This window comes from Sorex fumeus, unplaced genomic scaffold (genome assembly GCF_029834395.1).
Source record: "Sorex fumeus unplaced genomic scaffold, SorFum_2.1 ptg000008l, whole genome shotgun sequence".
Taxonomy (NCBI): domain Eukaryota; kingdom Metazoa; phylum Chordata; class Mammalia; order Eulipotyphla; family Soricidae; genus Sorex; species Sorex fumeus.
In genome coordinates, this window is record NW_026606065.1 from 17,577,776 (window position 1) to 17,649,864 (window position 72,089).

A 72,089-nucleotide genomic window follows, 5' to 3' on the forward strand; every position below is an offset into this window, starting at 1 on the left:
TTCATACAAATGATTGATTATCTGAATGGTAGATCTCAAAATATGACTAGCTATAATAGGAAAGAAATTTTAAACATCCCATCTCACCCATCAGAATACATCCTCCAGCTTTTCATTATTCATACCAGGAATTGTCGTGAAATGAATTCATCAATGTAACAGAGACAAATGAACCAACATAGAACAGACAGAACTATCTTCTGGTTCTTAGGAGGGAAATTGTCTCATTGACCTATTATATCAGTGACAAAGATATGTGGACTTTATGAGCATCTCTTTCAATTTAGTCTTTTTAAAATATTAATGGTACAATGATTTAACTTTTAAAGTAAGTTCAGGAAACTACATAGAATGTAATCTAAGTTTGAATGGTGAAAAAACTAAGATTATCTAAAATACTTTGATAATTGGTCTGAGCTAAAGAATAGTAATCTTAATATTAAAAAACAATGTAAATAAATTAAATTTAAAAATCAGTTTTTATGTTTTACATGTAAAATGTGTGCTACTAGTGAAACAGTAATATAATGAAATTCACACTATCATATTACATAATGAAAGATAGGGGTCTCTAACTAAAGTTCAAAATCCGTAAATCATTAAATTTCAGCCATGTGTACTTATAAATGAGAAATGACATATTAGGACCTTATAGATCCTAGCACTGTACCACTGTCCTCCTGTTGTTCATCAATTTGCTCAAGAGGGCCCAGTAACATCTCCAATGTGAGACTTTGTTGTTACTGTGTTACGCATATTGAATACATCACGGGGAGGTTGTCATCCTTTGCTGTGATAGATCCTAGAATATTTGTTGTTTTTTAATATTTTAAAAGAATGTTGTTTTATTTGATTATTTTTAATTAAAGTTGAATCTTAAGTACATATACCAAGAGCACAAAAGTCCAATGTTAAAAATATATATGCATACATATTCATTTTGACACTATTTATAATAGCACATATCTTATAATAATCCAAGTGTCCAACTATCAATTTTAAGGATTAAATAGTTATGATAGAAATAAAGAATGCAATACTATTGGATTATAAGAAAATATAAGGTCTTGTATTTTGCTAAAATATGGATACGCCTAAGGGTATCATTCCTTGCAAAATCAATCAGAAGAAGAAAGTAACAAAAACAGATGACCACAGTGTTAAGTATAATTTTAAGAAACAAACCAAGGAAGTAGTCAGTGTCCAGTGAAAACCAAACCCTAGATTTTGCCCCACAGAATGAAGTTGTCAAGGGGAAGGGGAAGAGGATGGAGGGGGGGGTCCTCTAAAATTTACTGGACTTTGGTGGTTTCTGTGCTGTCGTAACATTGTACTGTTAAAACTTAAACATTTAGCACTTTGGAAATACAAATACCAATACAAAATAAAGGAGGAAAGCCGAAAACATATTTAGTAAGTTTGTTTTATTAATAAAGCCTTGTTGAGAAAAAGAAATTATTTTTAATAAAATCTATCATCTGTCATTAATGTACACCACCAATATAGAAGCTAGATTTATGCTTAAAATGTACAGAAATAAGTTTTTAAGAGACTACTTACATAGAACTACATTCTATTGTAATTCATATCAATAAAATTTAAAAATATGAAGACCACAAACTCCCTGCTACCCTGAAGTTTGAAGGTTATCATAATGTTTCCAGTGAACAACCATTAGAGAACATGGTGAGACATTAAAAGTCACTACTCTTGGTAAAATATTTGGAAGAAGCTTTTTGGTAGTTGCTAGAATTTAAATCTCAGACCAAGTGAAAAATTAGCTGGCTGGAGCAATAGCACAGAGAGCCCGGCAAGCTACTGAGAGTATCCTGCCCACACAGCACAGCCTGGCAAATAACCACGTGTTTCTACGGCTAATCTCTGACATCACAGGATCAGAGCAGCAAAACACTCAGGATTCCCACGGAACTACATGCATAGTTAACCAATAATTCTGAAAGGACCACACGGCTTTCTTAATCATAATGGCTTGGGAATGCAATTAATCAATCAATCAGCATTTCTTGAGTGAATAAATAAGAAAGAATATTAGTTTATAGTTAACTGGGTGACACTTCTCTTAGTCTAATGATAACTTACTAAAAGAAAGCAAAAGGAATCATTAGTATATGTTTGTTCCTTATAATAATAATACAAACACACACACACAGACACACACACCTTAAACACACAGAAAAACGAATGCAGTGAGTGAATTAGCAATTGAAAAGACAATTCTCAAGATAAATGTGAGTTATTTTTCACTTCTTGCTTACTTGAAACACACTTAATATAATGGCAAGATGAACTTTTATTCTCATAAAAAGTGACATATTTTTATAAAGGAAAAATATGAGAGCAATAGAATTAAATAGTTTGGGTATGTCCAGAAAAGGAAATACAAAAAACTGGAAAACTTAACTTAACAACCATATTTTCAGATGAAAAATGCTTACATATCTATGAATTTTTGTTTCCTTCTATATTCCTACTTTCCTTATAAAAGTTTTTATGTTGATTCTCTTTCAAATGCAGACTCTTATTTTGCTTTAAACCTACAGGATGCTGTATATGCAAACTAATTAATAAAATTCTTATATAATAGAAAACCATCTATTAAAAGATCCTTATTATGTATTTAGTTTATCTCTGCATTTAAAATGTATATATTTAACATACACAATACCAGTACTAAAGCATTATATTCCCACAAATTTCCACATATATAATACCATATAATGAATGCATAGAGTATACACAAAACAAAAAAAGTGCAAAACTGCAAGTAGATATTGTATATCGGAATACAAAATTCTGTGCTCTCAGCAAATTAAAAGAAAAACAGAGACTCATCCTTTTTCCAAATTGGCATATAAGAGAGAGAAAGATAGATGATTTCTAATTCACAGATCAGCAAAAGCTGATCAGATAGCTTTAGGAAATAAACATAAGATAAGAAAGGACAAAATTGAGAGCCATAAAAAAGTAACAAAGATTGCATACTGAGAACACAGTCTTTCATACGAGAAAAATCACAGAAAACTAAACAGAAAAATGACAAAAATTGTAGAGATTAGAAAGAATAGCAAGTGATCATCAATTTATTCATTTAAGTTGATTGAGGTTGGTGTACAAGATAGAAAAGTCAAGAAAGAACTGTCCAATATAGTTGAGTTACAATCAAATAGATTCTTTAAGTTTCAGGATATCGTGCCGAGAATCAAAAATTGTTTCAAACAATGGCAAAACTTTAATATTAGATTATAAAACTGGTTAACAAGCAGTGGGAGGAGGGTGGGAGAATTGTATATCAGACTGCAAGGGACTGGGACAGTGGTGGAGGGCCCTGGGCACTTCAGTGGTGAGGGGTCAAGATACATTGTGCAATATAAAAAACGGCATGCTATAGTGACCATATTACCTTAAGAGGAAGGAAGGAAGGAAGGAAGGAAGGAAGGAAGGAAGGAAGGAAGGAAGGAAGGAAGGAAGGAAGGAAGGAAGGAGGGAGGGAGGGAGGGAGGGAGGGAGGGAGGGAGGGAAGAAGAATGAAGAAAGAAGGGGAGGGAGGGATAGAGGGAGGAAGGGAGAGAAGAAGGAAGGAAGAAAGAGGGAAGGAAGGAAGGGGGAAGGAAGGAAGAAAGGGAGAAAGGGAGAGAAGGAAGGAAGAAACAAAGGAAGAAAGGGAGGGAGGGAGGGAGGGAGGATGGAGGGGGGGAAGAGGAGAGAGAGGGAGGGAGGAAAAGAGAGAGCGAGGGAGGAAGAGAGAGAGGGAGGGAGGAAGGAAGGAAGAAAGGGAGGGAGGGAGGGAAAAAGGAAGGAAAAAGAAGTGAAAGGAGGTAGGGAGGAAGGGAATAAGGAAGGAGAAAGAGGTTTTTTTTTCCTTTTTTAAAAATGTATGCTACTGCTCTGTGAGGTTTAGTAATGATCTCCTTTGTTTATAACCTGCCATAAGGGAGCAGCAGTAAAGTGACTGGCATTTATAAGTGTCCATGCCATTAACCTTATTTATACCATGTCTTTGCCACCATATCCCTTGGAAAGGTATTTAAATGTTCTCTCGATTCTTCCAAGACAGAAACTTTCTGCTGAGAAAACAGTGTATGAGAAAAAAAGAAAGAAAAAAAAAAGAGGAAGAGGGAAAAAAAAGACTTCACATTTCATTCTTATTTCCATATATATATATGTTCATTGACATATCTTTGTTCCTACTTTATTTCAGCCTTACAGAATATTTTCTTCCAGAACCCTGATCAGATGATTAGGCCAGTGGCCATTTTCTCTGAATTACAATGCCGTTTTAGTTCAAGCTGCTTTTATCCCTTCAAGAGAATGATCAAGTTTCTTTCTCTCATTTGCTGGTAGAAAATTGTTTTAGTCTCCAGTCTTTGAAAGCCATTACATAAGAGGGGGATAAATGCAACCACTTTCAATTTTTATCTTGAAATGAAGATTTGTTCAAGCACTTCATTCACGCACTGAATTTAGGATTTTTCTATTTCCCCTTCCATCTCTGTGGAGGACTTCCTGTAAGGCATTAGCTGAGCGGTGTGATATCAGGCGTTCCTTCACTTTCTGTGACCCAGTAACAATTTATCACAGACTTAAAGCAATAGATCTACATTTCCTTACAGTTTCAGAGTCCAGAAATGCAAATTTTCATTTCACTTCGATGAAATAATACAGCTAATACGACTATATTTTCGCTGGAGTTTCTGGCTCTGTCCCTGCTTCCTCCAGCTTCAGAGGGCATTCCTTGGCTTGTAGCTACATCACTGCAATTTTGCCTTCAAGGACAAAAATGCCTTCTATCATGTGTTGCCATATATTTTATTTCTCTTCTCAGATCATATAGTATAGGAACTTGAACATTGGTCTTTTCACTAGCTAATAAGAATGTGTACTACAAAACTTTTTTGAGAGAAAGGTTGCCTTTTAAAACAAGCTTCTTTTCAAACGCTTTTTTCAGCATATGCCCACTTTTTTAACTAAGTAATTTGTCCTGTTTTCAATCAGAAATTAGCACGGTAATTTCAATAAAGAAACAGCATCGACAAGGTGAAAACAAGTGCAGAAATTAATCTCATTTTCTAGTAGCATCATGTTGGTTTCATTCAATAATTGCCTGTTCAATCGCCTTTAAAAAATGCACAGTTCTAAGTACAAGGACATATGGAAGTGAATAACATATATCACTTTCCTTAAAAGAATTTATTGTAATTGATTGTGTACCAGAAACTAATGAGTAATAAATAAAGGTTCCTGATGCTTTGAATGATCTTGAGCTTTATAACTTAAAAAGACATTTAATCCATTAATATATCATAGTAATTAAGTAGTAAAATTCTTCCTAAGCACATGCTATAAGCTTGATTTTGTATCATCTACTAGACTCTAATTCACACACATATTGTACATCAGAGGACACTGCTCTTAACAGCTGTTCTGGGCTTAGACACTACGTTAAGACGTATTATCAGAAAGTTTCAAAGAACTTAAAACAATTTTACAATACACTTAATTTTAATGAGACCCTCACAAACCATATAAATCAATTATTTTTTCTCTGAATTAAGACAGTTATATTTTAAAATATATTGTAATAAACTAAAATTATTTTTGACAAAGCGATTTTAGAAATAAGTAGTAAGGAGTATTAGAAGAAAAATATGTAAAAATAATTAGTTAATACAATGCGATGAATAGTTACTAGACAAAACTATAAAAATTGTTTGTTATATTTTACTAAAATCTCATTTATGTTTTTCTTTACTTTGACTTAGATTTATTTGAAAGCAGGCTTTTAAAACGATTTACAAAAAGTCAGGGCTATAAGTTAATATTTCTAGTCACTTACCTTTGGATAGAATAAGAAAAAAATTACTTGATATCATTGCACATTATAAAACTTAAGCACATAATATTTGTTCATAAATGCTTGGCACATATTTCATGTGGAGTAGACATTTGTTTGTTGCTATTTAAATTCACTTATTAATGTATCCTTAACTGAATAATTTCTAGCAAAAGAGTACTAGATAAGTAAACTTCTTTAATAAAACGATAGCACAGTGGTAGGGCATTTGCCTTATACGCAGCCAGCCTGGCAGAGCTGGGTTCGATTCTTCCGCTTCTCTCGGAGAGTCCGGCAAGCTACTGAGAGTATCTCGCCCACATGGCAAATCCTGGCAAGCTACCCGTGATGTATTCAATATGCCAAATACAGTAACAACAAGTCTCAAAAAAAAAAATGGAAATGTTACTGGGCCCGCTTAAGCAAATTGATGAACAATGGGAGGACAGTGTTTGACAGACAGACATTATCTACTGTTCATTTGTCTAAAACATAATGAACAACTATTATATGAAACTTGAATGCATTGAATGCATTGACATATGTGAAGTAAATTTTAAATATAGATGATATGCCATTACAGAGAGATTCCATTACCTACCATCTCTGAAGTAAAGGAGACAACTTTATTTATTATTATTATTATTATTATTATTATTATTATCACTATCCTCCCATTGTTCATTGATTTGCTCGAACGGACCCAGTAACATCTCCATTGTGACATTTGTTACTGTGTTTGGCATATCAAATATGTCATTGGGAGGTTGCCGTGCTTTGCCGTGTGGGTGAGATACTCTCGGTAGCTTGCCGAGCTCTCCGAAAGGGGCAGAGGAATCGAACCTGGATCGGCGAGGTCAGCCATGTGCAAGGCAAATGCCCTACCTGCTGCGCTATCGCTCCAACCGATTGTTGTTATTATTATTATTATTATTTTGATTTTTGGGTCACACCCGACAATGCACTGGAGTTACTTCTGGCTCATGCACTCAGGAAATGCTCCTGGAGGTTCTCGGGGGACCATATGGGATGCTGGGAAACAAACCCCGGTAGGGCACATGCATGCAAGGCAAACGCCCTGCCTGCTGTGCTATCACTCCAGCCCCGGGAGACAATTTTAGAGCTCGTGAAAAGTTGTTCTTGTTGATAATAAATAATTTTGAGGAACCACTAAAACATTGTTGTGACAATATTCAAGTCAGAGAAATACTTCTGGTTATGGGTTTTTAAACAGATAATGGAAGTATTCAGTTGCCCTGGTATTTTTTTCAGCAACCTGTTCTGTAAGCCCAAGAATATTTAACCATATTAACTCTAGCTAATTACTTTCTTTAATTATCATATCATCACTCTCTTTTGAGTCTATAGAAAAAGTATGTATTCCTCTTTGGTAGCAAATTTTAGGTTTTCAACCTCTATTATATACCTCAAATTGATCTTCTTTGTTCTCAGCCAAAACTGCATTGCAATAATGTATAAGAGAAATTTTAATGTATAAGAGAAATTTTAAAAGTAAAAGGAAAAAATCCCATGGTGATTGTGCTTCTGCAAAATTTAAGAACCAGTTTAACAGAGAGTGAATCTTAAACATGCTTTGTAGGACAGTAATTTTACAGATATTGTTTCTTGAAATCCATGAATAAGAAATTTGCTTCCAAGTCCTTGTTGTTCCTTTTATTTAAGTAGTGATTTATAATTTAGTGAAAACAAGGAAATTGAAGTCCTTATTTATGGATTGCAAGAAAAAAAATTCTTCAAACAACAGTTTTCCAAAACACTCTAAAGATTCAATACACCACCTAATAAATTCTCATGGAGCACCAAGGAGATAATATAGAAGTTAAGATGCTTGCCAGGTATCTTGTGGCCACTGTCTTTTTGGTCCTTGGCACTACATAGGTCTTTCTAGCATCACCAAGTATGATCCTATAACACAAAGCCAGCAGTAAGCCATAAGCACCAGCAGATGTAGCCCCAAACTCCAAAAATCTAAATAAAAAAGAAAAATAATAATATCACAGATATCTTTAAGGAGATAGAATAAACAGTTCTGAATCTTGTAGGGAATCGTCGAACTTCCAGAATGACCTAGTCAATTCTTTGGGCAGCAGAATGGAGAAGATGGGAGAGATGAGAGTCATTGCCTTCAGAGTCCAATGTGCTCTCAAAGTTATAGCAAACAAAACCACATGGTTCTGAATAAAGACATTCCCACAAATCAGTGGGATTAATTGAGAGTGCAGAAGTAAGTCCTCAGGTGTACCACTGTAGCACTGTCCTCCCATGGTTCATCAATTTGCTCGAGCAGACACCAGTAATGTCTCCATTGTGAGACTTGTTGTTACTGTTTTTGGCATATAGAATATGTCACAGGGAGATTTCCAGATGCTGTGGTGCCGGTGGGATACTCTTGGTAGCTTGCTGGGCTCTCCAAGAGGGATGAAGGAATCGAACCCTGGTGGCCGCATGCAAGGCAAACGCTTTACCTGCTGTGCTATCGCTCCAGCCCAATAACCTCATGCAAATGAAAAGAAAATAAACTAGGCCCTTATCTCACGTCATTCATTTGTATTGAAGACCTAACTATAATAGCAGAGTCCATTTTAAAGCATTAAGGGAAATACTTATAGAATCTCTACCATATTAACCTCAGAGGGGTCACCAGTAATGTCCCTCCTGACAAAGTAACCAAAGTTTCCCCAAAGCTGAAAAACAGGAACAACTTAGTCAAAATTAGGGAAAGAAAGTGGACAAAAAATTCTCTAAGAAACATCTGGATTGCCAACAGAAAGATGAAAAAGTTTTCATCATGTATTGTTAAGGATATGCAATTGAAAATTACAGTAAGTTATCACCTCACACCATGAGTATGGCCCACAAAGCTGAGTTACTCCTAGCAGAACACAGAACTGTGACAGCAATCCTCAAGAGTAAGATGAAATCTTAAAACAGTTAAAGAAGGTTTTGCCACTCTTGGGTGATGAAGCAGCTTTATAACTATAAAACAAAAATATAGAAGCATGCAACCACATTGCCTCAATAAATATATATATATATAAATTATTTGATTAAAATAATTCTATGCACAGTATACCCATCTGATAGAACTCATCTAAAATATTTTATTACGTGAGTTATGTTTGTAAGTCTTATATTAAATCTCATCTGTGATATAATTCATATACAAATGGAATATTATAAAAATACATAGCTAAATAATGACAAATAATCCTAAATTTGATAGGTATTTTTTTCTTCTGGTTGCCAAATAATCACATGTCATCACTTTCTTTATGGGTTATTATATTCAATCAGATGTGCCATCATTAATATTTGCATCAAAACTGTTATGCAAATATTGTACATATTTAATATCCTGTTTCTATAACTAAGCTTCAAATTAAGTACATTTCCAGATTATGTACATGCTTTTTGTTGAAGACAGGATTTATTTATTTATTTCACCGTCACGGTCCTCCCGTTGTTCATCAATTTGCTCGAGCGGGCCCAGTAACGTCTCCACTGGAGACTTTTGTTGTTACTGTGTTTGGCATATCGAATACATCACGGGTAGCTTGCCAGGCTCTGCCGTGAGGGCGAGATACTCTCGGTTAATTAATTTATTTTTAATTAGTGAATCACCATGATGTAGAGTTGTAAACTTACTAACTTCCGTGCTTCGGTTCCAGTTATACAATGATCAAGTACCCATCCCTCCACTAGTGCCTATTCTCCACCACCAATGATCCCAGTAGCCCTCCCACCCCCGCACCCCACCCCACCCACCCTGCCTCTGTGGCAGGGCATTCCCTTTTGCTCCCTTGAAGGCAGGATTTAAATAAAGGTTTAGCCACAAAACCAATGCCTCTTCTAATATGAGTTAAGTTGTTTCAGTCATAAGAGTGTTTGTGTATATTTATGTGTAAATAAATAATATGCATTTTATTATTTTTTCCAAAGCGAGTAAAAATATTTCAAAAAAGCAAATATTTCTGTATAACTAGTTTATTTCAAATATATGATATATCCAACGTCTAGTTCTACTTTAGATTAATTAAAACTGCAAGAAAAACTACATATTTTTGCATAGATTTTCTTCTTAGTTTTTAGTAGACTTATTCACTTGTATCATTTGTCATCCAGTTGATCTTCGATTTGCGCAAGTGGGTGCCAGCCACGTCTCCATTTGTCACTGTCACATGCTTGTGTGGCCCAATGGCATCTGCTTGCTTCAGGAACATGAAGAGCCTCAAACCGTTTGTTCAGGGTTTTGACGAAGAAGTCTGACCATCTCGTAGGTGGGTGGCCACGTATCCCTTTGACGTTCCATGGAATCCAGTCAGTATCAGCTCTAGTCCAGCAGTCATCTCTAAATTGCATTACATGTCCCGTCCATCTAATTTTTGACACCTTGGCAAACGAGACAGTATCCCTGATTCTTGACTTGTGATGGAGGTCAGAACTCTGGATTCTTCTATCACTTGAGTGAAATTTGATATTCCAAGCATAGCTCTTTCAATTCCTCTTTAGGATACCTGAATAGGTTTTCGTCCTGTTTTTGTAGGACCCAAGTCTCTGAGGCATAGTCTAAGGTCACAAAGATCTTATCTGGTTCTGTGGGGCTTCACTAATACATAAGGCTCAACCTGAGTGTCCAGAAAGTAGACTTATTATAAAATAAAAATCACCCTCTAATGAAACACACTTATTTGTGATTTAAAATAACACACAATTTACAACTAATTGAGTAAGAATTCTAAATACACACCAATTCTAATTATACATTACAGAATTCTTAATATACACAAATTATTTATCAACATCATGTCATTTCGTCTATATTCACATTTCTACTTGCAACAAAATTTTGTATGTATATTCTTTCTCAGTGAGGTGAGAGGACAAACCCTACTGTCCTCAGGTTTAATTCATGTTTTTAGGCTCAGGGATCACCTGGTGGTTCTAGAGTTTGAAACTGAAATGTAGGGTTCGCCCATGAAAAGCAAGTGTCTTACAGAGTGAAATTTCTTTTCTTTTTCTTTTTCTTTCTTTCTTTCTTTCTTTCTTTCTTTCTTTCTTTCTTTCTTTCTTTCTTTCCTTCTTCTTCCTTCCTTCCTTTCTTTCTTTCTTTCTTTCTTTCTTTCTTTCTTTCTTTCTTTCTTTCTTTCATGGAATTATTCTTTAAATTAATGAACATTAGACAGAGTGTCATGTTGAACTCCCGAGAAACCTCAATGAGCTTGGTTACCATGTGGATATGGTGGATTGTGTTGATCTTTTTCGAAACCCGGCTTGCTCGCTTAGTTGTCCATCTAGTCTTCTGCCAATCCTATTCAGGATGACTCAAGTGAACAGCTTGTAAATGACAGACAACAGTCAGATTGGGCAATAGTTGCCATTGTTGTGGATGTCTCCCTTCTTGTGCAGTAGTACAGTCCTGCTGGTTTTCCATTGGGATGGAACCTTGCATTCAGACAGGTAACATGTGAAGAGCCAACCCAGTATATTGATAAGTACTGATGGCAGATTTTTGAGGTGTTCAAGTCTAACCTTGTCTGCTGTTAGCTTCTTTTCTGATGAAATAGTCAGATTTCGAAAGATCTCAAAGAGAGAAGAACAGCAGTGCTGGTCGATGCATCAGAAACTGGGAAAAGCATTCATAAAGCCCTCCTGTATTTCACAAACTACACAACAAAGATGACTGTCCTTAGACGTCCTGATGGATCTATCACATGTTTCAGAAGAGCAATGGAGACGATTATCCATGATGTCTACTCAGATATATTCGATAGCCACATCCACCTGCCCACATACCAAATTCCGCATGATGGATATGTTGTTTACAACATTCTCCCTTCGAATTTTAACCTATGTAAGGAAAATAAAACTATTTAGTACAATATAATAAAAATGTGTATTCTCATTTACATAAGTAAGTTTTTAACTCTGGAACCTAAAGTATATTTCATCAATTTTCATTTTATCCTTGGATCTCATTATGCTATTAATCATATCTTACCTGTTGTTAATAAAACTTTTAAAGAAATTTTGTGCTAATGAATTTTGGAGCTTACATGAAATGGGTAAGGCCTATATATGTAAGATTTTTTTCCCTACGGTTTGTACAAACACTATGGCTTACAAAGTTGTTCATGATGATTCACCATTCCAACACCAATCTCATCAGTATTACACCTTTCCTCCACAATCATCATCCAATTTTCCCAACCAAAGCCTCAAATTCTGCCCTCATAACAGGCTGATAGTGATTTATTTTATATTGTTTGTTTTCAGTAACTTTCTACCAGAATGATCAAAATTCATTTCCTTTGTAGACAGAAGTCCCTGAACCGCATGTCCACTGAAGCTGCCATGTAACAGCTCTACAAATTATACCTCACACTGCTCACATTATGATTCCTGTAACTGGAAGAAGACCATCAGGGAAGTTAAGAATCAACTCCAAGACTAAGTGCTCTTCCTTTCTTTTTTTATAGTTAAGCATTTAAATTACATTACTTTATGTTTTTTTTTCTTTTTGGTTGAACTATCATAATCTATAATAGTTTTAATAAGTCATGTTCTAGATTTAACAATTCTAATCAATAACACCACATTTTCCACCAACAGTTTCAATATCTTTCTTTCACTGTCTCCTGGTGTCCTATCATTTGCAGTAGCCCAATTTGACTTCTTCACCTCTGTTGGGAGTGTCCAAAGTTTACTTTCCACTGGACACTATATTCCTTAATTCAGTTTCTTTATTTTCTCTATGGAAGAGAGATTAGCTAATATTTGTGTTTCTTCTGATTCACTTAACATTATACCCTCAAGTTTCATTAATATAAGAAAAAATGCAAACTTCAATTTTTCTTGTAGATAAATAGCATTGCACTATGTATGCATATTAAAATTTCTTTATCCATTCGTCTGTTATTGGGCACTTGTTTGATACTAGTTGATATGGTATAACGTTCTTTTGTTTCCTTTTAAAATTATGCTTCAAAACGTAATTTATTACAGTTGGGCTGGAGCGATAGCACAGCCGGTAGGGCGTTCGCCTTACTAGAGGCCTACATGGCCGACCCGAGTTCGATTCCTCCACCCCTCTTGGAGAGCCCGGCAAGCTACCAAGAGTATTCGATATGCCAGACACAGTAACAACAAAGTCTCCAATGGAGACGTTACTGGGCCCGTTCGAGCAAATCGACGATCAACGGGAGGGAAATATGTATTTTTAAAAATTGTGCTAAATTTTAAATAAGTGTCATCCAAATAAGGTCAGAAATTCAAAATAATGCATCAATACTTTGGGATCAATGGATAGACATGATTTGATAGATGTTCCAAGTAACGATATATATCTCAAAGTATGTATGAAAGACAAAATTAAATACAAACTCAATATTTCAAAAATCATCTTTAAATAAGTGTCTTGTTAACTAATATTCTGTCACCCCTGTTTTACCAAAAATTAATTTTGATGCTTTAGTGACCTTAGATTTTATTACAAGTAATAAAAGTAATTTTAAATCTCAGAGCTTTTCTATTACTTCCTTTTACTGGAGCATTCCAATATATCTTTATTGGATAGTTTGTTTTTCATTTACTTTGGTCTCATATTTATGTCACCCTTTGAGATAGTCTTCATTTAATAGGAAAAAAAAACACAAAGACACAATATTTCTAACTTACTGCAGGACTCCCTATTCCTCTCAGTCCACTTAATTTTAACCATAGCACATGCAATCTGAAAATTATTACATAATGATGTTTTAATGCTTTTAGATCTCCTAAATTAAATACAGATTATAAGAGGACTATTTTATTCATTTCATTATTTTTAGACTGTCTATAATTGTGTTTACTTCATAATTAAAACATTAACAACTATGTATGTGTCAATGATCTATACCCTGGTTTTAAAACATTATTATTTGTACCCATTTATATTTAGAATTTTCCATTCCCCCCACATGGAAAACATTTTGTGAATGATAATTGTGATATATGCTATGCTCATCACAATTTTTATATACTGATTAAACATAAATAATATATATACTGAATATACATACATAAATAAAACACCTTCATTATTTTTTTATTTTCTTTTTAAATTTTATTGAATGACCATGAGATAGTTACAAGCTTTCATGTTTGGGTTACAATTACACAATGATCAAACAATCATCCCTCCACAGGTGCACATTCCCCACCACCAATATCCCCAGTATAAGCCCCCCTTTTCCCATTCTCCCCCTGCCTTCATGGCAGACAAGATTCCCCATAATCTCTCTCTACTTTGGGGCGTTATGGTTTGCAATACAGACCCTGAGAGATTATCATGCTTGATCCTTTATCTACTTTCTGCACACATTTCTCATCCTGGCTGATTCACCCAGCCATCTTTTTGTTAGTGACCCCTTCCCTATTCCAGCTGCCTTCTCCCCTTTGCTCATGAGGCAGGTTTCCAACTATGGAGCAATCCTCCTGTCCTGTTTATCTACTATCCTTAGGTATCAGCCTCATATTATGTTATTTTATATTCCACAAATGAGTGCAGTCCTTCTATGTCTGTCCCTGACTCATTTCACTTAGTGTGATACTCTCCATATTACCCATTGATAAGCAAAATTCATGATGTCCCCCTCTCCTGACAAATGCATAGTATTCCATTGTGTAGATGTACCAAAGTTTTCTTAATCAGTCTAGGCTACTTGGGTTGTTTCCAAATTTTGGCTATTGTGAACACTGCTGCAATGAACATATAGGTACAGATGTCATTTCTACTACCCCAATATAGCCCCCCTCCCACCCCTCCTGATGCCTGTGAAGCAGATGATTTTTTTTAATTAGTGAAACATCATGAAGTACAGTTGTAGACTTACAAATTTTTGTGCTTGGGTTTCAATTATACAATGATCAAATACCCATCCCTCCACCAGTGTCCATTTCCCACCACCACGAATCCCAGTATCCCTCCCACTCCCCATCCCACCCCAACTCTGTGGCAGGACATTCCCTTTTGTTATCTATCTCTTATTGGATGTTGTGGCTTGCAAAAGAGGCATTGAGTGGCAATCATGTTTGGTCTATAGTCTAAGTTCAGCATGCTTTTCCCATCCTGGGAGGATCCTCCCAACACCTTTATTTGGTGCTCCCTTCTCTATCTGAGCTCCCTTTTCCTCTAGCATGTGTGGCTGTCCTCCAAACCATGGAGTAAAATTCCTGATACTAATCTTGGCCATTGTTGGGTGTTAGTCTCCTATTTTGTTACTTTACGTTCCCCAGATGAATGCAATCTTTCTATGTCTATCCCTTTCTTTCTGAGTCATTGCAGCACTCTTTACAATAGCCAGAATCTGGAAAAAGTCTGAATGCCCGAGAACAGATGACTGGTTAAAGCAACATTGGTACATCTACACAATGAAATACCACACAGCTGTTAGAAAAGAGCGTGCCTTTTCCCCCACATCTACGCCAGCACTGGTTGCTTTTGTTCTTTTGAATGAGTGCTATGGTGGTGTGAGATGATATCTCATTGTTTTGATTTGCATCTCCCTGATGGCTAGTGATGTGGAGCATTTTTTCATGTGCCTTTTGGCCATTTGTATTTCTTTTTTGAGGAAACATCTGTTCATTTCTTCTCCCCATTTGTTGATGGGGTTGGAGTTTTTTTTCTTGTACAATTCTACTAGTGTCTTGTATATCCTGGATATTAATCCCTCATCAGATGGGTATTGGGTAAATTCTTTCCCATTCTGTGGGCTTTTTCTGTATTTTGGTCACTGTTTTTTTTTTGAAGTGCAGAAGCCTCTTACTTTCATGTAGTCCCATTTGTTTATGTTTGCTTCCACTGGCATGGTCAGTGCTGTTTCATCCTTAAAGATGTTTTAGCTTCAATGTCGTGGAGAGTTCTGCCTTCATTTTCCTCTATGTACCTTATGGATTCTTTTCTGAGATTAAGGTCTTTAATCCAATTTTATCTGACTTTTGTGCCTGACATTAGACAGAGATCAAAGTTCATTTTTTTGTAGGTAGCTATCCAGTGTTCCCCGGGTTGAAGCGATAGTACAGCGGGTAGGGCGTTTGCCTTGCATGCAGCCAACATAGCCGATCTGAGTTCAATTCCTTCGCTCCTCTCGGATAGCCCTGCAAGCTACCAAGAGTATCTCACCCGCGCGGCAGAGCCTGGCAAGCTACCCGTGATGTATTCAAAATGCCACACACTAACAACAAGTCTCACGATGAACAACGGGAGGACCGTGATCCAGTTTTCCCAGCACCACTTGTTGAAGAGGATTTCCTTGTTCCACTTCATATTTCTTCCTCCTTTTTCAAAGTTTAAGTGGTCACATATTTGGGGGTCTGTGACAGAATATTCATCTCTGTTCCATTGGTCTGCGGCTCTGTTTCTAGCCCAGTGCCATGCTGTCTTAATTACTATGGCTTTGTGGTACAGTTTGAAGTTGGGGAAGGTGATGCCATACATCTTCTTTTCCCAAGGTTTGTTTTAGCTATTCATGAGGGTCTATTGTTCCATATGAATTTCTGGAGTGTTTTGTCTATTTCTTTGAAAAATGTCATGGGTATCCTGATAGCGACTGCATTGAATTTGTATAGTGCTTTGGGCAGTATTGCCATTTTGATAATGTTAACCCTCCCTATCCACATCCAGAGGATGTGTCTCAATCTTCTAGTGTCCTCTTTTATTTCTTGAAGTAGTGTTTTTTTTTAATTTTCCTTGTATAGATCCTTCACCTCCTTGGTTAATCTGATTCTGAGGTACTTGATTTTCTGAGGTACTATTGTGAAAAGAACTGGTTTTTTTTAATGAATTTTTCTTCTTTTTGTTATTTGTATATAAGAAAACCATGGACTTTTGGGTGTTGATTTTGTAGTCTACCAATTTACTATGCTGATCTATTGTTTGTAGGAGCTTTCTGTGGAATCTTTAGAGTTCTAAGTATAGTATCATATGGTCTGCAAATTGTGGTAGTTTGACCTCTTCCTTTCCTATCTGTATTCCCTTGATACCTTCTTCTTGCCTAACTGCAATGGCCAGGACTTCTAGTACTATATTGAATAGGACTGGCAAAAGTGGGCAACCTTGTCTTGTGCCTGATCTTAGAGGGAAGGCTTTTAGTTTTTTGCCACAGAGAATGATACTTGCCATGGGCTTGTGGTAGATGGCTTTGACTGTATTGAGGAAAGTTTCTTTAATTTCTATTTTGCTGAGAGTTTTTATCATAAACGGGTGCTGAGTCTTGTCAAACGCTTTCTCTGTGTCTATTGATATAATCATATGGTTTTTATCCTTTCTTTTGTTGATATGATGGATGATGTTGATCTATTTCTAAATGTTAAACCATCCTTGCATCCCTGGGATGAAACCTATTTGGTCATGGTGTATAATCTTTTTGATGAGTTGTTGGATACTATTTGCCAATAGTTTGTTGAGGATCTTTGCATCTGTGTTCATCAGGGATATCAGCCTGTAATTCTTTTTCTTTGTGGTATCTCTGTCTGCTTTTGGTATCAGGGTGATATTTGCTTCATAGAAACTGTTTTTGATACTTCAATTTCATGGAAAAGCTTAAAGAGGATTAGGAGTAAGTCCTCTTTAAAGATTTGGAAGAATTCACTAGTGAATCCATCTGGGCCAGGACTTTTGTGCTTGGGAAAATTTTTGTTACTGTTTCAATTTCCTTGATGGTGGTAGGTCTGTTCAGTGTTCCAGGTCCTCTTGGTTCAGCCTTGGGAGGCTATAGGAATCTAGGAATTTGTCCATTTCCTTGAAGTTTTCGTGTTTTGTAGTATGAAGCTTCTCAAAATACTCCCTGAGTATCCTTTGAATTTCTGTACATTCTGTTGTAATGGCCCCATTTTCATTTCCAATTCGGTTTATTAGGGTTTTCTCTCTCCCTTTCTTTGTGAGTCTTGCTAGAGGCTTATCGATCTTGTTTATTTTCTCGAAGAACCAGCTCTTGGTTTCATTGTAGTTTCAGATTGTTTTTTGGGTTCCATCTCATTAATCTCTGCTCTGAAATCATTGTCGTCTGATGGCTATCCTAGCTATTTTTATGAGAGTTGTTTGGCTGTAGGATAATTTTCCAGCCTTTGACTTTGAGCCTGTGTTTGCTCTGACAATTGAGATGTGTTTTTTGCAGGCAGCATAATGTTGGGTTCAATTTTCTAATCCATCCTGTCACTCTGTCTTTTAACTGGTTTGTTTAGCCCAATGAAGTTGAGAGAGATCATTGTTATAGGGTTTTGTACCATTTTTTGTTGAAATTTGGTGTATTTGAGGGGCCTATCTTGTCTTAAAGTAGCTCATTTAGTTGTTCTTGTAACCGTGGTTTTGAGTCTATTAAGTTCCTGAGCTGTTGTTTGTCTGTGAAACTCTGTGTTGTTCCTTCTGTTATGAACGAGAGTCGCTGGGTAAAGTATTTTTGGTGAGGCATTTATTTCATTGAGTTTTTTCACTATATCCCACTACTGTTTTTGAGCCATGAGGGTTTCATCAGACAAATCAGCTGTGAATCTTAAGGATGCTCCTTTATAGGAAATTTTTTCTTTGATCTTGCTGCTTCAGAACTTTGCCTCTATCTAAGGTTTTGGTCATTTTGATTTGGATTTCTTCTTTTTATTCAGTACCCTTCAGGCCTCCTGAATGTGGTCGCATGTTTTCTTCATCTCTGTAAACGTCATAGCAATGATGTCTTTGACAGTTTCTTCTTCATCAGGGTTTTCTTCCTGTCCCTCTTGGACTCCAGTAATTCTTATATTACTCCTCTTGGCTTCATCACGATCTACTCTTGCCATCTGTTCCCAGATTGTTAGTCTCTTTTCCATTTTTTGCTTTTTTCTGGAGAGTCTGTGGACTTCATCTTTGAGCTCACTGATTCTGTCCTCAGCAGCTGTTACTCTGCTGCTGAGACCTTCCACTGAGTTTTTCAATTCGCTTATCAGGTTTTTCTACTCTGGCATTTCCTTTTGTAATTTTGTTTGCATTTTCCTCATTTCTACCTTCAATTCCTCCTGTCTTTTATTGGACTTGCTTTCCATTGTTTCTTTTATCTCCATAAGCATCCTCAGTAGCTTTCTTCTAAATTCCTTGTCAGAGAGGTTGTCTAGGACTTCATTACTGTTGGGGACTTTTGGGTTTGCCTCCTCAATAAATAAGCTTGGTGTGCTTCTGTGTTGCTTTACCATTGTGACCTGTGTGATTTAGACCTTCACACTCACTGTTACTACTCTGCTTATGATGCAGAATTAATTGAGATGGGCTTAATGAATTATTGGCTAATGTGTTTCTGGTGGTTAAGCTAACCTAGTGAAAAGTTCCATCTAAGAGGGTAACTTATGGTTCCTATGGGATATGTAGGTGGAGAATAAATCATGGCCGTGTTAGCGGCCATGGCTCCGGGAAGGAGCCCTGCTGCCGGGTGGTTATCTGGATGAGTGAGCAGAGGATGTCTGAAACAGTTCAGCTTTGGGTGCGCATGGTATGCCTCAATTCCCATCCCCTGCAGACCAAGGATGTATACCGGCCATTCTCAGGGGGGCTAGTTAGATGCACAGCCCTGGGAAGGGGCCCTGCCGATGAGCGTGTACCTGGATGAGTGAAAACAACTTCATTCTTAAAGGTTAACATCTTCAAGTTAAATTTTTTCATTTAGAAAAATTTAATTTGAAGATATTAAAGCTAAAGGACATGGATTAGTGTTTTTGAAAGCATAAAAATGAGTTTTATTGTGAGTATATTCTTTTCATGTTACATTAACAAATTAATTTTTATCATTTATAATGTTAAGAACTTTCTAATTGAATCATTATTTACATATGACATTTATTAAAATATTTATTTTAGTAACTTTTGAGTAATATTAACTTGAAAACGATTTATGTGAAAGGAGCGATAGCACAGCGGGTAGGGCGTTCGCCTTACAAGCGGCCAACATGGCCGACCCGAGTTCGATTCCTCCGCCCCTCTTGGGGAGCCCGGCAAGCTACCGAGAGTATTCGATATGCCAGACACAGTAACAACAAAGTCTCCAATGGAGACGTTACTGGGCCCGCTCGAGCAAATCGACGATCAACGAGAGGGCCTTTACCTTTACCTTAGTTGTTCTTTAAAATCTATTATTCTTATAATTAAGTATAAATTAATAATGAAAATACTGATAATTTAAACAAGAGGCACTTCATTGATTTAGAGGAGAAAATTGATGGTCATTTCAAAGATACAAGTTTTCAATGTTTCCCAAAAATGTTCTATGATTTATTTTATTGTTGTGAAAAATTTATTTTTTGTCTGTTGGAGAGGTGGTATTATCAGGCACTTGTCTTGAACTTGGCCAACCCAGATTCTGCTACTAGCAACCCTTTAAGTTGCCTGAGCAGTAATAGGAATAAGCTCTGAGCATAGAGTTATGAGTAACCCTTGAGCACTGCTGGATGTTACCTCAAAACAAACAAATAAATATGCAAAATACCATTTCAAATTAATAATAACTGATTATGTTTCTTGTCTGACTAAGATTTTAGTTTTGTGTTTACCATGTACACCATTTTCTCTGATTTACAGTTAATTCCTTAGACATCAGAACAGTGTCTTAGGGCAGTCATCTTGGTCTTGTAGTTGGCGAAGGACAGGCGCAAGTTGAGAATGCTTTTCCCAGGTTCTGTTGCATCTGCCAGTACTGCTGCTCTTCTCTCTTTGAGGTCTTCCTTTATCACTTCTCTGCACTGCTTTGTGAGCTTGGATATTCACTTGCGGTTTCCTGAGGCTTGTGCCAAGCCATGTTGGTGAATGAGCTTGAGAGTTTTCAAAGACAGGCATCTTTTTGTGGCTATCTCTCTCTCGCTGTAATTCGCACAATCATGGAGGTGCTGAACCAGTTGTTCATATTCCTCATCAATGTTTTCAATGATGGCATCTTCCCATGCTGCCGCAATAATGCCAAGGAGCTCCCAGTTGGTGGCTGTTCTGAGAGTTCTCTTCTCAAACTTTGCAGCCCTTTCTCCCTGCTCTGTGAAGTAGAATTTTGCACAAAGGAGACGGTAGTCCAATCTGTTTGGAATTTTGGGACAACAGCGACATTAGTCATGCAAGACCATCAATTGAATATGATGTGGTCAATTTCTTTGTGAAACATTCCACCAGGAGACTCCCATGTTTAACTTTTAGATTTGGCCTTCTGGAACTGTGAGTTACCATGGATGGTCTTGGTCAACATGATGATCACAGACATTCTCTCACCTTGTTCATTCCATTCTAGACCATTTGTCCCAATGTGGAGATCTTTGGCTGATCTTTTCGGTCCTACCTTGGCATTAAAATCATTGATAATGATCTTGTAGAAGGTTTGGTCTTTTTTATAGAACTTCTCCAGCTTCATGTAGAACTTCTCAATTTCTCCTTCAATTGGATATTGGTGCATAGACAATGAAGATAGAAACTGCCAGAAGTGAGCCACATCTATTTAAGTGTAATTGTCCAATTCAGGTTGTTAGGCATTCTAATGAATCAATATTTATGGCCAAGATTTTTTTGACAAGGACATGGGCACCACTGATACCTCTTTTGTCGCATGTTCTGAGGAAGAGTTCTTGCGCGGTGTTGAAAACAGCATGATGTGATTGATGTCTTCTTGTCTCAGTCAAGCCAATGATGTTGTACTTGATCTTTCGTGCTTGCACCATCAAGTCCTCAATGGATGCTTCCGATGCCAGTGTACATGCATTGAAAGTACAGACAGTCATTTTTTGTCCTTCTTTGTTTTGGCAGCCTAGCTCAGCCCTGAGATTTTATCAGCCTCTCTTTCCTCATCCTTCTTAACGTTGCCATATTGGTGGCTCTTTCAGGGTCATAATTAAGTATCTTTTTCATTATCTATTGAAACCTGGAAGTAAAGCTATTAGATTCTGGATTTGCAGTATTAAGTTCAATCACTTAAATATAATTGATTAATGTGCATCCTGTGAAAATGAATTGTAATTTATAATAGTAGCATTTTAACCTTTTAAGTTAAATTTCAATTTTAGTTCATATTAGAAATCTCAAGAACAGTTTACACACAGGTCTGAAGGAAGCAAAGTTTCCTGTCATGAAGTAAATACCTATTTTCTGAAATTTATATATGAGAGTACTACTCACTTAATCACTTAATCACTTAACTTCCCATTAGTCGTCGATTTGCTCGAGCGGGCGCCAGTAACGTCTCCATTTGTCCCTGTTGCGTGCTAGTGTAGCCCAATGGCATCTGTTCGCTCCGGGAACATGAAGGGCCTCAAACCGATCATTCATGATTTTGACGAAGAAGTCTGACCATCTGGTAGGTGGGCGGCCACGCGGTCTTTTGACATCCCGTGGTATCCGGTCGGTAACAGCTCTAGTCCAGCAGTCATCTTTAAATCTCATTACGTGACCAGCCCATCTGATTTTTGACACCGAAAATTAACTGAGTGGTACCCATCCATCGAGTACTACTCAATTAAAAGATATTTAATGATAGAGTAATGCATTTTGGCATTTCCCTGAAATAATGTTGTCAGTTAAAGATATCTTGTAATCACCAATTATACTGGTAAGGAGATGAAGTGATGATTCGTAATGTAATATTACAATGAAGAACTAGATGTAAGGTGCGAGGTATATTGAAAGGTCTGTAACAAATGCAAAAAGTGAGTCTTATGGTTTAAGTAGGAGCATATGTATTTTTTTCCCTAACCACATGCTATTAATGTTCATCTTTGTCTTTTTATTTATATACACAATATGAAAAGTAACACTGCAGCACCGTCCTCCCATTGTCTATCGATTTGCTCAAGCAGGTCCAGTAACGTCTCCATTATAAGATTTGTTTACTTGATCTTTGCATAATCTGTTATTGTTTTTCGCCTGTTGTAGAGACATGAGTTACTCCATGACTTTGTCATTTCTAAAACTGCTGCTATGATAAAACATTATGTGAAGACTGTGTGATGATATATTTTTTGGATTCTCTTGGGTGTGCATGCTTCAGATTTGAATTGATGGGCCAAATGGTGCCTTAATCTGTTCTGCTTCTAGAACAAATTAACACAGATCAGGTAGCATATAAACAACAGACATTTATTTCTTTTGTCTCCAAGGCTGACAGTTCAAGATCAGAGACCCAGGCCTGGAGAGATAACTAAATGGACTAAGCACGTGCTCTGTATGCAAGTGGCCTGGGCTTGATCAATAGCAATTTTAGTTGTACTGCCCCCCCATAAAAGAATGTTCAGAAGTGAGGGCAAAAATCCAATAACAGTAAAGACAGGGGTACTGATTTTCTAGTTCTAGTGTTTACCTTCATAGATTTTACATTGCTGACCTCACTTAAGATCTCAGGTTTAAGTGAGGTTTAACAGTGGGCCAGAGTTTGGTGATTATTTTTGGTTTGGTGAGGTTACATCTGAGAGTGCTCAAGGATCATATGCTGTATGGAAGATCAAATCTGAGTTGGTGACACGGATGGAACCACTGTATTATCTCTCTAGTCATGGAACTTCTTTCAAAGATCATTGTTGAATATATTAATAAAGAACTCTCTTTTCCCAAACCTCATACTATTAAAGTTCATCACTGTCTTCCTTTTTTTTTGAGAATAGTTTTAACCTTGGTTTACTGTGACTTCGTTTTGTTTTATTTTTTAATTTTATTTAATCATCAAGAGATAGTTGCAAGCTTTCATGTTTGGGTTACAATCACACAATGATCAAACAACCATCCTTCCACCAGTCCACATTCCCCACCACCAATATCCCCAATATACCTGCCCCCCTTTCCCACCCTCCTCCTGCCTCCTAGGGAGGCAATATTCCCCATGTTCTCTCTCTACTTTTGGGCATTATGATTTGCAATACAGACCCTGAGAGGTTATCATGTTTGGTCTTTTATCTACTTTCTGCACACATCTCCCATCCTGACAGATTCTTGCAGCCATCTTTTTCTTAGTGATCCCTTCTCTATTCCAGCTGCCTTCTCCCCTTTGCTCACGAGGCAGACTTCCAGATATGGAGCAATCTACCTGTCCTGTGTATCTACTATCCTTAGGTGTCAGCCTCATGTTATGTTGTTTTATACTCCACAAATGAGGCCAGTCCTTCTATGTCTGTCCAATCTCTGTCTTTTTATTTATATATAATACACAAATATGGGGCTGTAGCGATAACACAGTGGGTAGGGAGTCTGCCTTGCAAGTGGCCAATATGGCCAACTTGAGTTCGATTCCTCTGACCCTCTCGGAGACCCTGGTAAGCTACCCAGAGTATCTCACCCGCACAGCAAAGCCTGGCAAGCTCCCCATGGTGTATTCGATATGCCAAACACAGTAACAAGTGTCACAATGGAGAAGTTACTGGGCCCGCTCGAGCAAATTGATGAACAACGGGAGGAAAGTGACAGTGACAGTAACACAAATATGAAATGCACCTTTTAATTCATTTTTATTGCAGCATTGAAATGTACAAATTTTCCCTCAGGAGTCTCCTTAATTTCAGAAGGCCCTATCTTCTAATTTTATGATCTTGGCATAATGCCTGTAATCCATGTGTTTTAGAGTCATTAAAGATTCACATAGTAATGAATATACAATGTTATCATAGACATACAATGGTAACACATAGTAGTACTATATTGAACATTTCTTTGAAAGGGGAGTCACCTTGCAAGCAATGTTAAAGGAAGTGTTATAATTTCTTGCAATATTTAGTTTATTGACCTTCAGACTTTTGTGCTTAGACCTGGGGATTTAATACTGATTTGTGTAGATATTTTACCAATATTTCTCCTTTATTTTGAGTTATTTAACTCTTTTTAGTTGTGACTTAGGGAGAAAAAAGTTTAAATACGAGTGAGTATAATTTGATAATTTAACTTTGTCTCTTGTTTCTTTGATACCATGTAAGAGACCATGACCTAACCCAATATTATAAAGATTATAAAGATTAATTTCTTAGTTTACTTCTAAAATTTTGAATTATTTCTCTTATTCTTATGCTTATGACTCAGTTTTGAATTATTTTTCTAAGTATTGTTAACTATTGAATTTCTTGTTTTGCTGTGAATAGTATTGCTGAAAAATACTCACTCCCCATTAAATTTTATTAGCATATAGTCCAAAAAATTATTAGCAAAGGTAAAGATGAAGTTTCGATTTCTATACTGTTTATTGATTTCTACGTCTACTCTTGTGCTACTGACACAATGTCTTAATTACCGTACTTTGCAGCTTTTTTTGAAACAAACATAAGTCATCCAAATAGATCCCTTTTTTAAAAGATGTTGAGTATACTTTGTAGAAAAATACCTTTGAGTCTTGCTAATAAATATGTAAGGATCAATTTCTCTTGTCTTACATATTCAGTCTTCTAAATGCTATGTTCCATATGTGTTTCTTTCTCATTCCCAGTTCATACTTGGTAATCATATATCACTGTCACTGTCACTGTCACTGTCACTGTCCTCTCGCATTTTTTCTCGATTTGCTCAAGTGGGCCCAGTAACATTGTGAGACATGTTGTTACTGTGCTTGGTATATAGAATATGTCACTGGTAGCTTGCCAGGTTTTGCCGTGCAGGCAAGATACTCTTCGTAGCTTGCTGGGCTCTCCGCGAGGGCAGAGGAATCGAAGGCAGAGGAATTGAACTCAGGTTGGCCCAATTGGCTGCGTGCAAGGCAAACACCCTAGCTGGTGTGCTATCGCTCCTGTATATATACATATGTATATATACATACATATATATATATGGAAATAGCACAGGGAAGTGTATGTTTTACAAGAACAAATACTGACTACACCCTTGGTACCATATGGCCCATAAGCACTACCTGACATGGTCCTAGGGGAACCTGGAACATATTCTTATACAAGTTTGAATCATCTTGCCTGATTGATCAGACACAATGACCAATGGACAACTAAATATTGCTTAGAGCTCCCCCAACCAAAATAAGCAGAAAACCAAGTGATCTTTGTGAAAGTTTTTTCAAATCAGAAGTAACATATAATGGTCTCATGTTAATTAGATAATATATAGATGTCATTGTTGTTAGGGCTTATATGATTAACTTTATTATGTGTGTAAATATAAGCATATATTAAAGGCCCTCCCGTTGATCATCGATTTGCTCGAGCGGGCCCAGTAACGTCTCCATTGGAGACTTTGTTGTTACTGTGTCTGGCATATCGAATACTCTCGGTAGCTTGCCGGGCTCTCTGAGAGGGGTGGAGGAATCGAACTCGGGTCGGCCATGTTGGCTGCGTGCAAGGCAGATGCCCTACCTGCTGTGCTATTGCTCCAGCCCCTAGCACCCTGAACACGGCCATACCACCCTGAACGTGCCCGATCTCGTCTGATCTTGGAAGCTAAGCAGGGTCGGGCCTGGTTAGTACTTGGATGGGAAACCGCCTTGGAATACCGGGTGCTGTAAGCATATATATACTTATATATAATATGTATATATTATATAACATAACATATAACATATATGTTATATATACATATATGTTATATATTATATCAATGTGTTATATATAACACTCTTATTAACTAATTAGGAACATTTTACTCTGCAATAGTAAAGAATCAAGCATTAACAAAATAAATATTATAAGAAAGAAGAGCAGGAAAAAGTACAAATGATTGAATGTGATATATTATTGCACTGTGAGAACATTAGAGAAAACAACTCATAGATCAGAGGATTTAAAACAAAATTGTTTGCACTTAGTGATGTTAAATAATTATATTCAAAGAAACATTGCACAATCTACAGAATCAATATTTAAGGGAACTGTAAATTGACTGTAACTAACCTAAGATATTCTATTAAAATGAGGGCAATTTACTAGAGGGAATACAAAAGGCAATGGATGGGGTAATGTAATTACATAGGAATTTTTATTGTAGGTTTAATTAATATATACATATTAGAATTGTGAAATATTTCTTCCCAATATTACTGCAAGTCAATACAGTTTAATTTTAAAATAATAAGCTGGAGCGATAGCACAGTGGGTGGGGCATTTGCCTTGCACGTGGTCAACCCGGCCGCCCCTCTTGGGCAGCCTGGCAAGCTACTGGAAGTGCTCGCCCGCACAGCAAAGCATGGCAAGCTACCCATGACATGTTCGATATGCTAAACACAGTAACAACAAGTCTCACAATGGAGATGTTACTGACCCTACTCAAGCAAATCGATGAATAATGGGAGGACAGTGCTACAGTGCTACAGCAAATATTAAAAGAGGTATGTAAATTGACCTTTAAATTTGATATGATGTAGAACCATTTTATTAAAATATTGAAAGGCAATGATGTCATAATGAACTAAACAAAAGTGTATGAATAAAGGAATGAATCTGATTCATAAAATAATTTCCTAGGAAGAGTGAACAAAAGCAGTCATGGTGGTGGGAAGCCCAGATTGGATTGGAACATTTGCTTTTTTCAGTTAGAAAGTTGGAGAAATAGACTACAAGTAGGACACTTGCCTTGCAAACAGCTGACCAGGTTCTATCCCTGCACAGCGCATGGTCCCCTGAGCCCACCAGGAATAATCCTTAAGCACAGGCAAGTGTGCTCCCTATCTCCAAAAAGCACAAAAACACTAACAAAAATTGATTCAAAATTTCTGGTCATGTTGGTTTCTTCTTGTCTCCAGGTTCTACATCTGCAAATGTTCCTCCAGTAGGGATAGCAATTCATTATCCTAATGAAGCCTCATACAACATAACAAGAACCTTTCAGTGGGCATAGATTTCAGGGTTGTGGAAGCTTTTTACAACACTTACCTCAGAGAGAACAAGGATTTTGAGGTGCTGAAAGGGGAAATCCGCCTCCATGGACCCCTTCTTTTCCCATTACGAAGACCAAGACTCTGCCAGCTCTGCCCACAGCCACGTTGTATGTGGGCTCCCAACCTTGACTCTTGTCCGGATGTCCATTGTGCAGTCTCTGTCCACGTACAGGCTGTCTCTGATCACCGAGCACTTCTTGGCACCAAGAGTAAAACCATTGGTAAAGAAACCTTCCGGTTCTTTTCCTACGATCATGTCTATTTCTACCGGCGTGATGCTCTGGAAGACGCCCACGGCCGTGGCAGCCTACATGTATTTGGCATTGCAGTAGCCGACAATGGAGGCCTCCTGGCAGCAGCCGTCGCACATCAGGTTGTCCACGTAGCTCTGCCACCCGGCCGTCTTTGAGCGCTTCGCACTGTGGCGGGCGGGCGGGAGGGCGAGCATGTAATCCCATCAACGGCCAAGACTCAGAGACTATAAAAACCAGCTCCTGGAAGAGAACAGTTCAGTCTACTGCCCCCGTGCCTGACTGTCCTCACCGGGGCCCCTTGGAGGGGAGCGGGTTGAGCTTTCCTCCCTGCCCCGACCAGGGGTCCGGCAGCCGAAGACCTCTAGGACCAGCCACCACCATGCTGAGACCACTCTCTGCACACATGAAGGTACTGGCAGAGGGACAAAGTCACGCGGATTCCGGGGCCAAGATCTCCAAGCCTACTCGGATTGGGGCTGGGCATCCTCCACCCAGATCCTCCAAATTCCAGTAGGCGGGGGTCACATCCACCAACTGGCCCCCTGGCGCCATGTAATCCCATCAGCGGCCAAGACTCAGAGACTATAAAAACCAGCTCCCGGAACCGCACGACCGCATTCGCAGTCACGCGACATCTTATTATGACATCTTATTATCTCATTCCTACTTTGGACAAAGTGGCAGGCTACCGAATGTAGCCTGCCCACATGGCAGAGTCTGGCAAACTCCCCATGGCGTACCCAATATACCATATACCAGTAACAATGATGGGTCTCATTCTCCTAAAGAGCCTTGAATATAATCTCAGGACTAGGATGAAGGAGACGTTACTGAGGTCTGCTCAAGGCAATCAATGAATAACAGGATGGTCAGTGATTCAGTGAAAGGGGAAAGACAAGACAATGGCTCTATATAACAGAAAGACCCTGCATGTGAACTGTCATCCCTGGCCACCTAGATAATTCAAGGTCTTAACCTCTTATGGGGAAATAGTACATGGGTTGTCAGACAAAGTGGAGAGAGTGCTCTGATGTGCTGGGGGATGACCCCTGAAGTATCTTCACAAATATTTAGGATAACAAATATGACCAGAAACTTCATAATTTGTGATATTATTAGATATTCTTATATTTGTTAAAGTTGTAATGACAAGAAAAATCTATTTAAATGGTACTTTATTAAAAGCATAAATTACCAACATTATGGAGATATATAAATGGATACATAATGCTCATTTACTTAGCACTGTAGCACTGTTCTCTCGTTGTTCATCAATCTGCTCGAGCAGGCATCAGTAATGTCTTCATTGTGAGACCTATTGTTACTGTCTTTGGCATATTGAATATGACACTGGGAGCTTGCCAGGCTCTGCCTTGCATGTGGGATATTCTTGGTATCTTGCCGGGCTCTCCGAGAGGGATGAAGGAATCGAACCTGGGTTGGCCGCATGCAAGGCAAACACCCTACCTGCTGTGCTATCATTCTTCTAGCTTGCTCCATTGTGCTCACATCCATAAAAAATCAATCTTTTGAATTGATTCCTCATAAATTATTCATCTGTGATTGATTTGTATAAACGAACATGTTATATGAATGTAATATTTTGCATACGTAGCTTTTCTGAAATTGTAAACGAGGCTATAAAGATTGAATGGGAATTATGACACTTACCTTCCATATGCAAACCCTACTTTAGTCCACTGTACTCCATATGGTTCCTAAAATATCAGTAAGACTGATTTCTGAGTACAGAGACAGGAGTAACACAATCAGGTGTGGCCCCTAACCAAACAAAAAACAAAATTATCACTTAATCACTTAATTAATCACTTAACTTCCCGTTAGTCGTTGATTTGCTAGAGCGGGCACCAGTAATGTCTCCATTTGTCCCTGTCGCGTGCTAGTGTAGTCCAATGGCATCTGTTCGCTCTGGGAACATGAAGAACCTCAAACCGATCGTTCATGATCTTGACGAAGAAGTCTGATCATCTGGTAGGTGGGCGGCCACACGGTCTTTTGACATCCCGTGGAATCCAGTCGGTAACAGCTCAAGTCCAGTGATCGTCTTTAAATCTCATTACGTGACCAGCCCATCTGATTTTTGACACCTTGGCAAATGAGACAGTGTCCGTGATTCTTGATCGTCGATGCCTGTCGGAACACCGGATTTTTTCTCTCATTTGAGTGAAACGTGATATTCCAAGCATAGCTCTTTCTATTCTTCTTTGAGAGACCTGAATAGCATTCTCATCTTGTTTGCGTAGGATCCAGGTCTCTGAGCATATGTTAATGCAGGAAGAAGAGTGGAATCAAAGAGATGTGCCCAGAGCCGGAGGTTCTTCGTCCTCTTAGCTATTTCTTCGATTTCTTGAAGGCGTTCCAAGCCGCTCTCTTCCTCCTGCGCAGCTCGGGTGCCAGGTCATTTGTCATGACTTCTCGACCTAGGTACACATAGCTGTTGCATTCGGAGATGGTCGTTCCATTGAGAGGGAATGGGGCATCAGGAATGAGGCTGTTTCTCATAAACATTGTCTTCGTAAGATTCAACTGTAGTCCTACCTTTCCCCACACTCACGGTCAAAGTCGGCCAGCATTTGTGCCGCTTGGCTGATGTTTGGTGTTATTAAAACAATGTCATCAGCAAAGCAGAGGCGGTGTAATTGCTGACCATCTATCTTTACTCCCTTTCTTTCTCAAATAAAATTATAAGAGAAAATATATTGTATGCATTTGTACTGCCAGTTGTTATCAGAGTACATAAAATATTAAGCATTCTGAGTGCAAAATTATATTTTTATTCACATAAAATAGAAGGTTGAGTTTCCCTCCCTGCCCCGACCAGGGCTCCGGCAGCCGAAGACCTCCAGAACTAGCCACTACCATGCTGAGATCACCCTCTGCGCACATGAAGGTACCAGCAGAGGAACAAAGGCATGGGGGTCCCGGAGCTGATATCTCCAAGCCTACGTGGATCAGGGCTGAGCATCCTCCACCCAAATCCTCCAAATTCCAGTAGGCGGGGGTCACACCCACCAACTGGCCTCCTGGCCCGTGTAATCCCATCAATAGCCAAGACTCAGAGACTATAAAAACCAGCTCTCGGAAAATAGATATCTTATTATCTCATTCCTACTTTGGACAAACTGGCAGGCTACCGAATGTAACCTGCCCACACGGCAGAGTCTGACAAACTCCCCTTGGCGTACCCAATGTGCCAAATACCAGTAACAATGATGGGGCTCATTCTCCTAACTCTAAAAGAGCCTTGAATATGGCACTTTTTAAAAAATCTCAGGGCTAGGACGAAGGAGACGTTACTGGGGCCTGCTCGAGGCAATCTATGAAAATAGAAGGTTAAAATACTTAATTTGAGTTTAAATTTTAAAATAAGAGTTTATGTATGATTTACGATTTCATAATCAAAGCAAATAGGGAGTTTATTTGGAAGTAAATATTCTTTAAAAATTTTGTATTAAAGCCTAAAACTTAATATTGCAGTTATCTTTAAAGTTCAGCTTAACATAATAGTTTTACAAAAACGTTATTTTATGAATTGCAGATTTTTTATTGAAAACTGTTAAAATATTATGTTGTGGTTATACTAAAGTATCATGCTAATTTTATTTGACTGCTATATCTAAGTACCCTAAATCTAAAAACACTACTTTTATAACCATACTTAAGTAGGCAGGTTTTGTGTTAAGAAAGTTATCCTTCCAGGACATTTTTGAAATATACTTTTTAAATGTAACATTCATTTCTGAAAAGCAATGCAAAGTAGAGTTTCATTGACAAGTGAGAAAAATTGCTATAATTTCTGTCTATATTCAATCCAAATATCTTAAACTGTCTGACAAAACTGTCAAACACTTTCTGACATTTCATATAAATAAAATTATAAGTTAAGATTTTAAATATTATTAGATAAATATACATAATGTGTATGCAAAAAAGTAATAAATCTAAATAGATTAATTTTTTCTCACTAATCAGCAATGCAAATAGAGAGAGGTTTGAAAAGATGATAAAGAATATAAACTTCCCTGTCCATTGATCTATTAACTATTTTTATTTTCAGCTTTTTTTCTTCATTTTCTCCTTTAAAATGTGATCCTAGGTGTTATTTTTTTAAATTAAATGTATTTGTTCTAATCCCCTTTCAAACTTTGAGAATTTCAAATATTTTGTAAAATACTAGATTATGTAAATATATGAGTATAAAATTGAAGTGCACATAATATTTTAGTTGAGATATATAATCATTAAAAGGTGTGTATGGATAGGTGACAGTCACTGAGATGGAGATAAAATACTATAAATTTAAATTTTGGTGCAATACTCTGAGATCAGATTTTATCATAGAAAAGATGGAATGCATCTATTGCTAAGACACTTTGTTATTTTAATATTCTGTTAGGTTGTGATATTAAGAATGGGAGGTTCATTAAAGAACTTTAAAAATAATATTTTAAAAATTATCTTGGGAAAAAGATGAAGGGAGGCATCACCTTTCCCGACTTCGAACTGTAATGCACTGCAAAAGTAATTAAAACAGTATTGACATAGAGAGAGACTTGCAGACCAATCAAATAGAGTTGGATATTCTGACACATATCCTCAAATATATCATCACTTAATCTTTGATAAAGGAGTTAGTCAATGAAGTGGAGCAAGGGGTGCTGGGAGAATCAGGAAGCTACATGCAAAATTGAACTCAGACCTTTTTGTAATGCCGGCACAAAAGTCAGATCAAAATGAATTAAAGAACCAAGTGGAAAGTGAGGGTGGGGTCCATTACCACAGACCTCTCTAGAAGTCTGACTGTGAATCAATGTTGCATTCTTTAATCTAAGTTAAAATGGGTGGATAAAGAAGATACATTTGAGTACTAAACAGAATTATGGGTAACTTAGAGAACTCAATGGCTTCACGGCTTGTCGAGAAGTTAATTGAAAATATAACTGATCTGGTTAATGTGGGAGAAACATATTAAAATGAAATACTTTCACATACTTACTTGAAATTCCTTTGGACTCCCAGGTATGTGGGATCTAGCGCTTCGTGGCTATCTAAATTACTGTTAAGGAAAATGTATACAGGTCTTAGGCCAAAATTACATAAGTAATATTGGCTAAACCTTGAATGTGAATGAGGTTCTGGCTCCAAATTTTAGCTTTCCCCTCTGTTTTCAGGTATATTTTACTACTTTAAATGAAATTGGATTTTATCCAGATCCCGGACAAGAACAGTGCAGTCTTCTGCCCCCGCGCCTGGGTGTTCCTTCTCGGAGCCCCTTGGAGGGGAGCGGGTTGAGCTTTCCTCCCCGCCCCGACCAGGGCTCCGGCAGCCGAAGACCTCCAGGACCAGCCACCACCATGCTGAGACCACTCTCCGCACACATGAAGGTACTGGCAGAGGGACAAAGCCACGCGGGTTCCGGGGCCGAGACCTCCAAGCCTACTCGAATTGGAGTCGAGCATCTTCCACCCAGATCCTCCAAATTCCAGTAGGCGGGGGTCACACCCACCACCTGGCCCCCTGGCGCCGTGTAATCCCATCAGCGGCCAAGACTCAGAGACTATAAAATCCAGATCCCGGACGAGAACAGTGCAGTCTTCTGCCCCCGCGCCTGGGTGTTCCTTCTTGGAGCCCCTTGGAGGGGAGCGGGTTGAGCTTTCCTCCCCGCCCCGACCAGGGCTCCGGCAGCCGAAGACCTCCAGGACCAGCCACCACCATGCTGAGACCACTCTCTGCACACATGAAGGTACTGGCAGAGGGACAAAGCCACGTGGGTTCCAGGGCCGAGACCTCCCAGCCTACTCGAATTGGAGTCGAGCATCTTCCACCCAGATCCTCCAAATTCCAGTAGGCGGGGGTCACACCCACCACCTGGCCCCCTGGCGCCGTGTAATCCCATCAGCGGCCAAGACTCAGAGACTATAAAATCCAGATCCCGGAACTGGCAGCCGCATTCGCGGCCGCGCAACATCTTATCAGAACTTTTTTTTTTTATGACATCTTATTATCTCATTCCTACTTTGGACATACTTGCAGGCTATCGAATGTAGCCTGCCCACAGGGCAGAGTCTGGTAAACTACCCGTGGCGTATCAAATATGCCAAATACCAGTAACAATTATGGGTCTCATTCTCCTAAATAGCCTTGAATATAATCTCAGGGCTAGGATGAAAGAGACATTACTGGGGCCTGCTCGAGGCAATCGACGAATAACTGGATGATGAAAAAAAAATGAAATGAAATTGAGTTCATTTTTACAAGAGTTACGTTTTCATGTAACTTCCACCCAGATCAAGATATGGAATGGTATTCGTATTCTAGAAACCTGTTCCCTATTATTTTCTCTCCGTCATTAACCACTTACACCAACAACCACATTCTGGTTTTGGTTTCGATTGATTTCATTTTGTGAATTTATTTTATGGACAAAAGTAGTCCATGCATTTGAAAGACGATCTACCAACAGTATTGAATGCAGTGAGAGCCTAAAGGAGATCATTGGATTATAAAACAAGGATTATTTCTAATTCTTTCTTACTGGATTGCTGACTACTGAATTAAGTAGGAGGCAAGGAAATGAGGACAAGGTGTATATATAAATGTATTACTTACCCTTTAGGGCTGGAGTGACAGCACAGTGGGTAAGGCGTTTGCCTTGCATGTGGCCAACATGGTAACCTGGGTTCGATTCCTCCACCTGAGAGTATCTCGCCCCCAGGGTAAGGCCTGGCAAGCTACCTGTGACATATTTAATATGCCAAAAACAGTAACAACAAGTCTCCCAATTTGTTGTGAGACGTTACTGGTGCCCGCTCGAGCAAATTGATGAACAACGGGAGGATGGTGCTATGGTGCTATTATTAGATCTGAAGCCATGAGGCACATGAAGAAAACTATAGGCAGAACCTTCCATAACATTGAAGTTAAAGGCATCTTCAAAGATGAAGCCCACAGACGAAGCAAGAGATTATAAAACAAACATAAACAAGACTACATTAAACTCATGATCACGATCAACCTGTTGTTCGTCGATTGCCTAGGTAAGGCACCAGTAAAGTCTCCTTTGTTCTAGCCCTGAGATTCTAAAAAGTGCCAAATTCAAGGCTCTTTCAGGGTTAGGAGAATGAGACCCATCATTGTTACTGGTATTTGGCATATTGGGTACGCCACGGGGAGTTTGCCAGACTGCCGTGTGGGCAGGTTACATTCAGGTTGTCCAAAGCAAGAATGAGACAATAAGATGCCACGCAGCCCCAAATGTGGCCGCACACTTCCGGGAGCTGGGTTTTATATACATTAAACTAAGAAGCAATTACACCTCAAAAAAAATCAAGACCAAAATACAAAGAAAACCCACAGAACAGGAAAAATTATTTACACAATATCCACCTGATAAGGTGTTAATATCCAGGATATATGTTACTAATAGAACTTAACAAGAAAAAAAATCCAAATACATAAAAAAATGGGGAGAAGATGTGTACAGAAACGTCCACAAAGAAGATATACAAATGGCCAAAAGGCACATAAAAATGATATACATGACTAATCATTGGGGGTATGCAAATCAAAAAACAATTAGAAATTATCACACAGCAGAGAGATTGGCACACATCAAAAAGAACAAGAACAATCAGTGCTGCAAGAATATAGGACAAAAGGGACTCTTCTTCATTGTTGGTGGTAATGCTGATTTGTCCTGCCTTTCGGGAAAACAATATGCACATCCCTCAAAAAGTGAGAAATTCAGCTTTCATATGATCAAGTAATACCACTTCTGGTAATATACACTGGGTTCCAAATAACAGAGCAGAAATGCCCCCCTCAATTCTATTTTTATTGCAGCACTATTCACAATAGCCAGAAACTGGAAAAAGAAACTATGGTATATTGACACAAAGAAATACTACATAGCCACCAGGAAAAAAAAATCATGAAGTTTACTTATAACTGAATGAAATTGAAGAGTATCCTGCTGAGTAAAATGAGTCAAAAGGAGAGAGACAGATAGATTGCACTCATCTGTAAATATTAAAAAAAACATAATATGAGAATCATCTCACAGAAAATTAAAACAAGGGCAGGAAGGACTTGTCCACAGATGAAAACTTGACACAAGTGGTAAAGGTAAAGGCCCTCCCGTTGATCGTCGATTTGCTCGAGCGGGCCCAGTAACGTCTCCATTGGAGACTTTGTTGTTACTGTGTCTGGCATATCGAATACTCTCGGTAGCTTGCCGGGCTCCGCCCGAGAGGGGCGGAGGAATCGAACTCGGGTCGGCCATGTTGGCCGCTTGTAAGGCGAACGCCCTACCCGCTGTGCTATCGCTCCAGCCCCTTTGGCACAAGTGAAAGGGCAGGATATACAAGGAACCGGTAATACAATGCTAGGTGTTAATGATTACTATGAACAAGAACGGAGTGCTGAAAATAGGTAAAGGTATATGCATGATAAACTCTCAGTACCTGTATTGCAAAGCATAATGCTCAGAAGGAAAGAGAGAGTGTGAGAAAGAGTAAGAGAGAAAGAAGATAAGGTGGGTTGTTGGGGGCAAATGAAGAGTGTAGCAAGAGGGAAACTGTTAACATTGTTGATGAGAAATTTACACTTGTAAAGTGATCAGTTTGGGAACATTCTATGACTGAAACCTAATCTTGATGAACCTTGTAACTGTATCTCCCAATGGTTTAGTTTTTTTTTTTAATAAAAGAGTATTATCGGGGCTGGAGAGATAGCACAGTGGGTAGGGCTTTATAATAAAAAAGATTAAATATTTGTATTGAATTACAGTACCTTGCTAAGTGAAGTTAATCAGAAAGAAAAATAAAAAGAAAAATTACATATGGTATCAATCATTTGCAAAGTATAAAGAAACAATGACACAATACCAATGAAAACACTCCTGAGACATTGCCAATTGAAATATTGGTGGAGAAAATTCTGGAACTCTGGCTGTGGGTCCTGGATAGCAGACCTAGAAGCATAAAATAATATCTGTACCACTTTAAACCAAAAAATAAATTAAAAATAATGTTGTGGATACATTAAAAAGATTGAGAAAACAAGGGGATGAAATTATTTTTATTATTATTATTTTATTATTTTTAAAGAAATAAATGAATAATAAGCAATGCTAAAAACTACAGTTTTCTCTTAAAAAACCAGTCAATGTAATTTATTATCACATTACTGATAGGGTTTCAAATATATGATAATCCAACACCACATCCTCCACCAAAGTTTCTATTTTCATCCACCATTTTGTCTTGGTCACCTCATACATCACCACCCCATTTTCTCACCACAGTAATCTCAGTTCTGTAGAATAGATCTAAGGTTCTGTTTCCATTGGCCATTTTGTTATTCCCTTGTTCTGCTCCATTATATTTTGCAAATGTGAGAGAACACTCTGTATCTGCCTGTTTTCTTCTGGTTGACTTAATTCAACATCATACCCTGCAATTCCATTGCTGCGTGGCAAATTGCTTTGTTTTGTCTTTCTTATAGATGAATAGTATTTCATTGTGAATTTACCACAGATGCTTTATCCAATCATCTGTTCTCGGGCACCAGGGTTATTTCCCTTATACCAGTAATTGAAAGGATTCATTCAGAAATAGAAATAAGGAGAGATCCAAAATAGAATTTGAGAAAATATTTAATTTTTTTTAAATTATGAATTGTCTTTGAAATCTATTCTTCTCCGTTTGTTCATCATTAGTATTTCTAACAGGAGTTAATTTGTGGGCAGATTAAATAGTTTTTTTTATACTGAATTAATGGCCCATGTTGATTATTTAACTTTTGTTTATATTTTATTAACAGAAAATGATGCTTTGAAAGTAATTCATTGCAATTAAATTTTCAAACATCATTTAGTGGATTTTTATGTATTTAAATTTTTCTTTTATATATAAGTTTCTATATAAATATTTATATTTTGTTACCAATAGTCAAATTTTGGAGTTCAGTTACATGTAAGCAAGGTAGTAGTTTTACATAATTTTTGCTAAGTGAACATTGAATAGAACTAATTCTGGAAAAGACAATTTGACTGATGGATTTTGTTTTAATATTTATAAAACCAGTCATGTAATTACTGATATTTATCTCTGTAGCACAAATTAATAGCATAGAATGTATTTAGTTGAGTAGAATAGAATTTGGATGCATTTCATTTCTTTGTCTGAAATTATATATACAAAAATCTGTAGTACAATTAGACTTGTAACCATGTATCTCATACTGTTATTAATATAATAAAAACCAGTAGATTCAAAAATGACTTTACACTTATTGAACACAGTACAAATAATTTGCCAAATGCCTATTGAGATTCTGATCTTCATTTACATTTACATATTTATTTTATATTTCATGACCAAAATAAACAAATCCTTACAGATAATATATTTATTGAGTTAAATAAGCACACTCTTTTAATGTATACTAAATATGTTACTGTGAAAGCTGTTGTTACTGTTTTTGGCATATCAAATATGTCACGGGTAGCTTGCCGGGCTCTACAAGAGAGGTAGAGGAATCAAACCCAGTCTCACAATGGAGACATTACTGGTGCCCACTCGAGCAAATCTATGAACAACGGGAGGACAGTGCTACTAAATATGTATGATGACTAATAAAGCAGTTGAAATTAAAGGAATTAAAATTAAAGGAATGGAAATTCATTAATGATCCTACTCTAAAGTACAAAGTTATATACACTGCACAATTTGAATCAGTGAAGAGAACAGCACAGAGTCCCCTGCCCCCGCGCCTGGCTGTCCTCGCTGCGGCCCCTTGGAGGGGAGCGGGTTGAGTTTCCCTCCCTGCCCCAACTAGGGCTCCGGCAGGCGAAGACCTCCAGAACCAGCCACCATCATGCTGAGACCACTCTCCGCACACATGAAGGTACTGGCAGAGGAACAAAGGCATGCGGGCCCCGGGACTGAGATCTCCAAGCCTACTGGGATTGGAGTTGAGCATCCTCCACCCAGATCCTCCAAATTCCAGTAGGGGGGGTGGTCACACCCACCAACTGGCCCCCTGGCGCCGTGTAATCCCATCAGCGGCCAAGACTCAGAGACTATAAAAACCAGCTCCCGGAACCGCACGACCGCATTCGCAGTCACGCGACATCTTATTATGACATCTTATTATCTCATTCCTACTTTAGACAAAGTGGCAAGCTACCGAATGTAGCCTGCCCACATGGCAGAGTCTGGCAAACTCCCCGTGGCGTAACCAATATGCCAAATACCAGTAACAATAATGGGTCTCATTCTCCTAACTCTGAAAGAGCCTTGAATGTGGTACTTTTTAGAAAATCTCAGGGCTAGGACGAAGGAGACTTTACTGGGCCTGCTTGAGGCAACCAACAAATAACAGGATGGTCGTGATCGTGATCGTGAATTTGAAAAATAAAATATTCTCCAATTATTTAAGCATTCTAACAAATTTAACTTCTTCTCAATTATTACATTTATAATATGAAGTATGGAAAAAAATTCCAAAGAGAGACTCATTTTACCCTTTTCCTACCTATTTTGAGACTAGTTTAATTTATATTTTTTAAAGCAGCATTTGACTCTTACTCCAAAAATCTAACCACCTTTGATAAATCAGTAGCATTTAACCTTTCTCATTTTTATAGATCCTGACTCATTCTTCCAATTAAACCTTATAGTTGATGTTTCTGCTGCTAGAAACCATACATGATGGAATGATTTTTAGGAAAAAAAAATTGTGTGTGTAGTTTTACTTTAAGACTAAAAGAAATGAAATGAAGGATAATACTGTTTTATCCTTCCTCAGATAGGTTAGATTTATGGGGTCACACCCATCCCAGTGCTCCCAAGTCACTCCCATTCTTTTGTTTATTTGTAATGACTTCTCTATGCTCTCTTCCCCAAACAGTTAATCAGCTTATTCCCCTAATCGGTTTCTGTTAATTTGTAAGGTCAGATCTTTCTAGGACACTGAATTTATATTGCATGTTAATATTGCCTTTCTCCTCTCCTTATGTCTTTTGAATAGTTTACTTTAAAACAATGCCCTTTTCTATGGACACAAGAAGACAATTAATATTATGCTTTTGTAACATGGAATTTAATTGGCTTCGGATATTATTCATTCCTGGGCATCTGCTTTCTCAACTTAAGCCTCAGTTGCCCTCATGTCCTACTGCGCCCAAAAGCAGAGTCCCAAAGAGAAACTGGATGGAACCAGGGTAAACTATGTGCTACCCTGGCATTGAGATGGGCCTGGCCAAAGCACCACAATTCTCAACTATAAGTTAAGAGCTTGATCATGACAAATGCTGTCATGATCCAAAAGTAAAGACGAGACTAGAACCCTGCTAGGGATAGAAAGGTCTAATCTGACCTGAGCACTGTGGTCTGAGATCAAGATGACCCCAGGAGAGCAATTCTATAAGCTTAATGCATCTCTTACCGTGTCCATACAAAATGATTAATATTATGAATGCTTATATGTTTATTGGACAAAGAGAGAAGAAACTACCCATGGGATCCCGCCCTTGGGTGGGTCCTCCTGCTGAAAGAGAATCTGTCCTAGAGGCAGCATCCCCTGAGGGAAAGAACTTTAATCCTATTGATTGTGACCACACCTATGTGTAAACCCAGCCCCTCAAGGTTTTGGGGATTTAACTAGACTGTAAGAGTGGGCTGGGGAAGAAGATCAAGTGGAGGATCCAGAGTCAGAGCCAGAGGGAAGAAAGGATTCCATACTGAGGTCCAGGAGAGAGGCAGAGGAGAGACAGGATTGAAGAGAATTGGAATAAACTGCAACTAAGACCAATCAGCCTGGCTCTCATTTCTTCCTTCATCTGCCCTTGGTCAACAGCTGCCTCGATCCAGGCCACACACAGCGGCTCTAGAGCACCGAACACAAATGTGGGTGGTGAGATAGAGTCATCCAGAGAGTCCATGAAGACACAACCTTCAGCGTGCGTAGATTTTTACAGTATAGGTAAAGGTAAAGGTAAAGGCCCTCCCGTTGATCGTCGATTTGCTCGAGCGGGCCCAGTAGCGTCTCCATTGGAGACTTTGTTGTTACTGTGTCTGGCATATCGAATACTCTCGGTAGCTTGCCGGGCTCTCCGAGAGGGGCGGAGGAATCGAACTTGGGTCGGCCATGTTGGCCGCTTGTAAGGCTAACGCCCAAAGATTAGGATGACTATTCAAGGAGACATTACATCCAAAATTGATTGTGATAATATAAGGGCATGAGTGATAGTACAACAGGAGTGTAGGGGGTTTGCCTTTCATGAGGCCAGCCAGAATTTGATACCCAAAAGCCTCTATGATCCAGAGAGCCTGCCAACTGAATTCTGAATGCAGATAAGGAGTTAGTCCTGATTACTATCCAGAGTGACTGGGTATTCTCCCCACCAAAAAACAAAGAGCCAACAATGTTTGTGCTCATATAATAAAATACTATATCCTACAGCAGTTTAGAAAAATACATAAAAGTAAAGGCCCTCCCGTTGATTGTCGATTTGCTCGAGCGGGCCCAGTAACGTCTCCATTGGAGACTTTGGTGTTACTGTGTCTGGCATATCTAATACTCTCGGTAACTTGCCGGGCTCTCCGAGAGGGGCGGAGGAATCGAACTCGGGTCGGCCATGTTGGCTGCGTGCAAGGCAGACGCCCTACCCGCTGTGCTATCGCTCCAGCAGAAAAATACATATTATGAAAATTATAAAAATTATAAAATCATAATATACTTCTATTAAAATATTTTTAAAAATCTTAGTAACTCAATGTATTATGATAAAGTACTCGGAAAGAAAAAAAAGAAGAAAATCTGATTCAGTTATTCTGGGATCATGCAGTTAAATAATTTCTCATCTTAATATAAATAATGTCTCTACCCAATTTCTAGATGATTGCTTGATATATGTTAGCTTTTCAGTTAGATTTAAGCAGGAATATGAATCAATTATGTTAATTCCAGTATTTTGTGTGTGTTGGAGATTGCCAAGCCTGCTAAGATAGGGACTGGTCCTCCTCCACCTAGATCCCCCATCTTCCAATAGCTAGGGGTTACACCCACCAACTGCCCCTGTCACCGTGTTATCCCATAAATGGCCAAGACCAAGGGCCTATAAAACCCAGCTCCTGGAAGAGAACAGTGCAGAGTCTCATGCCCCTGCTCCTGGCTGTCCTCACTGGGGACCCTTGGAGGGGGGCATAGATAGAGTTTCCACCCCTGCCCCAAGCAGAGCCCCGGCAGCTGAAGTCCTCTGGACCCAGCCACAGCCATGCTTAAGACACTCTCCACATGTTCATATGAGCCTCACTCATGAAGGAACTGGCAGAAGAATCCAGGTGTGTGGGACCTGGGGCTGAGATCTCCAACCCTGCTCAGATCAGGCCTCCTCCTCGCTGATTCCCCCATCTTACAGTGGCTAGGCGTTACACCCACCAACTGCCCCCAGTACCATGTTATCCCATTAAAGGCCAAGACTCAGGGACTATAACACCCAGCTCCTAGACTAGTCTAAATACTAGACCTCTTATTGTCTAGTTCTCACTCTTGGAGAACCCGACAGGCTAGTGAGAGTATCCTGCCTGTACGGCAGAGTCTGTCAAGCTCCCCATGGTGGATTCAATATGCCAAAACCCAGTAACAATGATGGGTCTCATTCCTCTGACCCTGAAGGAGCCTCCAATGTGGCACTTGCTAAAATCTCAGGGCTAGGATGAATGGAGACGTTACTGGTACCGGCTTGAGGAAATCGATGAATAACAGGATGACAGTGATACAGTGATACAGTGTGTGTGTTAACATTATTCATGATTCTATGCATAGATATTTAAGTAAAATTAAATTTACTTTGAAAGGAACATATAGTACAAGAATCCAAGTCTCAAAAATTATGTACAGTTTCATAATATGACTCATATGTCCTTCTTAGATTCAGAGACATTTCTAGTAATCAACATTATCCCTGAATTTAAATTTACTATGTAGTTTAACATTAGAAAATTAAAATAAGAATGTATAATCATTAAGTTTAGTTTAATCCTAGATTAGTTACCTTTAGCTATATGAAGGCCCATATTTAAAAAAAAGAGAACTCAACTAAGAAATAGTAATTAAAAAATAGGCTTCTTGTTTTAGACATAAGGAAAAAATGAGCTTAACTTGGTTTGTAATTTATAGAAGAGTAAATAAGATACAGACTTTAAATGGTTTTAAATATTTGACATATTTTTTTAAAACAGTTAATTTTGGGGGGGGGCGGTAATACCTGGTGGTGCTTTGGGCTTACTGTTGGTTCTACAACTAGGGTTCATTAATGTCAGGCTCTGGGGATTATATGGGTTGTTTGGGATAGAATTAGAATAGGCAGTATGCAAGGTAAATGCCCTACATTGCACTACCTCTCAGAAGATGACATGTGTTCACATACAAAAATTGACTAGGTAGTACTAAGTATATCTTTGACTATGAAACAAAAACATGATGTTTGATAAGGTCAAAAATAAATTAGGGGCCTGGAGTGATAGCACAGTGAGTACAGCATTCGCCTTGCATGTGGCCAACCCGAGTTCAATTCCCAGCATCCCATATGGTCCCCTGAGCACCACCAGGAGTAATACCTGAGTGTGTGTACCAGGAGTAACCCTTGTGCATTGCTGGGTATGACTCAAAAAGAAAAAAATAAAAATAAAATAAAATAGCCATTAAAACGAAAGTATTAATAACTGAGTATAGTTTTAAAATATGCTACTTAAGTGTAAAATATAGAGCAGTATAATTTTGTTATTATCTTGGTGAACATTTTGAATATAACACTTTAATATAGAAGCGTTATATTAAAATATCTATAGATTGTCTATGTTAAACTTTAGACATTTTCTTGGTAGCACTGTCATTCCATTGTTCATCAATTTTCTTGAGAGGGCACCAGTAACATCTCTATTGAGATTTGTTACTGTTTTTGGCATATTGAATACAATGTCGGGAGCTTGCCAGACTTTGCCATGCTGGCGAGATACTCTTGGTAGGAATTGAACCCATGTTGGCCACGTGCAAGGCAAACACCCAACCTGCTGTTCTCCAACCCAGACATTTTCTTGGTAAGAGGAATAATATCAATTTTATTACTAAGGCTGAATTTCACTCTGGTTGTTAACTTTCACTAATATAGTATTAGAGAAGACATTTTAGAAATCTTTATTATCTATGGATCTATTTTTTATCTTATCTTTTCAGCTTGGGCTGTAGTGATAGCATAGTGGGTAGGGTATTTGCCTTGCACGTGACTGATCCATGTTCAATTCCTCTGTCTCTCCCGGAGAGGCCCGCAAGCTATGGAGAGTATTTCACCCACAAGGCAGATACTGGCAAACTCCCTGTGATGTATTTGATATGCCAAAAACAGTAACAACAAGTCTCACAATGGAGAGGTTACTGTTGCTTGCTAGAGCAAATCCATCAACAATGGGAGGACAGGACAGACAGTACAGTGCTATGTTTTCAGCTTTAAGTTAGAAGATTTATTTGTTCTCAGAATCACCTACATAATCTGTGTGTCTCAAATCAGTATTTCTAGGCTTTCCCTATTACTCAAGAACTAGTAAACTCTAATTCCTTTCTTCTTATACTAAAAACATGAAGCTCATAATTGTTTATTATTTTATTTAATTTTGGTTGGGGAACCCACCGAGAGGTCTGAGGGATCTATTCCTGGCTCTGCACTCAGCACCTAGTCTTTGTGTAGCTTGGGTAAACCAAACAAGTTGTTGGAGATAGAACTTGAGTCCGTTGGTCACAGGACCAAGCACCACACCTACCTCTAGCCCCCAAATTATACCGCTAGTGCTTGAAGATCTATATGTAGATGAGAGTCCCAAATTAGATCTTTAGCCATATTCCATATTTTGATTGATAACTTGGATACCTAATGAGATATCTCAGCTAACACGTCTGCTCTACAGTTTTGTTCATTTAGCTAAAAATTAGTTTTATACCTTTCATTTTCTGAATTCATAAACACTAAAGTCTTTATTGTTTCATTTTATAACTCAAGTCCAATTATTTAACCTATTGTCCTAATTTTCAAAATTTCAACAAATAAAACCTTTTCTCATGCACAATCAATAAACCTAATGCTTTTCACTTCTACATTAGAGCAGTAATTCAATTTTCTCCTTACCTATGTTTCTATTAGCCTATTCTCATAATATCATCCATTTGAAATGCAAATTATATTATGTATTACACTAAAATAATATAAATAAAAATTATATTATGAATTATGTTGTATTATATTGTATTATATCGCAAATTATATTGCAACTTATGTTGTGTATTTTATGTATTATATTATGCAACTCTGCTCAAAATCTTTCACTGGATTTCCATCTCGCACCGTATAAATTTTTGTTCTTAACTATGCATTTTTTCATTCCCTGTCATATTGGTGTAAACTTATATTAGAAACATGAATCTCATAAGTGTGTATGATTACCTAGATATAATCAGCACTTAGATATCTCTCAAAATTTCAAAACTATTCTTAAAGTTCCCCAAGTTATCTTTTTTCCTTCAACAAATCTTCTCTGATTTCTTTTAGTTCTTGAATTTTATTTCCTCATATAGACTTTTTCTGATCATTCTGCTTTAAATATAATTTCCCATATTAATTTTTATAATAAAATTTTTACTCCATAAGATTTTACAATTGCCCTCATAGTCTTTCCCTATTATACAATGTTCTAACAGTTTCTCCCATAAGAAAAGAGTCTCCAATGGATAGTTTAGCTTCATTTATTAATTTAGCACCATCATCTATAGAGGGATGGGCATGTTACAGAAACTCCATAACACCCAAATTATATCTTAGGGTTGAATTAGTAAATTAGAAGTTTTAATTAAAAAATTGTGTTCAATTAAAATCTTCAAGGGCTGGAGCAATAGCACAGCGGATAGGGCATTTGCCTTGCATGCAGTCGACCTAGGTTCGATTCCCAGCATCCCATATGGTCCCCCGAGCACCGCCAGGAGTAATTCCTGAGTGCATGAACCAGGAGTAACTCCTGTGCATCGCCTGATGTGACCCAAAACGAAAAAAAAATAAATAAAATAAAATCTTCAAATTACTAGAGCATATACTGATATTCTAAATTTTAAGTTTGAAAAGGATTAATACAATGAATTAGATCGTTAATACCACTCAGATAATAAATTAGAAGAGCATTACTCAGTTCTTGAGATTTCATTAAAAAAATTTAAGAAAGGAATAAAGGCTTCACACAGAAACCAAATAAAATCTCATATAAATCTGATAGAGTTCTTGAAAACCTGCAAAAATAAATACAAAAAATAGCACTAAATATTTTGGTGAGGTCAATTGAAAGAAGGATGAAAAAACTAAGTCTTGGGCTGGAAAGAGGGTAGCAGGTATGGTGCTTGACTTTATTAAGATCAACTTGAGTTCAATTCCCTTGCACTTTATATACACCCTGTCAGGAATAACCCCTGAGCATAGAGCCAGAAGTAAACCCAGATCATAGCTGGTGTGGCCCCCCAAAAACAAAGAAATAAAAAAATAAATCTATAATTTAGGAGTGAAATGGTTGTTAATTATTCATTGAGGTAGTATTGATTAAATAATTAATTCATTATTATTTATAATTACAAATCATTTGGGCTGGAGCAATAGCACAGTGAGTAGGGCGTTTGCCTTGCAAGCGGCCAACATGGCCAACCCGAGTTTGATTCCTCTGCCCCTCTCGGACAGCCCGGCAAGCTACCGAGAGTATCTCGCCCGCACGGCAAAGCCTGGCAAGTTACCCGTGTTGTATTAGATATGCCAAACACAGTAACAACAAAGTCTCATGATAGAGACGTTACTGGGCCTGCTCGAGAAAATCGATGAACAATGGGAAGACAGTGACAGTGACAGTAACAACAAATCATTTAAAAATAGTCAGAAGATTTGGACAGAGAGATAATACACCCTGTAAGAAACTTGCCTCACACAAGCCCAACTAGATTTGATACCTAGTACCCCATATATTCCCCTGAACCCCAACAGAAGTAATCCTTAGCACAGAGAAAGGAGTAAACCCTGACAAAGCCAGATGTAGCTCTACCCAGAGCTCTAATATCCTCTGGGTGGAGGATGCTCAGCCCCGATCCTAGCAGGCTTGGAGATCTCAGCCCTGGGACCCAGATCCTCCATCTTCCAGTAGGCAGAGGTCACACCCACCAACTGCTTCCCAGCGCTGTGCAATCCCATCAACGGCCAAGACCCAGAGACTATAAAACTCAGCTCCCAGAAGAGAACAGCACAGAGTCTCCTGCCTCCGGACCTGGCTGTCCTCGCCGGGGCCTCTTGGAGTGGCAGGTTGAGTTTTCCTCCCCTCCCCAAGCAGAGCCCCAGCAGCCGAAGACCTCCAGAACCAGCAGCAACCCTGCTGAGACCACTCTCCACACGTATGAAGGTACTGGCAGTGGAACAAAGGCATGCGGGTCCCGGTTCTAAGATCTCCAAGCCTGCTCGGATCAGGGCTGAGCATCCTCCACCCAGATCCTCCATCTAACAGTAGGCAGGGGTCACACACACCAACTGCCCCCCCTTCCTCCAGCACTGTGTAATGGGACTATAAAACCCAGCTCCCGGAAGCGGCCACTTTTGCAGCCACATGACATCTTATTATCTAGTTCTTACTCTGGAGAACTTGGCAGGCTACCAAAAGTATCCTACCCACATGGCAGAGTCTGGCCAACTCCCCGTCGTGTATTTAATATGCCAAATACCAGTAACAATGATGGGTCTCATTCTTCAGATTCTTAAAGAGCCTCAAATGTGGCACTTTCTAAAATTTCAGGGCTAGGACGAAGGAGATGTTACTGGCACCTGCTCGAGGCAATCAATGAACAACTGATGACAGTGATACAGTAGCATATTGAATATGTTATGGATAGCTTACCAGGCTCTGCTGTGCAGGCATAATAGAGGCTGTTAGGGCATCCTCTAATCATCCTTGCAGGTGTTCCCATGGTTCAGACTGTATCTGAACCCCATCAAATATGGTGCAGTAATCTTGAAAGATGTGTATTAAGTGTCTTTTGATGTGTCACGGCTTCGCTGTCCAGAAAGCGACTTAGAGCATCGCGGTGGCTGGGTAGTAGAGGTAATGGAGGTAGTGGAGGTCTGCCGATGAGGTATGTATCTGGTACTGTTAGGCTGCGCCTTCTGAATGTGATCACTGGGTCACTGGAGATTGATGGAATTCAGCAGGGCAGGGTAGGGTGAGGCTTCTGGGTTTAATCCCTGCGTTGCCAGAGATTAGTGGGAGCAGGCAAATGACCTCTGTTTCTGGGTCCCATTGAGCCTGGAGTCCTAGGTCACAAAGTTCCACTTAGCTGGTTCTGTGGAGCTTCACTCGTGTATGAGTCTCGGCACAAGCATCCGGAAAGCAGCCTGGAGCGTGGTGGTAGTATTATATATAATATATGATATACCCTGTACGCATTGTACATACATATTGAATGTTTTCCAAAATTATTTGTATACTATTTGATTTTCTTGAAATAAAAGTTTTGTGTCAGATAAACATTACTTTTTTTTTTATCTCTGTTCAAATAATACAGCCAGGTTCATTTTTTTGATTTTAGAACCATTTCTAATATTTTTGAAAATCTCCAAACTATTTCCATAACATGTGATTCAGTTAACATTTCAATCAAGAGTTAATAATAATGCGTTGTCACCAATTGTCACCACATTTATTACTTTTTTATTTTATTACATAGACTGCTGTCCCTTTCACTATTGTCTGATTTTTTTCCCTTTGACTTACATAGATTCTTTTTACATTTTTTTAAAGTTTACTAAAACACCATGATTTATAAAAAGTAATTCATAGTTGAGTTTTAGACATATAATATCACAAGACCAGTCCCACCAACAGTGTCAATTTCCATCTACCAGAGTTCCAAGGTTCCCTCCTATACTGCCATTCCAAGCCTACCCTCCTGGCAGGTGCCTCTCTAAGTTCGGTTGTTAATGTTTGGGTCTCTAGATTTTAGTGTTGTTGACTCTGTGGTTTGGATATTTAGCTCTATCATTCTATTAACACCACATTTGTACCTGACTCCCCTGACCTGGCCCCATTGCTTCTACTCTGACTTTTCTCCTACACTCTTTCTTAGCCTCTACTTTGGTGCCAAGGTCGCTCTGGGAATCCTCCTTTAAAACATCACATTCTCTTATCCAGTTCTTCTAAATACCACATAGAAGTTACATCACTATGTTTTTATCCTTCTTCGGGCTTACTTCATGATATCTTCCAGTTCCATTCATCTTTCTGTGAATGCCTAATTTCATCATTCTTTATGGTTGTGTAATATTCCATTATATATATATATATCTCAGATCCTTGTGATGCACATATCTGTCACTGGGTATCCAAGTTAACTCTAAATCTTAGCCATTGTAAGTACTAAAAGTGATGATTTGTAAACCCTGAGTTTGTTTGATTGAAAAGTATTTGTGTCCAGGTTCTCTTATGGACATGGAAACACCAGGTCATTATACAAATTTATGAGTGCTTAAGAGCTGATCATTCTTTTCTTTGAAAAGAGGACATCCACTGTGGTAACCCCAACGTGCTAGATAGACACAGAAACCCACATATCCTGCATGCACTTTGAATTCTATTTTTTAGAATACTGGTGGGCCTCTTATGAAACATGGTAGGCCCTGATTCTGTTGGCTACATCCAATAAATATGAGTTCTGTATTACTTAAAGTTGTCTTATTATGAGCAGTTTTAGATAAAGATACATGATTCTTTGCTTTTGGATGAGAAATATTCCGTATTTTTTCTTAAAAAAGAAGTTTCATGTCCTCAGTGGGTTCACAGGAGTAGATTGACTTATTCTCTGTCAAATTCTTATCACTGCTTGGTGCAGGTGGAACCAAGTTCATCATGGAGAGATGAACCCTAGTAGAAATCACATTAATTTTAAGACTGTGGGAGTGCTCAGGAGAATTTGGTAAGGTCCCTTTCACTTAGGCAATGGTTGATCTGAAGGTAATCCATTCTTCCAAGTTCTAGTTCAAAACTGACTATCGGGCTCAATTTTGTTTGGACGGATTCTGATTTGGATGACACAAAATAATGAGAAAGGTTATCTTTTAGGAAAAAAGAAGGAAGCAAAACTATAGCTAAAATATTGCTTTATGTTACTAGAAAGTATGGTGTAATGTAAAAAACATAGGATTTTAATCAATATATCTTACTTATACTTAGTGGCCATAAATTAAAATACAAAAAGTAAGATACATTTCTGTATCACCTCTGTATTTTTCTAGAAGTGACTAAAATATTACTTAACTAATATTTTGGGTTAGGTAAAAATGAGTTAAATCTATAAAAATCATATCTTGCCTCTATGAGCCAAATCTGTGTAATTTATATGGTTTTACTTTCCATCTAAAGTGTTTTCAATGGTACTTCATATTTTAATAAGCAATTTATTATTCTTTCTTTAAAAAGCGTTCAAGAACATTTCATGCACAAGTAACTTTGTTAGTCCTAGATAAATCGAAACAGCTACTTGTCATAATTTTTAAAACCATTACTAAAACCCTATCTACAGTAATTTATGTTCTTGGCTTTTATACCTTTCTATAATTTTCACTTAATCTGTTGATTTGACTGACCAATTGAGAAGACAAATAAATAGTTTGGGACTTTTATAAACCTAAGAGATGGAAACTCAGAATTTGAATGTAGAAAATGTAACTACTTTGCTAACAAAAAAAAAAACAATAACTAAAGAGTTCATCAAAATATAGATCTAGGGTCTCAGAGATAACACAGGGATAAGGCACTAACGGGGCACATAGCAGACCCCATTTCACTCCCCAGCAACTCTAAGATCCCTCAAGCACCGCTAGTGGTGGTCCCTAAGTATAGTAAGCACTGAGCACCATGGCCCAGTCTCAGCCTTGTGGAGTTTATTTTTCACATGTATGAGATCCTGGATTCAGTACCCAATATTAAGTCTCTCTCTCTCTGTCTCTCTTTCTTTCTCTCTATCTCTCTCTCTTTCTCTCTCAAACTCTAATCAAAATTTGATTCTGTTAAACCTTCCTCTAATTTCTGGTTGAACAACTATATCAGTACAAGAAGTAAAGGATTCCCCAGATGAAATCTACTGCACTTTCAACTGAGTCCAGTTAATTAAGAAAAATAAAGCTATATGTTATCTTTCACACTAAAATGTGTAACTATTTATTATACAATAACAAATATCATTAATAATCACTAGATGTCTGTTTTACACATGTTCCCCCAAACTCATGAATTTATTGCATATCGTAAATGCTTACTTATCTTGTACCCTTAGAATTATAAGTTCCTCCTTTGTATTAGTGCCCATATGAAGTTCAAACAAATTAGGATTTATATGGATAGACTTCAAACAGAAGCTTTAGAGTTGGTTCAAAAAACTTTATTCTTGTTTGCTGATTTTTTTCTAGAAGTCTACCACCAAGTATGGATATCTTAAAATGTACAACATAAGTTTTAAACAAGCAGACAAGACTCAAGTTCTGAGCAGAGCCTTCTATTGTTTAATAGGATGCAGGAATCCCCAAGAAATCAATTATTTTAGGTATTTCTTGGTTCAAATCTTTTCATCAGGAGTTTTATCTGTTTACTTCCCTTTTCTATAGATACTCAGTCCACCCAGTGAAACATAACACAGCCAGATGCTTTAATTTCTATACAAAATGATAGTATTCATAATAATAATATATTTCACAATTATAATTTCATTTCAATATTCTATAAGCACTCAAAATATTCACAAATAGGCCAGTCATAGTGTTTCTAATCCAATAGCAAAGTTACCAAATGATGTTGACTAGAGACACTCTAATTAATTATGAGTAGGGATTGGAATAGGGTACTTGTACCCCCTATGGTGCAACATCCTATCTTTGTTATCTTCTCCTCCCATATTTTACATTCACCAAAATTTTGTTATTGTTTCACAACTTTTTAAAGCAAAATAAAGAAATGAAATAGTGCAAGTATGTGTTTGCAAATAACAATATTCCTAAAACGTGTGTAAATCTTCACTCCTAGAATTATTTAATATTAACACATTTGGAAAAAGAGGAATCTATATATGTATTGAGCCAAAAGTCCTTATAAGAAGACTATCAAAATGTATATAACCATTATAGTTCTTATAAAATGATGGGAGGACCAGGATTAGAGCAATAGTAGAGCTGGAAGGGCACGCTTGAATGCATGTAGACGACATAGGTTCAATCCCTAGAACCCTATGTGATCCCCTCAGCATCACTAGGAATAATCCCTGAGTGGAGAGCACTAAGTGCTCAGTAACCCCTGAGCACTGTCATGTGACCCCTATAAAAAATAATAAAAAGCTTTATGGAAGGAAGGAAGGAAAGAAGGAAGGAAAGAAGGAAAGAAGGAAGGAAGAAGGAAGGAAGGAAGGAAGGAAGGAAGGAAGGAAGGAAGGAAGGAAAGAAGGAAGGAAAGAAGGAAAGAAGGAAGGAAGAAGGAAGGAAGGAAGGAAGGAAGGAAGGAAGGAAGGAAGGAAGGAAGGAAGGAAGGAAAGAATCAGAGTCACAGAAAAAAAGAATATATGACAATAGATTTGAGCTATATGCTTTGTAAATGGAAGAAAAATCATAAGGGAAAAGTGCAGGCAATAATTAAAAGATAAAAAAGACAGAGAAATTTTGTGCTTGAGTTTCAATTATATACAATGATCAAACACCCATACCTCCACCAGTGCCCATTTCCCACCGCCACAAGTCCCAGTATCCTTCCCACCCCCCATCCCCCCATCCCACCCTGCCTCTGTGGCAGAGCATTCCCTTTTGTTCTCTCTCTCCTTTTGGGTGTTGTGGTTTGCAAAAGAAGAGAATGGGTATTGGTGGAAGGATGGGTACTGGATCATTGTATAACTGAAACCCAAGCACAAAATTTTGTAAGTCTATAACTGTACCTCATGGTGTTTCACTAATAAAAAATAAAAAGACAGAGAATACATTTTTCCTTAAAACTTCTAGAATAATTATGCATTCAAATTATTTAGCCTTGCAAATAAACAATTGCAGACTTTTTATATCTAGAAGTGAATGCTTTTAGTTTTGCACAATTTGCTACAGAAACATCAGGTAACTAGTTCAGTGTTGGTAGGAATAATAACAGGCTTAAAAGTTCTATAATATCTGCATAAAATATCTGATGAGACACAGATAAAGAAGTTAAAATTGTTAAATTTGTCATGTGAGGGGTCAATCCTCCATAGTGCTCAGGGGAAAGCTCAATAAAGACCAGATTTGTTCAGGAACTCATATATGCAAGGCATGTGATTTACCAGGTCAAACATGTTCCCTGGTCACTAATACTATGTTTCTCTGTGGTGATTCTGTGTTGGTGGGTACTTCATGTGATGCTCTAGGGACCCATGCTGTGCCAGGGACTGAAGTAGTATTGTGGTTTCCCCAAATTCTACTTATAATACATTTCATTCTCTTGAAAGATAAAATAACAGCACTGACAGCAGCAGCATCAACAAAAACAAAACAACCAAGATTGACCTGTCTGGTTAGTTGGCTACTTCTTTACTTGAATTGTTTCTCTACTTCCTGTCCACTAATTGGGAGACATGCCTCCTCCAAGTTAGTTTTATTAGTCAGCACCAGTATGCCCTTGGCACATGTAAATTTTAGGTCATATAAACTGAATCGGTTATGTATATTTCCCTTTTTCATTGTTTCCTTCCTTCACTGCTTCTAGCCCTTGATCGAAGGGTGAATATCCTTATATTTAAATTTTGGCTGCTTCACAAGCTAGGCGGGTAGCCAATAACTCAAAAATATGCTCCTCGGTGTCCTGGAAGGGACATTTCATCAGTACTTTGAAGAAGCCAAGTAAGGATCTCTTGCTTTTGGTAAATAAGCCTGTTCTGAAGAAGAACATTAGGTTTGACATAGAGCATTGCTTCTTGCCAGGGACATCAACTTATCTCAGGCAGAGGAGAGAATATGGCTCATTCCTCTCAATATATTAATTAAAATTAATTTAACATTGTATTTCAAGGTTAATTATATCCAGTTACAGGCAGCACTATACTCTTGGCCAAATTCTCTCCTCTATTAGTCTCTGAGCTAAGCTTGGATACATGCTATTCAATGCCTTACAGATTTTCAGAAGCTAGTCAAAATGGCAAATATATGTAAATTTGCTAAAAATTTGTCCTAGTATAAAATAGAGGAAACAAAAGCTATTGACCCCCACTGTGGGGCTTAGAGTTAAATATTTACTCTGACACATATTCACTGGGTGATCTTCAGTATTATGTTTAACAAGTGCTTAATTTCTTTATTGTTGTAAAAGGCTTACAATACTTTCTGAATCTAAGGAAGCACTAACATGAATACTACAAGTATAGATTAAGAACTATGACAATGATAAGTTAGAGATTATAAATGAGATCAAAATTGCAAATCTCAGAATAAAAAGGCATAATTGATTATAAATCAGAGGTCAAAAAATAGAAGCCATTATATAGAAATAGTTCATTCTCTAACAGTATTTCTCAACTGGGGGGCATATGTACCCATGTTCATCACCAGAATGTGAGCCTCAACTAAGATGCAGGTAAAAGTATTGTAAATAGTGGGTCATGACACAAGTTTAGGAGACCAACTAATAGGACATGGGATGCATAACAAGAAAATAAGGTCAAAGGGGACTATAGTCAGAAAAAGCTTTGGAAAAACTAGTCCACAAATCAAATGATAAAAAATAATATTTCCTTGAGATTAACACAAGTAAATGGAAAATCAGAAATCAATTTTTTTTCCTTCAAAATTTTCTTCTTTGGTTATTTGAGTCTGCTTTCTTTGTTTCTTTGATTCTTATGTTTTATTTTTCTGTCACATTCAGCAATGCTCAGGGGTTACTCCTGGCTCTGTACTCAGGAATTACTCCTGGCTCTGTGTGTGGGACCATATGGGATCCCATGGATCGAACCTTGGTCAGCCACCTGCAAGGCAAATGTCCAACTCTCTTACTATTGCTCCAGCCCCTATTTCAAATAGTTTTAAGCTTTTCTGCCAGCCGAATAGTTTTGCATTGAAAGATTCTTTACAGAAAATTACTTTTCAATTTCAAGTTCTTCATGTCTCTTCAGGACCAAAAAGAATAACGAAAAGGAAGTTTTTGCAGGGAAAAATATACTGCTGCATATTTGGGCATATTTTCATTTCACTTATATTAGAATCTGTATTCAATAAGAAAACACTTCACTCCTATTGTCAAAGTATCACTATTCCTCCATCACAACTCATTTTGAGAATTTTAGATCTAAATTATTGAGAATAAATCTTTGTAAGAACTTGGAAAAAACTTAACAAAACTAATTTTATTGTATAACTGAGCACCTCAAAATTTCTGGTTCACTAATGTGAAGAATATAGCTTTCATCATAATAATTTTAATAAAATTTAAGAGAGAGAAAATAATCTAAAAAGACAATGCAAAAGATTGATGAAATCAGAGGTTATTTTTCAAAAAGATAAATAAAGTTTAAAAAAAGAAGCTAACTCCTATAGATGTTTAAGAATCCAACATCATCTAAGTACTATAAACGTTCAGGTACATAACAGGAAAAGGTTCCTATAAGATTTCCTGATGAATATATATGCAAATACCTTCAATAAATCAAATTGAATTAAATTAAACAATATATTAATAGGATCATACATGGTCACCCGATGAAATTTATTCCAGGGATACAAGGAATGACACAATATGTGCATTTTAAATACTGCAATATTAGATAGAGGAAAATTGAATTCATATGATGGCAATAGAACAGAGAAAGATTTTTATACTATTCACTATCTTTTAAAGATAGAAACTCCCACAAAAGTGAAGATAGAAGTAACTTGTCTCATCAGAATAAAACTATCTGTGAAAAATTGATATCTCAATGGCAACAATTGAAAACCTTCTACATAAGATTGGACTCAAAAGCAAATATGTCCAGTTTCATCACTGTTACTCAATAGTGTATTACACATTTTAGCCACAAGAAATAAATTTATAGAGATTTAATAATAAATGAGAAAACAACTCTATAATTTGTAGCTGACATACATACAAAATTCTAAATATCCATTAACAACTATCAGAAAATATTAAAGAGGCATGACATAAAACTAATTTGCAAGTGTTGGATTAATATGTTGAATTTCTATATGCAGCAATAAGCTAGAAGAAAAGGATATCAAGAAGCCAATTAAATTTATAATCACATAAAAAAAATTTAGCACCCATGAATAAACTAAAGAGGCACGAATCTGACATATAAAACATTATGAGTCACTAGTAAGTAAGTAGAAGAAAATATTATTATATGGAAAGCTATGGCAAGTCCACTAATTAGAACAAATAGCATTGTTACAATACTACACAAATAATTATACAGATCTATTGTAACTACTAACAAAATTCCAACGATGTTTTTCAAATGTTCACAAAATTTTACAAAATTATAAAATATAACAAATAATCAAATCAATTATTAAATAAAGGAGGAAAGTGAAAACATCAGTATTCTCAATATCTATTATACAATTCCATAGTAACCAAAATAGAGTGATAAAAGAATGAAAGTATATAGCCATTCAGAACAATGGAATAAAAAAGATGAGAGACTAGAGTTAAATTTTATCATATAAAAAATGAATTCTAGTGCAAAACTCCAAAGATTATCTCCTTAATAAATGAAACTGAGACTGGATACCCCAATACAAAAGAATGAACCTGGGTTAAAATACCAAATTATGCATAAAGTTACTCAAATAAATTTAAATCTTGGGTGTCAGATCCACGACCTTAAAACACATTAAAGAAAAATGGAAAAACTTGATAGCTGTCTTTTGTTTTATCTTCATGGATTTGATTCCAATAACAAAGGCAGACAACAGCAAAAAATATATATATATAAATTAAAACCTTCAGCATTGCAAAGGAATTATGATTTAAAATATGTTCTACTGAAATTACAATGTATTTACAGATGATACTTCTTAGCATTTGTCAATATTCAAAATATATGAGGACATCCTGAAAAACAAAGAATCCATCAAAAAATGTGAATAGTTGAATAGAAGATTTATAAGAGGATTCATAAGAGAATTCAATAGAGATGACCAAAAGTAACATAAAATATTCATATTACAAATCAATTTGGCCATATTACACTTTGATAATAGGAAATATTTTTAAAATAAGAAACTAATATTGAAACAGTGTGTAGACAAAGGTATAACCATACATTGTTGGTGGGTATATAAATTGATATTGACTATGTAAATAAGACAGTATGAATATCTCTCAGAAAAGTAATAGAATTAACATTTGTTTATTGTTATGTACAGATCCAAATAACAAAAACATTACTTCAAAAATATACACACATCTCCCTATTCATTGCAGAACTATTTATTATAAACAACATCTGGAATCAACACAACTGCCCAAGACATATGAGTCAATAAGGAATATGCGGTATATGTACAAAACGGGCAACTACTCAGCTATAATAAAACATAACTTTGCCCAAATTGATTTTTCTGACAATGGACAAAAATGGAACAGATTGTGTTTAGATAAATAAGTCATAAGGAGAATGATAAATACCATACATCTCTCATAGTAAAATATAATGAAACAAATCAAGGGAACAGATAAATCCAAACAAAAACTAATCTTTAGAATCTTTTATTTTTCCCTATTGGGTCACACCCAGTGATGCACAGGGTTTACTCCTGGCTCGTGAACTCAGGAATTACTCCTGGCAGTGCTTGGGGGACCTGGGATTCTGGGAATCGAACCCAGGCTGACTGAATGCAAAATAAACACCCTACCTGCTGTGCTATCACTCCAGTCCCTAATCTTTAGAATCTTATCACAGAACTATGTTTAGAAGAGGAGAGTGATGGAAGTGGTTGAACTGGTCCATAGAAAGTGACAGATACATAGTCTTATAGACTGATGCTAAATCTAAAAAACAATAGGTAACACATTTTATCCCTGCAGAGGATCTTAATAACATAGAGACTGTGTATTTATTTCCTATTGAAAACTTGGCACTTCAATACATTGTTTCATTTTTCTATCAATATACTCAAGGTGAGTATATAAGTACATTTTCTGATATTCATTGCTATTGAGAGTACATCATTGAGTGCACATTCTTTATATTCCCTCGTCTCTGAGGGTATATAAATTCAAATTCCTTTACGTTCAATTGTAGGAGGGCAATGGTTTAGTAGTAAATGCTTAATAACCACCCTGAAGAGGAATCAACTTGTTATTTGTAATTTTTTGCTAATCTTTGTAGTAAAATGCCCCACCGCAGTCAACACTATTTCCATTGAGTAATACTGAGCACAGAGTTAGGTAAATATGTATATGATTGTATTCTGTATGCCAGTGCAAGACTGATTGCAACATTTCATTGATTTTAATCAATATCACTACTTTTGCATATAAAAACAAGTTATATCATGACACAAAAAAGTAGAAATACATGTTTCCTATTTCACAGAAAATCAAAATGAATCCCCCAGGAAAGACACAAAAATTAACAAAATATTTGCATAATAAGAACAATTGAAATTTTCAAAAATGCACGTCTACTGATACATTTAAATTCTTAGTATATTAATTTCAATATATGTTCTCTGAACTTATTTTGTGATTAATGCTGATTATAGGCCAGAGTGATAGTATAGCGGGTAGGGTGTTTGCCTTGCACGCGGCTGACCTGTGTTTGATGCCTCTGGCCCTCTAAGAAAGTCCGGCGAGCTACCAAGAGTCTTCTGCCCCCACAGCAAAGCCTGGCAAACTACCCCTGATATGTTTGATATGCCAAAAACAGTAACAAGTCTCTCAATGGAGACGTTACTGGTGCCTGCTCCAGAAAATTGATGAACAATGGGAGGACAGTGCTACAGTGCTACAGTGCCATTGCTGGTTATAAATCACTTACATTTTGTACTTACTAATATAGCTACCATTTGGATAAGAAGTAAATCACTTAACTCCTAATATAATTGATAATAGCTAAACTAAAGAGATACATTTTTTGAACATCCCTTAACATTTAGCATTAAAATATCGTAATATGAGTCATTTTAAAGAGTACTTTTGGGATAGAAACGTAAATCTCTTAATGCCGTGACTGATGACTGAAGTCTCCAGGATGCAGTATAGGAAGGTTTTAACTGGTGCTTACTCTTTTTAGGGATATTTTGGAATATCAAGACTTAGAATTTACATGAAGTAAAGAGAAATGAACCAGAATATGAGCTTACTTAAAGTTTATTGAAGGACTAAAGGCAGTACAGCAGGTAAGATGCTGGACTTGCTCTCAGCGAATGTGAATTGAATTGCCAGCACCATCCATGGGGACTCAAGCCCATAAGACTTGATCCCTGAATGCAGAGCCAGGAGTAAGCCATGAGTACAGCCAGGTGAAGCTTCAAAACAAACAAGGGTACAGCAAATCATTGGAGACTAAGCAATGTTATAGGCGTTTGCTTCACAAGGCTCATCCCTATTAGATCACTGGTACTGCTTAAGGTTCCCTGAGCACTATTAACAGTGATCTCTTGAGTAATATCTGAGCCAGGAATAAGCCCAGAGCTTTGTTACACTTGGCAAAACAAAACAAAATTATTGACTTTAAATAATCTTGCCTTTGTCATATGTAATAGAAAACAAAAGCCGTTTTACTTTAAAAAGAAGTGAATATTAGCATATCTACCATCTCTCGGAGAGCCCGATAAGCTACCGAGAGTATCTTGCCCACTCAGAAAAGCCTGGGAAGCTCCCTGTGATGTATTCAATATGCCAAAAACAGTAACAACAAGTCTCACAATTTGTTGTGAGACATTACTGGTGCCCTCTAGAGCAAATCGATGAACAACAGCAGGACAGTGCTACAGAGCAGTGCTACCATAATGGAAAAATGTTAATTATAATTCAAATTTTTCTTACAACTTTAATAGAACTTTATAGTCTGCAAAGCCTTTTCACTTATGATTAATCATTATGAGTTAACCAAGATTATCTCAAAGCATATCTGTCATTATTAATATTAAACGGTATCTTATACCAGGGAATGTTTTCAGGATCACTAAAATCAAAATTTGTAGTTTATACTGGATTGTTTATCTAAGAATTTTTGGATGCTTTATACATTTTGTATGATTAATTCACTCAAAATGCTTTGAAATTGAAAGACAATTTTATCACTGAATATTGGAATAGTAGGTCTAAAGAAAAATTGTGACTAACAGTGAGTTCATGTTTGATACTCAAAACAGAATATTCGGTGACTTTGCCAGGATTCGGGGACCTTAGTGCCAGGAACAGATGGAACTAATAGAGGGGAAAAGCAGAATGAGTGCATATCCTTTAAAGTGAGCACATTGCTCCAAGTTTTCATACTGGTAAAAACTACATACGTAATATTATAGGAGAGGGGAATGTTAGCCTTTTTTGTATCTATAGGTTCTCTCTTCATAAAAACTCTAAAAGTTATTACATACAATTGAATATTCAGTTCCATTTTATTTAGCAGTTGAGATACTAGTTTTGAAAAGAATAAACTTAAATCTTTCTTCCATCTACTTTCTCTGCATTAGCCAAATACTTTGAGCAAAAAGGAAGAGACTATGGTCTTTGAAGCTATTTGAAATGTATCCCATTTACCTATTTTCTATCTATTCTGGTATCGATTTCTAAAACTTCATGAAAAGCTCTCTGGAAGTAAGTTTCCCATTAAATACTCTGAATAAAAAAGAAAAGCAAGCAAGTGAACAAAGAATAATGCTTCTGACATCTTTTAAATATATTTTTCAATTTTCCCCTCCTAATCATCCTGGCACAGACCTTGAACATAGTCAGAATATTTCCAATACAGAAAAAAAGTGATTTACCTAATAGCATTCTAACTTTTAAAGTGTGCCGTTTGTATGAGAGGTATTCATTAACATTAATTTGAAATAGCCTTAATACGATATCTATATTTTACTATGAATTATAGAGATATTAAGTATGAGATACATATAGACAATTACTTCATATAATATATTCTTGAAAATATAATATTGGTGCATCTTGCTAATTGAATGTTTTTTCTTTCTTTTAAAGGAAAAGATATCTAATGTTCTTTTGAAACTCATCACTAAAGGACCCTTATTTGTAAATGTCTTAGAAATAAGTCTAAGAATTAGGTCCCTACAAAGTTGACTTAGTCTAATATAATAAAGATATATATATATATACATATATATAAATAGTAAAAGATAGATATCTGTACATAAAAAACAGGGAGCTACAATTGTGAATTGACAGTTTTAGGTGACAACTGTGACAATGAGCACAATAAATCCTCAGAAGCTGTCATGCTCCACTAGTTGAATAATCAGTTTCAGATGCATCCCTTAATGTGTATTTACATGAATGATTACAGAGGCTATGAAAAGGCAATTATATAAAATAAAACAATTATATATGTTTTAAAGAAACATTATCTGGTAATATGTATTATGCAAGTTTCTAAACGACAATCAGGGCTACATCCAGCAGTGCTCAGGGGTTACTCCTAGCTCTGCAGTCAGGAATTACTCCTGGTGGTACACAGGGATCATATGGGATGTCAGTGACCTAACACAAATTTACTGAAGGCAAGGCAAGTGCCCCCACTGGCTGTACTGCCACACTGCCACACAGACCCTCTTTATACTTTTAAATAGCACATTTTTTAATTAAAAAAAAAATTCCAGCATGTCATTGGTTATGTCAGATACTTCAATAGCTATACTTTATTATCTGTGGCAAAATATTATTTGTTATATTATTAATGATTCATAGGTAGTTTATATCATTATTCAACTAATCTTACATTGCTTTAATTTTCATAACTTTCTTTGAAGTAGTGTTTGAGGGGCTAGAGAGAGAGTACAGAATTTGCCTCGCATGTGGCTGATCAGCATTAAATTCTTTGTATCCCATATAGTCCCCAGAGAACTGGCAATAGTAACCTCTGAGCATTGTTGAGTATAGCCCAAAGAAAACAAAACATATAAAGTAGTGCTTGATGAGAACCAAAACTTGTGAGGACTTTTTTTTTTAGTCCATAATATTTGGATGGTTATGCCCCTTTATTGAATTTTAGCTTTGCTTTTGGAAGAGAGTTTACAGGTACATAGTAACAAGAATTCCAGCAATGCAGAGGTTAGAAACAAACAAAAAAAAATAGACAGTGAAATTGGAACACTCTTGAACCCTATTATTACAGTTTCTATAACCAGGGGAAAAGGAATAAATGTTATTATTTTCTTATAATACATTTTTTTAAATTTTATTGAATCACCGTGAGATAGTTACACGCTTTCATGTTTGAGTTACAATCACACAATGATCAAACACCCATGCCTCCACCAGTGCACATTCCCCACCAACAATATCCCCGGTTTACCCCCCCTTTTCCACCCTTCCCCTGCCTCCATGGCAGACATGATTCCCCATAGTCTCTCTCTACTTTTGGGCATTCTGATTTGCAATATAGACACTGAGAGGTGATCATGTTTGGTCCTTTATCTACTTTCTGCACACATCTCTCATCCTGACCGGTTCTTCAAGCTATCATTTTCTTACTGATTTCTTCTCTATTCCAGCTGCCTTCTCCCTTTGCTCATGAGGCAGGCTTCCAGCTATGGAGCAATCTTCCTGTCCCATGTATATACTATCCTTAGGTGGTAAGGACATGTTTTAAAGTGATAACAAAGTAGTGTTGATCAAATCACATTTCTAAATTACAGAAAAAGAGTTACAAAATTCTTTTATCAACTGAAAAATCATTATATAAAAACTATAATAAACTTGAACTTTGAATTTAGAAGGAAAACAAACCAAGTTGCTTGGCACACAGCTTCACCAATGATTAAAATGTTTGCACATGTATATTTAGCAATAGAAGCCAAAACTCAGAATCCTAGTTTAGCTTATCTATATCATAATTTTTGGTAGATTTTATATATTGTTCTTCTTTGGGATAAGAAGAGAAAAGATAGGAGGGTTCCTCTCAAGCATTGGTCTCCCAAGCCAAATAAACACTCCCAGGATACTCAACTAACATGACCTGTCTTTTTGCTAGGATTATGCAGTGCTGGACATCACTTGGACCATCTCAGTGATGTGTAATGGGACCCCAGGCCAATCCTAAGGCGACTTGGGGATCTCCAGGACTATACACAGAGATGCTCAGGAGGACATTTGGTACCAAGGATTAAACCGGATTGATGCTATCTGTAATTTACTATCTCCCTTGCCTCTCTATATGTGTTTTAATAGATTTTCTTTTATAACTTTTGTTAGCATATCACATGTCACTGTCCTCCCATTGTTCATCGATTTGCTCGAGCGGGCCCAATAACGTCTCCATCGTGAGACTTATTGTTCCTGTGCTTGGCATATCGAGTACGTCACGGGTAGCTTGCCAGGCTCTGCCATGCGGGCGAGATACTCTCGGTAGCTTGCCAGGCTCTCCGAGAGGGGCTGAGGAATCGAACTCCGGTGAGCCATGTTGGCTGCGTACAAGGCAAACGCCCTACCCTCTGTGCTATCGCTCTAGCCCAGCATATCACATGATCATGGAATTTTTGTAATTATTTCCAAGTGAAATAGTGATATCTTTCAACAATGTATTATTAGGCCTACTTTTATCTACTAGAACATAGTAGAGATTATATTCACATTTCTGTTTCTATCCCCATTCTATATATTTTATATATTCCAGAATAGAACAATTGTTTTACAAAAAAAAGTAATTGTTAGGTAAAGGTAAAAGGTAAAGGCCCTCCCGTTGATCGTCGATTTGCTCGAGCGGGCCCAGTAACGTCTCCATTGGAGACTTTGTTGTTACTGTGTCTGGCATATCGAATACTCTCTGTAGCTTGCTGGGCTCTCCGAGAGGGGCGGAGGAATCGAACTCGGGTCGGCCATGTTGGCCGCTTGTAAGGCGAACGCCCTACCCACTGTGCTATCGCTCCAGCCCTATTGTTAAAGATAAGAAATGAATTTTCAAATAAAATTAAAATGGCAATCCTAATTTTTCTAGCTATTAATAATGAAAGGCTAAAATTGATCCATTATGCTATTATACTCATAAACTTTTGATAGCACATCATTATCTGTTTCATATATAAAATACAAGAGATCAGGTAATTTTGGTAAATCATGAGCAACAAATAGCCAGGAAATAATTCACAATTTCAAAGAAAGCTCCAAATGATTTCCTTTTGATTTATGTTCAATCTGACTTTTATGAAAAAATATTTTCATCATATCATTTCTGCTAAAACTTAAGTACCCTTCCAAAATAAAGATAACTTTTATTAATCAATTAGATATCCTAAAAAATGATTTAGTTGAAAACTACTCAAATAATGAGAGTTATATTTTACCAGAACAACATTGTAAAATGACAATTGACAGTACAAGTAATTATTCAGTGCAAAAATATTTTAGAGCAAAACTTCTATTTTTTATTGACTATGCATATTTTTCTATACAGTCATAAGTCTTTTTAAATAATTTCTAATACTCATAAAATTGTAAGATATTTTCTTTATCATTACTTTCTAATGATACTTGCCCTGATTCAACAAATTTAGAAGAAATCAGTGATCATCTTCACTTTTATATACTATTCTATGAATGGATCAATTTTAAAATAAATCTTAAATCTAGATTAAAGTAGTGGCTAGTAAATATATTATTAAGATAATGATTTTAAATGACTGCTATATATCCCATATATAATAATATTTTCAATATACTGCTGAATTACCATTGAAAAAAACTTATTTATGTTTTTTTTTTTTTTTTTTTTTTTGCTTTTTGGGTCACACCCGGCTATGCACAGGAGTTACACCTGGCGCTCTGCACTCAGGAGTTACTCCTGGCTGTGCTCAGGGGACCATATGGGATGCTGGGAATCGAACCTGGGTCGGCCTCATGCAAGGCAAATGCCCTACCCGCTATGCTATCTCTCCAGCCCCTATTTATGTTAATTTTTTAATTATTTTGCCACACCAGGAAGTTCTCAAAGCTTGATTCTGGGTCTGTGCTCAATGAGCACTCAGTTGGGGCTCAAGGGAACCATATGGAGTGCTAGGGATAAAACCAGGGCCAGGTTGTTGTGCATGCAAGGGATTTACTTACTGTACTATCTCTTTAGCCCTATTAATATTGCTTCAAATATATATATAAACAGATATTATAAAATTATCATCCTTTGATTTGGAATGCTACAGATTCAGCCAGAGTTGTATTATCAATGAACATGGTTCAAATGGTGAAAGTTCTTTATGGCTAGTGTTTTTTCAGATTTATTACCATTCATGACTTATTCGATATGCCAAACACAATAACAATAAGCCTCACAATGGAGACGTTACTGGGCCTGCTGGAGCAAATCGATGAACAACAGGAGGACAGTGCAGTGCAATTACCATTTGTAAATATTTTACACTTGGTATATTTGTACTCTATCTTGTCTGGATGCCTTTTGTAAAATTATTTTTCCAAAAATAGCCCCAAATTTTTTGTTCTACTTTAAATGCTACCCTCTTACATATGCATGTTTGTATAATCAATACCGCTGAATTTCACTTTCTGGGCCAATAAGCTGGCTTCTCTCGGATATATTAAGATTTGGGGAACGCTGCTCAACTCTGCAGATGCATTCATCTGATGTTTTCCCATTCTGCTAATAGTCAACATTTAACTGACATCAGCATCATATGGAAAAACTGCTGCCAACATTTTAGTCACATTGGAATAGGGCTAAATGAAAGTTTTAGTAAGTTGGTGAAGCGTAAGTTTGGAGATGTCTAAATTAACCTCGACAAAAGCCAGATTTCCAAATATGATTTTTTTTTTACTTTTAATCTAGCTAAGTGTGTGTGTGTGCGTGTGTGCCCACACACGTGTGTACCCACGCACGAGATCACGCGCGTGCACCTGCAAGTTTAGAAGATAATGGGTTTAATGTGCAATGCGATGTTTTTTCCACCTTGTGATTTGAACTATATAGACTGTGAATAGCTACTTCAAGACTGAGCCATCATGATCTGATATCACACTCACGGATTGATGGCATCTCAGCATTCAAAGCTGCTTGCAGTTCTCTGAGGTAGAACTATCACTCTATATTTTTCTCAGAAGTAAAGTCTCATGCACACAAAAAACATGAACCTAAACCTCGTGAAACCTATTAGCATTGCTTTAAAAAAAAAGTCATTTTATAATGTTAATAGTAGCAGTACTTCTTTGTCCTAAAACACACACTTACACACACACATACACACACACACACACACACACACACTATTTATGTGGAGCATCTACCAAGAAAAAGTGGAGAATGCTTTTGGAAAGCCCATTTAGAACATCATCGTGGTTATTACTTTCGATAAAGACCAATCTTATTATAACTTGCATATCTACTTGGGCAGCTTAATGCTTGACTTCAAAATAATCATTGAGCCAAGAGGGCTTTATTAACAAATGTTTTGAAAAGCTTGTCTTTTTGTTGTTTTGAGAGCCACACCTGGCAGTGCTCAGAGATTACTCCTATTTCTGTGCTCTGTAATCACTACTGGAGGAACTTAATGGTAATTGAACCAGCATTTGCCAAATACAAAGTAAGCGCCATACTTACGATGCTATTTCTAAAGCCCTTGAAAAACTTTGTTGCCATCCCAATTTTTGGTGTTTTTCTCCTTTAAAATTTATTTTTAAAAGTCAGTATGAATTTTCTTCAAGGGCTCTGTTGAAGTGCTACATGCTCCATCTAGTGGCATAATTGAACGCTGGAAAAACTTTCCATATCTGAAATAAAGTGAGTTTGTTTACTTCATGTACTTATGAGATTTATTGGGGAGACAAAGGTGCTGAGAAATAGAACACTGTTTCAAAACAGATGAAATTAATATATTCTATATATTAATATTTGGTTAAAATATCCTAAGATTTTATACTGAAATACTATAAAGGGTGGGATTTCTTCAAGTAGAGTAATTCCATTTTCTTAAAAGCAACTTTAAGCAAAAACAATGAAATTAGTGAGACTATAAAATATTTTATAGCTTAAAATCTATGAACTTTTTCAGTTTAAACAGCTTAGAAATGAGATGAAATTTGCATTCATTTATCTTATATATTAAATCATTGTTTAACAATTTTTTCCTATATATATATATATATATATATTTTGTTTTAAGAACAAAACCGGTCAAAAAATAAAAGAATTTTAATGTACAATGAAAGTCAGGGTTTTGAAATGGAGTCATTAGTGCAAGAATCTCGTAAGTAATAGGTTTAAGATCTGAATGATTGCATTCCTGTAAATATCTATCACAAAAAGACCAATATTTTTTTCTTTACTAATAAATATCTATGTGATATATCTCTCCAAACTCAAGGCAATGATTTCTTTTTAAATTTAGATCCCTCTCTCTTTGTATTCCTTGCTCCTAAAACTATCTAAAATCCTAAATAGGTTTTCCCTTAGTTCATCACAGTATCAGTTTCTTGAATTACAGTTTCTCTGCATGTCCCTGTAGTAGCTCAAGTCCTGGCCATTTGGTTTTGTGTCAGATTATCTATTTAAATTAAATAAAATGACGGTTTCATCTTGTTTGTGACGACATATGAAGTTACATCAGGAGTCAACAAAACTGCAAAGAATCATGTTGTAATTGCTTTACTTTGTGAGTAGTATAAAACATACTCTTGCAACACCAATACACTGATTTGGTGTGGGTTTTTGTTGTTTTTATTATTTAAATGTTAGCAATATTTTAAAATACAACTTTAACACTTAAAAAAATCCCAAACTTCAGGATAACATTGGTTTGTTCTTTATGCCTTGACAAGGGAGCTTAGGTTTATTGGGTTACTCCCTTCACAGTGCTCCCATTCCTCTGTATTTATTGGTAATCTCTTTCTGTGTGTTTTGCTTTCCCAACCAGTCAATCACCTTTATCTCTTAATCGGACTCTGGTAACTTGTAAATAAAGCTTTTCTCTTCTCCTTAAGTCCTTCGCATAGTTAATTGAGAGGAACATTCTTTTTGTATGGACACAGGAAGACAGTTAATGCTATGCTTTTGCAATTTGGGAGTTAATTGACTCTGAATGATATTTCACTCCTGAGTCTCTGTTCTCTTAATTTATGCCTCAGTTGCCCTTACTTCCTGGCATCCCCAAAGCAGGATCCCGACAAAGGACCCGATGGATCCACTGCAAGCAGTGAGCTTCCCCGGCATCGAAATGGGCCAGGCCAAAGTGCCATAATACTTAACTATGAGTTAAGATCATGGTCATGGACAAATTCTGTCATAATCCAAAAAGTAACCTCTAGATTAGGACCCTGCTAGGTTTAGGAAAGATTAATCTGGCCTGAGCACTGTAGTCTGAGGTCTGTAGCAAGATGTCCCTAGGAAAGCCTCCCTACAAGCTCAATGTATCTCTTACTGTGTCCATACAAAATAAGTAATATTAAGTAGAATTAAGACGCTAATTAAAATATTAATTGAATTATTGGACTAAGGAGAGGAAAAACACCCTTAAATGGTATTTTGTCCTTGAGTCTGATCATTGGAAGGGCTTTTGAAGTGTTGATTGTGCTACTGGATGGATGCGGTGACTAGCCCTAATATGGGTAGTTGGTGAGAGACGAGAAAGACCATGCTGCGAGATGGAATGTTGAGATACAAATCGGAGAGACAGGAGAAGAAGGGAATGAGGAGCAGTTTGAGATTAGAAGGAGGAGTTTAGTGAGATTGGAGCAGGTGCATGGGGAGAATGGAATAAATAGCAACTGATCACCAAGCAGCTAGGCCCTTGTTTCCTACTTCGTCCGCCCATGGCATTGGCTGACCCGGCTGGGGAGTGGCTGGAGACCACCAAATGCCCAAGGCGAAAGAGAGCTGGGCACATAAGGATTACAACCAAACCATTATGAGCTAGATTAGAATCTGTAGTGTGTGAATTTCCAGGTCTAAATAATTAAGTTTATAATAGAGCATCATGAATCTTAAATAATGGCAAGTTGACACTGTCTTGCAATTTCTTTTATTAGTTGGAAAATTTTGGTTGAGAGTAATAGGTGCTCAGTGACCTTATGATAGATAAAAATGAAATGATCTTCACAGGGTATACTAAAACTATAACTTAGAGTATATAGCATAACTAAAACATGTTGAACATTAAAGTACACTGGAGTGTTTGGAGTGGGATGAAATTAGAAGATGTTATGCCCCAGTATAAATTTTCTCCTTGAAGTATCATTTAAGAAATAGCTAGATCCAGGCTGTGTCAAAGGATAGACCAAAAATTCAGAAGTCTGAATTTTTACAACTTAACTGAAGTTTCCCTGATAAGCTTTTTACTTAAATTGACAAGTAGGATTAACAAGTCAGCTAAGAAATGAAAGGTGAAGAATAAGAATGGGAAAATTCTATCTGGATTCCTCATAAGGAAGGGAAAATCCATTATTATTGTTGTTTGTTTATTTACTATTATTTCAGGTTATTTTTATTTTTGGACAGGAACTACCTATGCTCTATGCTCTAACCATCCTCCTTCATGGAGCACAGACTCACATATTTGAATTATCTCTTAACTCTATCTTCCGGAATCTTATCTAAATGACCTGGATGATGTTTCTTTTCTTTTTTTTTTTTTAAGATAAGATATAGGAGATTAACAGAATGTGAATAGTTTCTAGGATCACAGGACTTGGATAGCATTCAACATTGTAAAAGGATCTAATTGCCAGTGCCATAATATTGTTAAAGAAAAATTTCCAGAGACAACTTAATGATCCAGTATGCTTATATTCAACAATTCTTCAATTGGGCAGTGTCCAATCTAGCAGATAGAAAGGAATTCCAAATATGCTTTCCAAGGCCAGTGATCTATAGAGATCAAAGTGAGTAGGAAGGAGGACGTTTCAAAGGCCATTTGCTGATTGGCTAACACTCAGTTACTCTCCTTATATGAAGCAAAGTTAAATCTTTTAGCAAAATTAGTTTACTTGTGCCATATTGACAAACATAGATCTTTTGACTTAGGCCTTTTTTTCTAGGAGGAATCAGATAAACAAACTTAAGTTTTGGTCTTGGGTTTGCTGATGCTGAGCAAAACCTTCTAGGGTCTTATCCTGTTAATTTGTCATAATCATGAAACTTCTTCTGTTACAGAGATTGTAAAAGATTGAAAATACTGAGACAAAATTTAAAGTTTTTCAGGTTCATAAAATATATTTTTTCAGTTAGAACACAACAAAACTTTATTAAGTCAAGACACTACAGTGTTGGAATTTTGTTCCTGCACTTGGTTTATAAGTTAGATTTATGTACCTAGCATTAACTAGTATTCTTTAAATTTTTAAAAGATTACAGGCTTTCTTCTATTGCTATGATGATTACATTAACTACATGATAGTTGATAGTTGATTGTCTATTACATACAATCTTGTTCTTGGGTTAGATAAGATCCCTTTATAAATTACTCTTTTTCAAATCATACACATAATCGCCAAAATTGAAAATAAATGGCAAAAATTCCAAAAAATAATGTCTGTCTAAGTGGGTAAAAATCAGTTCTTTGACAGAAGTTGTGATTATTCAGAGAAACTGTAACACAAAATGAACAGAGAAATACTTAATGTGTGTGCATTACAGCTTATATAAATTATAAAAGATAAAAGGAATGAAGTTGATCATTTTAATTTTGATTAAGTAGAGCTTAGTTTAGCTACCTCTTTTTTTTGACAAAAATTTTTTAATGTTTTATTTATAATATAAATTAAATTTTACAATCATTTTGTAATAAATTTTACAATCATTACAAAATGATTGTAAAATTTAATTTATATTATAAATAAAAACATTAAAAATTTTTTGTCAAAAAAAAAAGAGGTAGCTAAACTAAGCTAAACTAAATTTTACAATCATCTTGCTGGAGCGATAGCACAGCGGGTAGGGCGTCTGCTTTGCACGCAGCCAACATGGCTGACCCGAGTTCGATTCCTCCGCCCCTCTCGGAGAGCCCGGCAAGCTACCGAGAGTATTCGATATGCCAGACACAGTAACAACAAAGTCTCCAATGGAGACGTTACTGGGCCTGCTCGAGCAAATCGATGATCAACGGGAGGGCCTTTACTTTTACTTTACTTTTTACAATCATTTTAAGAATCAGAAATAATCAATATACAAATAGCTTCCACTTATGATTTTGGAATATAAGTATTTATGTTTTTAAATATTTCAAAATTTATTTTTTTTAGTGCCATTCCTGGAGGTTGTCAGGGTTTGCCCATGTCTCTGCATTCAAGGGTCACTTCTGGTGGCTCAGGGAAATATTTGGGGTAGGTGCAGCAGATCAATTCCAGTTTGACCCCATGCAAAGCAAATGACATAACCATTTTACTATGGCTCTGGCCCCTGGAGCCTATGTTTTATAACAACAAAAATGAATTATTATGATGTATTTTAGGCAATGACTTCGTATTTGCACTTATTAAATGATGCTTTTTCAACTTTAAAAAACCTAATATCTCAATATTTGAATATTAAGATTTAAGTTATATTTGAAAATAGAGATACCTAAACATGTTTATAGTTTAGGCATCTATATCAAAATATATATATGTGTATATCAAAATAATATATCAAAATAGAGTTCCTCTATTTTGTTTACTTTGGTTTCTTAATTCAAGAACATTAGCATATGCACATGATGTTTATAAATTGTTTCTATTTTAAAATAAGAATTTTAAATAGAAGTGAATTATAGATAAGTACTAAGGTATATTATAAGTGTATGAGACATTCCTTTATCACCTTGTATATAATAAAATCAATATTAAAATGTATATTAAGAAACTGTTTCTCCTATAAAAAAACTTGAAAAATACACTTTCATATTCATGT

At 36.9% G+C, this 72,089-nt stretch overlaps 2 pseudogenes; one reads left to right on the plus strand and one right to left on the minus strand.

Moving 5' to 3' along the window:
- The first annotated feature begins 26,203 nt into the window (after nucleotides 1-26,203).
- Nucleotides 26,204-26,322, plus strand: LOC130019530 (uncharacterized; annotated as a pseudogene).
- A 1,361-nt stretch (nucleotides 26,323-27,683) lies between these two features.
- LOC130019326 (profilin-2-like) lies at nucleotides 27,684-28,135 on the minus strand (annotated as a pseudogene).
- Between the last annotated feature and the right edge of the window lie 43,954 nt (nucleotides 28,136-72,089).